Here is a 72,089-nt window from a genome sequence, read left to right as displayed (position 1 = left end):
TTCATAATGCCCAGGTCTCCTAGTACCCCCTTTAACTCCGTAAACTTGGTAGGTAACAAATCATGGTATTCGCAGAGCAATTCAGTGACCTTATCTATCGTCGCGTCATCCCAGTAATCTCCAATCTTTGCGAATTTGGGCTCCGCCTCTGTGCCAATATTTATCTATTTAGTTTTCAACGACGCGATTATATCAGGATTCTCGATTGGCGGTCCCTCGACCTCGCAGTGACCCTCAATTTCAGGGATATTAATCTTTTGGGGGTCCTCGTCTTCTTCTTCAACAATCACGTTATAGCATTCCAGCGCGTGGCTTAGCTAAGTAGTCCAATCGGGTTGAATCAGATCCAAAGGATCCTGTGGTATCCTAAAGATCGTTGCTTTAACTTCTTGTAGCACTTCGTCAATACAATCAAACCCGTCTTCGAAGTTGAATGTCATTATGAACCCTTCGCGCAAAATATCCCATTCTTCTGTGCCATGGTGGAGCTCTGTCTCCAAGTACCAGTTCATCGGGATGACATCCAGGGTGTGACAGAACAAGTGCACCCATTCAGGTTGGGGCTCCGCTCCATAGGCCTTAGCCCATTTGGCCAAGTGTGCATGCGGATAATCCTTCCCATCATACTTTTCGTCACTCGTACCTTTAGTTTCCCTAAGCGTGTTCTCATCATCCTCCTATACTCACACAAATCATCAAAACCACCCTTGTGCATACCCCACCATCTCGCAGGCGTAGCACGCAATGCCCAGTCCAAATCCTGGAAGCGTTGCTTCTCTAGTACTTCCCTTTCAAATGCATCCAAAAACACATCGACATCAATCAAGCCATCATAAGTGGGAAAATTTCTTACCTATGACGACACACAGTGCAGTGACCGGGTCATCATGTTACAGCTTAGCGTAGTTACTTCATGTAGCTGATTCTGCCAGCACTCTAATTCTTCATCCAAGTCTGAGGTGCAAGAACTCTCGTGATCCCATGTAATTCGTCCATCCACTGTTGGATTCACCCAATCTTGGTCTCGCACTGTTATCTTATATATGCAGTCCAAATCGTCATCGCTTTCGTAATCACGGACTGGTTCAGTATAGCACGATCCTTCTACAGGATCTAGGGGTACTATTATGCGAAGCGATTTCTTTTCAAATATCATCTTTCGCTTCTTTAGGTTGATTACCCCGTTCATGTCAGTAGCCCAATCAATGCCAAGGAGCGCAGGGTAGGGATTGTTGTCATCCACAATTTCTATTACTTCAAAATTAGCCAATGCGCTTGCACCTTCAATATCTAGGGATGATTGTATGTTGATTTTCCATCCTTAACTGAATCAGAGACCACTGCAGCATGGGTCTCCCCATCCGCTCCCAAGTCTGCTTTGGAAAAATGTTCGCGTTTGACCCCAGATCCAGAATAACTTGATCCATTTCATATTCTCCTATCTGTGCGGTGAGTCTCATCTCACGTCCTATCCTTGCCTTATGCTTACCAATATTCTGTACCACGCGCGGTTCACCTGGAGTGTTTCCGGCACATCTATTTATAAGTTCTTGTAACCCCTTCACAACCTTGCTATCGTGTAGTAGCTTCATGTAGATCTCTAGAAAGGTCGTAAGCATAGAAGGGTCCATTTCCTGAATAAGTTTATAATGTCTCCCTAAGGTAGAGGCCTCAGCAAAGCTCTTCTTTTCTTCCATGAGCGTTTCACCTGCGTGCTCCAAATCGAATTCAGCCTCCTTCTCTGGATCTTTGTGAACCCACGCGTTGTCTTCATGTTGTTTCCCCCTATCGTCGCCTATTGCAATTCCACTTCGGAGCACTATATTCACATTCGGATCTTCTTCATGAGGGTCAGCCTCATCATTTGCAAGTTCTGAGTCGGCCGCGAAGGTAGCACCCCTTTATCTCATATCCTTGCTATCAGTGTAGGACAGTCCTCAGTCTCATGTTCAAATTGAGTACAATATTTGCACGATGGACGGTTAGTGCATTCGCAGGAAAATTAGTGCTCCACAATTGTAACAAATCAGTTGTCCCCAACCTCTACCAGGTCCTCCTCCACTCAACCTCGTCCACGCCCCTGAAAGCCTATCCATGCCATCCTAGCGCCCTGGTTAGGAGGCCGTGTTTCTGCTTGAACTCTATAGGCGGGTGTTCTATCCATCATCAATTCATAACTTCGGCAAGTGTGCTCATCATTCCCTACCGACCTACAGAAGTTGCAGAACAGTTGTTGTGGTGTTTGTACAAACTTCTGCAACAAATGACAATTATCAATCGTATGTTTCCCTGCTACCTGACATATAGCGCACCACAACGCAAGCCCCGCGCTCGGCCCTGCTTGGGCTTCCGGCCTCAAAGGCATCGGTCCTCCTCCTACAATATATTTCACAAAGACTAGGTAGTGGTCTTTGTCATGCCCCTGACCTTTACATTTCAGGCACCATATCTCCTCGCATGCCTCTGGCCGAACCATTCTATCTTGCTTCAAACTTTGCATTTCGAGGCAAATATTTTGCAACTGCGCATGGATCTACTGAACCCCCAGACTCGGATCTTGCATCAGTGTTTCATGCAGTCTTATTGCAATCTCCAAGGCCTCTACCTGAGTCGTAATCTTCTGTTGTGACAGTGCAACCCTTAGGTGAGGCAAGAGCGAAGCCACGAACCATTCACGGTGCTGCCCATCCGTTAAATTCATGTTAGCTTCACGGATTGTACACTTTAACCTCTAATCCAACTCCCAAGGTGTCTCACCTGGTTTCATCGCGATTTCCTTGAACCCCACAATCGACTACGCCTCGGATTTAGGCCTATTGAACTCTTTATTCAACGTGGTCTGGATCTCTACCAACGCAACGTTTAGGTTATCATTAGAGTACTTGATGTACCAAGTTAGCGTGCGATCCTGCAAAGCACTAACCAACGTTGCCTTCTTCATGTGATCGTCTTTGACGCCCTGAGATTCCCATACAGATTTTACGACGAACTAGAACTGGTTTGGGTGCTCATTTCCCAAGCCCTTAAACAATGGCAGCTTTACTGAATTCGCCATGTTGAACTGTGGTAGAGGTGGTGGTGTGGGCGACGTCGCAGGTGAGGGTGGTGAAGGTGGAGGTGGTGTAGGTGGAAGTGGTAGTCGCGGGAACCCTTGTTTTATCAACTAAATTTAACTTTGCGGAGAAGCATGCACTACTCCCTTGTCGTCACTCAAAGGACGTGAAATTAGTGGGCTATATCCAGGACCCTTTCTTCCTTCGTTCCTGTAAGTCTTTCCACTTCGCATAGCTTCGAACATCAAGGTAGCTGCATAACCCACTTTTCGCACAATAACATCTTAATCCAAGTATTTAAACACTTCAAGTACTTACCTTGCGGACCTTTGAAAAATTGTCGCTCCGCCTCGTTGTAACCGACTGAGATATTGACCGTGAATTCAGTCACAAACCCTCCTATGATACGATTGAGCCAATGATCGACAGTGCGGGTGATCTTATCTTCAGAGGCTTCCAGTCTCTATACTAACTCCGGGGTCTAGACAATAGGACCGTCAAGCCTCCACCTTCCTTGGATATCTGCTAGCTTCGCAATCCACTCGTATAACTCAATTGGGAAGGAACATAAAAAGATCTCGTGGATTTCTGTATACAAGTACCTATCTAGCCACTGTTCCTTCGTCAGCTGCGGATTTCTATTTTCCTACGTCGCGAATTCATGGATCTTCCTATCCAACCAACCTTCGATCTCTTTCTTAGTTGGATTCCAGTGATATGACATCACACATCTCTCATGCAGATTCTCAGTCCCAACAACGGAACCATTTGTTGGCTTTGTGGGCCCTGACCCATGTTCAACGTTAGTCAACCAAACAAATCCCTACACTACTGGCCCTTTTGGCATCAACCCGCAGAGCGCGGACCGAAGTCTCACCCAAAGCAGTATGGGGGGATGCTGGAACCAAGTTTTCGCACCCTGAGATGGTCGTGATGTCGGTTTATACCCCTTGCTCTTGCCTTCGCGCAGGTCGCTAAGCCTTAGGGCTTATCGATCTACCCTCTATCCCGCCCTTCAGTACCTTTGCGAAGGTGTACGATTGACCTTCGTGCAGCCCTAACCAGCGGTTCAGGTACTTTCGCGCTCCTATGACGATGTATTGTATAGGTTCCCAAGTTATCTCAAGTGTTTTACTTATTCTACCAATCAATTACAGTTATCATCGCGTAAACTGATATTCTTACTTGCGTTCAATTAACAGATATAATCACATACATTCGTGCATCAAATAAACATTGTAATATAAACCCAGATCATAACACAATATAATCAGATGCATTAACAGAGACTAAATACACAGTAATTGCATAATACTTCTCTTTATTGATATCTTCCAGTTTAATATAGGCTCTATCCACCTTGTGCACACAACTACAGGGGTTTGCGCACTCAGCTGCAGACTTCTACCCTAGGCCTATGTGCACTCGGTTGCAGAGCCTCTACCTACTCTAAGACCTAAAAACACTTAGACTCCTCTAAGCTAGATCACTCTGTAGAAACCATCTCCATTCTACTTCGCTACTAACTACTTAGAGCTTACTTACTTAGCTCCTTTTTATACAATCACATGGTCCGCGGACCATGGGTAGATCTTTATAGCCGACTTGACACTTTACAAAATAAGGGCGGATAACCCTTTATGACTCTTGACACCTTCGCGCTCCGTGACCACAAAATGCAGAGACTTTACAACTTTATTACAAAATTGTCCCAAATCATGGGCTTTTAGCCCCAAAACTGCTCTTGGGGGAACCTGTTCCCAACATTTTCAGCTTATCTCTTTATATGTTTACTCAAATGTGATGTGTAGACACCCACTGGATGCAGAATCAAATTCCACATCCAATGAGTACCCACTCTACCTACTTCTAAGTACACCCACTTTGAGAAAAATTTAAAATACATGAAAAAGTGTGATTTCAATTTTTTTTCAATGTGGGTCTACTCAAAAGTATGAAGAGTGGGAACTTGTTGGATGTGGAATTTGATTATGCATCCAATAGGTGTACACTTAATATTTGAGTATATCTATAAGGAGATAAGATGAAAATACAATAAAAAAAGTAGTTTCCCTTCTTTTTGTTTAAAAGTTCATAACTCTTATTTTATTATTTTAACTATTATTTTAGTATTTTCCTTGGGAGGCCCATTTTAGACCTCAAAATTTCCCAAATGTGACTTTAAGGTGATGCCTATGATCTGCTCTATTTTCTTTAGTTGTAAAATGCATGTACAAAGAAAAGGACACTCATTATGGAGTCGATTTTGACGCTATGGCTTAAATGGTTGCTACAAAATCTATTATCTCCTCTGTCATGCTCTAATATCCCACTCACAAATGTTATGCTCTACAATGGATGATTAGTTAATGACAAGCTTATATCCCACTCACTTCACATCCAAAATTGATACTTTTCAAAGATACAATCTTGGTCATTGTTCTCTACCTTATATATAGTCATATGTCCTTATGATTATTGCAAGCTATGTTATAACACTATAATGCTAAGTGAATATTTCTCTACTCCATGTTATCCTACAAGCATGTAAGGTTGCAATATGTCAATCCACCAACCATAGTTGTTTAGTGTAACCAACACAAAAAAACAACCACCTAACAAGTGATACTCATCAATCATGTGGCAACAAAAGATAAAAGACTAGTATCAAGAATCATTGAGATGCTCCAACACAAGAAATGCTAGTGCAGTGTAAACATAATTTGTTCACACAAAATTTACACACACAGAGACACTAGAACATCCAAACTCTACTCACTATCTATGTTATGCTAATTTATACGCATATGGCTCTATACCAATTCAAACAAACCATATTTATTGTAAATATATGAAATTCCTCCTAATCTTGAGGTATGAGAAGATGGTTCTATTTAGAATGCATTATTTTTATCCCAATTTATTCACATACACCACGTATCGTGAAGGGAAAAGGGAAAATACAATAAATTTGCTAGAGATCAACTCAACCCAACCTCTGCATTAATTAATACACCAACATTATAATCAATGGGTGAATAGCTTCATTATTAAAACACAAGGCAAGGTGTATATGTGAACAACAAATCACTTATCATAGTACTATAAATATTTTCTTCAAAAGTATCTTCACCATAGAACTAGGATGCCATAATCATGTACTATCCTAACAACTTGTAAAACTCTTATTGTTTTGAGATACCATCCTTGAATGGGCTCTACTTAATATCCCAATGCTTGAACTATTTTATTGTGAATGTAAATAGCTCAAAAAACCTAAACCTATCTCCAAGCTTCATGTGAGTCAAAATTTCAATTAAATTTTATTCACTTGTCACCAATAATGTTTCTTCATTAACCAATTAACATTGTTTTGATACATTGTCCATGTGATTGCAATTTTCTTTCAAACTCTTCCAAAACAAATTTTAAATTCCATGGGAATAATCATTTTTAAGAGTTTACTAGGATGCACTCTGAGAAGGTGATCATCCATATAACCATCACATAAGTTTCATGCAATTCTACCATAGTAAGCTATGTTGAGAGGAATGTGAGATCCCTAGTTATGAATAAGGAATAGTTTCACAAAATAGATTTTAGATTAGTGGCATGTATCGCCACTCCACTCACTCCAAATTATTATGCTAGATTATTGAGACTCTCACGTTCCTAGCTACTTGGAGTGTATGTCTTCATTGATAAGTGGGACAACCCAGCTAAATACTCACACACCTATGTTTATCGCATGAGACTAGGGAAAAGGATGCAACCTAATACCACATTATTACAACATGTATGTCTATGTGTGTTACCTTCTAGCTAACAACATGAGCACACAATCGTCCTCATTGCAGCAATCCTACGTGTCATTCAACCAACAACCGAGGATATCATATAGTGGAGAAATAAACTCAACTTCTTGACCAAATGTATTAAAAAATAACAAGCTTGACAAAGAAATAACCAAATTTAGGAGTTGACTACATTATTGCGATGAATCAACAATGATAGTCATTTCTCTTAAAATTCAAAGGGGATTAGATATGATCATTTCAAATTTGTTGGCATCCATAATTGCGAATGAAAATTGTTTTTTGAGTGGATTTAAGAGAATTACAAAATGGGACTCTTCATCATAGTGGTACTAAAAACAACAATAAACCATGAATGTGCTACAATAATCCCTCCCACATCACCCTGCATACGTTTGAAACACACACAAAGAAATTCATCATGCATGAATACAATATTTACCGGTTTATTTCAGAAATCTCAAGTTATAATGCAACTCGTGGCTTTATGTGTATATTCCCCTCCTTGGCCAAAAGACCCTTTAAGAGTGAAACTACAAGATGAAATATGGAGAGCTAGGGTAGTGGGAAGATCAATAAGAATGACCCTTCATTTCCCATTCCTGAATCTTTACTCTTATATTATTATTTTTCTTTTTTCATTTTTTTCATTTTTTTTCTCTTTTTTCATCTCATTTAGTTTTACAATTGTATTATCTTTAATAATTTATCTAACCTTACTTAATCAACAAACTACACTTCCAAGAGTTGAGTCTTGCAACAAGTTTTTTATTCATATCCATTCAAATCAATGGAACAAGTACAATGCTAAAGGAATGGAAGAGGTCCAATATTTAACATAGCATGATAGTTCTCTAGGGATACGGTTATGGTTTTAGACCCTCTATAATCTCATTTGAATTCCACATGTGATTAACTCCACATGTGTGAGTAATGGGAGCTAATGTGGTATATACTCGGTATCATGATAGTCAACAAGGTATGTCGACTTGTGGGAGAAATTACTTTCACATATGAGCTCCAATTTAGGTAATTTTGACACCTTTGGAAATATTTTGGTGTGTATAAAAATATTGAGTAGGTAAGTTATGCTTACAAAGTGTTAACCTCAAAAACTGTCATTTGATGCCTCAAACAAACTCTAGAAGATTCCAAAACCCAAATCTCCAAACTAGGGTCTACCAATAAAATGGGACCTACAAGCCAACTCCTATGATTTTTTCTCCCAAAAATTACAAAGATTGATGATAAATTATATAATGATCTAGTTTGGATCATCATAAGTTATTACATTTTTATTGTTATAGTAGCATTATCATTATTGGTTTTCTAGACCATTTAATCGTTAGATAGACCCTTTTAATTATAATTATACCCTTTGTATCATATATATATCAAAGAGACTTAGTTTTATAAATCATCTCATCTTGTGCATTTTCCATATTGTAAAAGGAGGTTACCCCCACAAAGAGGCTTATTTTTAATTCTTCTATCTCATTCTAAGGGAAGGAAGTTACTTCTCTTTCTATTTCATGTTGTCTAAGTGTTTGATGCATAAAACTATATGCTATGAAACAATGCCCACTGAGAGGATTGATAGATATGTATTTATAGAAGGCTTTGTAAGAATTGATGCAAATCACCATGTTTACTATAAGAAAGAAGGTAAGAACTTCATAATTTGGGTATTATATGTTGATGATATTATCTTGATCAGTGATTCCAAGGAATTAGTATAAGAAAATTAATTTGAATTGTTAAGTGGTTTTGACGTGAAGGATCTTGCTTCCTTACATCATTATTTGGGTGATGAGATGCGAAGATATAAATTTGTGGGTTAGCCAAAAACAACTATGTCAAATACATTCATAAACTCTTTAGGATGGAAGGAATGAGCTAGTTAATACTTTATCTCAAATGGCAGTATTATTTTCTAATGACATGAATATTAAGAGTAAGGGAGAAGAAGAAGAGAATCCAAGAGTGTTGTATTTTACTATGGTTGGATATGTCATGTATGCAATGATGTGCATAAGACTAGCCTTAAATCAAGCAATGGCCTTGTGAGTATTTTTATGGCCAATCTAGTTACACGACATTAGACAATTGTGAAGAGAATATTAAGATATGTACATGATGCTTATCATGGATATGGAAGCAAAAATATCCTAGTGCATCAATTTGTTGACTCTCAATTTGATGGTGTTGTGGACATGGGAAGGTCCACTAGTTCGTATGTTTTTACCTTGTCTTGAGAAATTATAAGTTATAGGAGAAAGAGGAAGCAAGTAATTGCCCTATCTAGTACAAAGGAAAAATATATAGTTTCTACAAGAAAATTCAAGGAAGTGGTTCACCTACAATGTTTGTATGGAAATATATGTTTGAAATATTAATACCTACCCTTATGATGTGATAGTGAGTTATATTGGATTGACAAAGAATCCCTAAGCCCATTCAAGATCAAATCATATCAAGGTAAAATTTTATTGTATCAAATAAGTGGTGGAACTGAGTGAAGTGATACCACTCAAGGTGAAGACTCAAAACAATGCAATTGATTATTTAACTAATGATTTGGAAGGAAGGAATTTTGTCTATGATAAAGGAAAGGTAAAAGTCAACATTGTTAGGAGTTACTACCAAGTGGAAGAGTGTTAGAAAGTGTCTACCAAGTCGAATATTGTTAGGGAGTGTGTCAATTACTCCTTAATAATGGTTGGCATTAATGGAGAACACACTTGTGGCTATGAGAATTTGTAACCACCTCCCTTACACCACCTTAAAGATCTCAGCCTGAGGACGGTGTTACCTAATTGACCTGATCCCCAAGGTCTCTTATAGAGAAGGGGTTAGAAAAGACTTCATTATTGTGATCCTATGAAATTTAAGTCTAACACTACCATTGTGGCTAGCTCATTGATATCTTCTTGATGATATAAAATTTACCTCAATCCAAATTCCAAATCAAAAGTTATATCCATTAGAAGTTTGGCCTATTAATAGAGGCAATGCCATTGCAATGATGTCATGTGGCATTCGTGTGGCCTCTTCCTAACTCATGTGTCATTGCTACACCATCTGTGGATCACGCCATCAGACTTGTGATCTCGTCCATTGTACTATGTATCCAATGTGGGGCCCATTGGCCCACGTCATCTTGGTGCCTTGGCATCAAGGGTTCTATTGAGGCCTCAACCACCCCCCTTAATTTCTTCGAAATTATAGGTCCCTCCATGTAAATTTCACTCATATTGCTTCTATAATACTTTAATTTGCTTTATTTTCAGTAATTTTTACTTTTCTTACTTTTCATTTTTTTATTATTTCATTGTTTTTGTTTTCCTACCAACTTTCCAACGGTTCAAATTGCATTTTATTCGACTTACAGATGGAAAGTTATGTTGGGTCAAAGTTTGGTCATTTTCATTGCTTAGGCATAAAAACATGTAAATATGTTTTTTGCATTTTCTTTTATAAATTTTTATAAATTAAATTAACTTAAATATATAAATAATATTTATTTATTTATTTTTAGTTAATTAAGTTAATTTAAATTAATTATTTTATTTATTTGTTTTCTGCGAAAACTTGGGGTAGGTTCACCCAAAGCGACCACACCCCTCAACCAAACTAATCAAAGCCTAACCCTAAAGGCATAAAAGATAATTAAACATGTGACCTCCCACTGGAAAAGTGTTTTAGCAATGAGCTAACACTAAAAGCTACTTATTTAATTTAGTTAATTAAGTTAATTTTTAATTAATTAATTTATAAATATAATTTTCAATTATTTAATTAATTTTGTTTATTTAATTTATCATTAATTTAATTTCTATATAAGTATAATTTATTTAACCATTTATTAATTAATTTTATTATTTAAAAATATAAATTATAATTATAAATAAAATATTTTAGAAATATTATAATGTTAATAATTTAAATTTATTAAAATAAATAATAAATATATTTAAAAAACACTGAATCCAAAGACGATGACATCACCCTGCAGGAAATACCCCACGGATTTCATTTGACAGACCATAGAATCCTATAGGGTTATTTCCTTCGGGGTGACATGGCTCATTCTCATATAATACATTATAACACATTGAAGGGAGTTTGAATCATGTGATAAAAGGGAGGCATGTGTTGTTATTTTAAATTTTATGTCATAGTAGAGTGGGGATCCAACTCTCCGCCCATGTGGCCCCCTCATCCACTCTCCTCAATCCTTCATTTAATCTTTCATTAAAACATATGTGTCCTTCATTTCAAAAACATGAGTACAAAAAGCATTGAACAAACATGACTCACCTCTGTCATATTTCATTTTTTTTATTTTTTTCCCTTTATTTATTTTATATAAATTATTTTGACCGTAACTCGAGTTATAATGCACCAAATCAAGAAAATGAGGGTTTGTTAGAAATTTATTTTAGAGGAGAAGAATTTGGCAGTGGTTATTTGACCAAATCTAGTCATTTACTACCTTAAAAAATAAGCAAAAATCAAGGCTCCAAATTTTCAACTAAAATCGACTTCCTGAGTTTGTTTTAGGGAAATCTCATTTGCCAGGTAAATTGTTGTCACTAATTCATTTCTATATTGCCCAATTTCCAATCATATCTCCATATGAAGCAAGGGAAGCATGGATTTTTATTTTATTAATTTATTAAATGAGATTTTAATTAGTTTGCTTATTCTCGACAATTTTGAGATTTAAGTTTTGTTTGTATTTTTGGTAGGCTTTTAATTATAATTTCATGATTATTTTTGTAGAGTTGATTGAAGGAGATATGGCCCAAGTGTCTTTGATAAATGGGATTGAAGCAATTACAAAAAAAGAAGAAGGAATTTTCTAGCTAAAGAAATATGATCTCAAATCTTCATTTAACCATCTTTCAAAATTAATGAATAATTGATAGCCTTTATTTTAATTCAATTTTGATTCAATTCTTGATCCAAATAAGTATTTGATATTTGCTTTCGCATTGCTATAAATTCCATGTAATTATATGTTTAAATTACATTTAATTATATACTTATTTAAATCATTGGAAAGCTACATTTTCATGATGGATTTAATTGATATCAAGTTGAATAATGAATTCGAATAGATATAGATGTCATCACTAGTAACTATTTAACTATTTGATTACATGTTTATCTCCATTTTTTTTTTTTTTCTAAGTTAAGACTAACCTAAGTACCCACGGGGGATTTGAACCGGTGACCTATCGCAAGGAGTGCCTTAACAAGGCACCCATTCACCGTCAATCCAAAGCCCCGTGGGCCTGTTTATCTCCATTTTAATTATGATTATAATATGAGAACTATTTCTTTAATGCAATCATGCTGGTGATTTTGAATTCATTTTATTTGAATTTAGATATATGTACAACATAGATCTAATAATTATTTATTAGATAGTTGTATGTGCATATTTGTTTGAACAAGTTGTGGATCTTAGAACTATTTCTCTGATATGTTAACTCTATTTTATTATAAGTTCAAGTTGATCCAAATTTCGTTATCTTTCTCTTGATTGGGAACATAGATCTAATAATTATTTATTAGATAGTTGTATGTGCATATTTGTTTGAACAAGTTGTGGATCTTAGAACTATTTCTCTGATATGTTAACTCTATTTTATTATAAGTTCAAGTTGATCCAAATTTCGTTATCTTTCTCTTGATTAGGAAGAGATATATATATATATATATATATATATTCCTAATCGAGATATATTAGTATTTATTTTTATGGCCTGCATCTTAGATTAATTTAGATTTGCATTAGATTAATTCATTGTATTTTTAAAAGTCTCATTTTGTAGGAGCAACCTCATTGGTGGATTGGTTGAGTTCTTATGTCATCTTAAGGATTTATTTCTTGCAAGCATGTTGTATGAAAATAAGTGTGATGTCTGTTCTTGTAGGAAATATCATATCAATTGGGAGAGTGAGAGATAACTAGACCCATTTTAACCAATCAAGATCACCATCTCAAATAGATAAGAACCTAATTGGGGCCTTGACCGAGTGATTTACCCAATGTCAATTATGGTCAATTTTGGCCATCAACATTTTGGCACTAGAAGGAGAGCCACAAATAGATAATTTTTGTAGAGTCTTGATTTTAAAAAAATCTAACTAATCATGGCTCCTGTGTACATTCCTACTTTGGGTCATGCTTTAGCTCATGTAGGCCTACTAGAAACATACCCAAAAGGCAACTTGAATCCTTGTGTAAATTGAAATTTGATGGTGAGAGTAAAATTTCCACTTTATATCATCTTTGTCAATTTGTGGATAAATGTGAATCTTTTGATATTACTAATGATAATGAAATTTGCAGGTTGTTTACTCTCACATTCCAAGGAAAAATTCAAAAATGGTTCAAAACACTACTAGCTAAGTCTATACATTCATGGAACCATTTTATGAAGGTTTTTTTATTGGCCCATCAAAACTACAATTATGAATATGTGTTTAGAGATTGAAAATATTTCTATGCATGTAGATGAATCTTTTGATGAATTTTATGCTAGATTTATGTCACTTTGTTTTAGTTTCAATCTCAAAGACTTACTTGCAACATAAGATATCATTGAATAATTCATTTCTCTTATTCCTTCTGACCATGAACATAGTAAATCAAGCGATGATGAACAAGATATCTCAAAATTTTTAGTTCATTTTGAATCTAAATATGATTTTATTGAGCCCATTAATAAACTAAAAAATGTATCACAACCACAAACATTGGCAGTTTACTTAACGCACTTTGAGATTTCAGAAATTAATTGTCCAAATAAAAATTTGAAATCATAAAATGAAGTTGAAACATCTCTTAGTGGTTGCGGTCATCATAAGGAATGTTCAATAGAAATAGTTCAATTCATTATTTAATAATGAACCAATTGATATTTCTTCTTCAGAAGTAGATTTAGAACTAATTCCCTCTTCCTGAACAAAAAGTTTATCATCAAATCAAAGTTCTAATCTTATCAATGATGTTGAAAATCATAATGATGAAAATTTTCACCAAATATCTAATTCAGTGTAATCTGGTAACCATTACTTTTTGTATCGTGATCTTTTATCCAATTTGGGCTTATTTAGTAATGATTCTATCAACATTTATATTAAAACCTTTCCCTCAACCACTTTTGATTTCTTTGAGAGTGAGACTTTTTTGGATGAGGATCCTTCTCACATCAATGTTAATTATAAATCTCTTTCTTATCCTTTTAATGATGTTGTTGATTCAAATCTGCCATGTGATTTTCAGGAAAGAGAGGTTATATTTGATGAGTATTTTGATCTTGATGGCATCAAAACTAATCCATTGCAAAGTGAATTATGTCCAAAAGCATATTTCAATCTAACACATTCTCATGCTTTGACTTTATTATCATGGCATAAACACAAATCTGTTTTTTAACATTCTGGTGAGCTTAATTTTCAAGTTTCTAATGAAACTCATTCTAATTCTCATTTAGAAACTTGTTTTGATAAAATATTGTTTGAACTTCCTTGTAGTTGTGATTCTTCTTACGCATTCATCATTGGTTTTGGAGTTGACCCACCAATTTGTCTTGTAACAATAATGTAAATGACAATATAATTTTATTTTCATTCATTTATTATGGTTTGTTTCATATTTTTATTCAACTTTTATATTTCAAATTTTTGATAGTTTATGCTGGAATTTTGAACAGTGAAACATTGAATCCTCATCTAGTTCATTTACGGAAGATCATGAAAATGAACTTCAAGGTATAAATTATGAGCATCACGAACTTAAACATTTTTCAATTGCAATTAATGCTTATAACATATGAGCTTATTTTATCTTTTGAAATTCATTTTCCACAAGAATCAGCACGTGAAGTCATAACATTACAATTTGGTCAGCTATCCAATCTATCTGAAAATCTTCTGAAAGCTTCATGAATTTTCACACTCATTTTAATGATCCATTTGAAATTTGTTTGGAAAAGTGAATTTCGCAGAAGATTGTTAATGTATTGTCTCTTGTACATACTACTAACATTTTTATACGGGCTTTAGCATTTAAAGAAACATTATTTGATTTTGTCCTGTCATTGTCTCTTTCTTTGAATCTTCTCCAATCATTAGCATATGTCCACTCTAAATTCTATGATCCAATTGGAATACAGTTGAAGAATATGTTTCAAGTGAGGATTTTTGTAAATAAAATTGTTCTTTTCCTAAGGAGTTGTCTAATGAAGCGGAGGAATTGCCCGGATGGCCAAAAGTGGTTGAAATCCGAGCAAAAAAATTTCAAAAAATCTTGTAGAGACAGTGTTTGAATCGTGTTTTTGATGGTGGAAATGGATTCAGCACCATCAAAAACGTCTAGAACACTTAAAATTTTGAAGTTTAACAACTATAACTTGGATTTACAAAAATCTTTGCCGGATTTTCTCTAAATATAACCAGAATTTCTATAACTTTCCGGGCAACTCCTCCACCTCGTTAGACTACGCGTTTTCCTAAACTTATTAGAAGTGAATGTACATAGTAGGTTAAAATTTGATTTTAATTGTTTAATAATAATTTTATTTATGCTCCCAATTATTGATATACATATGACTGCAGGAATAAAAGAATTTGACTGGCTCCACAAGAAATATATGAATTTACTTAGTCACATAATTTGCTTCTTGTAGAATTAGGAGAATGAATAGTTTAGTTTAGATTGTTTTTCTTTTCTTTTTCTTTTAAATAGTATAGGTGTGAAAGTGTGAAATAAGCAAGCGACACACCTTTATTTTCTTGCTAAAGAATAGTTTAAAGCAATGCCAATAAAATTTGCTTATGAAGCTGTTCAGTGAAATATTAATTTGCTCCTCGAATTTTGATTCTTATAAATTGTGCTTTGGCTAATATTGAATAATGAATTTGTACTTATATGCTTCTCTATATTTCTTTAGCTTTGAAAATTTGTGAGATTCCTCTCCATCAACATTGGTACTAAGGTAATTTAAATTATTGTTAATTCACACTCGTTTGGGATTCTTCCAAAATATATATATATATATATATCTCCATTCCAATGTCCGAAGAGCCCACTATGCAAAGGCTTGGGTCCTCTCCATATATATAGGTTGGGACTTCGACATTGTTTAAGTGGGATTTAAAGAAAAGTTTTGGGGCAGATATATAATCAAAAGAATTTCATCTAGTCTACATTATACAAATCAGAATTTGCAAAAAGGATATGACCAACTCTAATACAAAGCAATGCCCACTCTCGCGAATTTTCATTGTTCTCATTTTAGCATTATTATTTAAAGCATAAATATGAAAAATTTTATGATTGTTATTAAAATTCGATATCTTGAACATTAAACTATTTTTTTCCGGTATGTCCTTTTCATAGGCTTGTTTCTCGGCTGAGTTTAGGTTCAATACATCTAGGATTATGTGAACTTTGATCAAGATGCAACTTTTTCATGCTTTTAATCTTTTTTTTAGAGAAAAAACCAGCATAGACTTATATTAAGGAAATATAAAAATCCTCCATATATATAGCTGCAGATTCAGCAGATAGAGAAACCCCCTAAGATTTGAAAAAGACTCATTTACATATAGTCCGAAGACTCCATATCAGAAGCAAAAAGAGGGAGACCTATACATCACCTCAAAATGGCCCACAAGGCCTGAAATTGTCCCAAACAAGACCCAGTAACAAAAGGAGATAATCCACATATTGATTACAATACATATAACCCATAGAAAGGAGCAGACAGATCGATCGAATAGCAGAGATCCAAAAATTGAAGAGGAGATACCAGCATAATAAGAAGAAAAGGAAAAACGATGCTAAAATGATATTTCAGGCAAATAGATTTCTAATAGGATAATTTCTTTTGGATTACGAGGGAGATTAGGAGGTCCGAGAACGAAAATGAACCCTAGCTGTTCAGACGCCCCCTCCTCTCCTCTGGATGTCGTCTGGACACGGCTCGGCCCCATCGACGATGGCGTAGAATGTTTCAGGCAAAAATCGCAGATCTACGACCTCACCGCGAATCCGACTGTCTTCAAGGCTCTTTCGAAGGTTCCCCGCCCCCTGTGCCTTTCTGCTCTGGACTTTGGGGCCGCCGGCTCTCAGCCATCTGCCGCTGCATGTGGCTACAGCTACCCCCATTGGATTGCAGGCGCAGTGGTCAAGAGCGAACTTGCAGAACACGCATTCAGTTTTCTCCAAGCGGTGGCTCTTGGAAAAAATTTCTTTACCCTGGAAGGTAGCTTACTTTTATTTACTTCTTCTTTATCTCCCCTGAACTGCGTCTGGATGCTCTTTTGGGTGGATCGCAATGTCAGATTCGGCGTCCCTAGGACTCCCGCCTCCTCTCCTCTCTATCCCCTGCGGCAAACGCAGGATAAGAAGGCCCTTCAAAGCTCTAGCCGCCTGTTGTCTCAGATCTGCAGAGGCAAGCAGAACTCTGGTTTCTCTGCCTCATTTCAGATCCAGATCAAGCTTATATCTGGCAAAACCCTGCTACAATGGGTGAGAGCGTCGGATCTAGTGCAAGACCTCAAGCAGGCTCTGGAAATCAAGCTGGGGATTCCCTCTGCAGCACAGCGACTTCTCCACGAAGGTAAACAACTCGAGGATCTCTACCCCTTGTCTTTTTACAGCATTCAGAGAAATTCCTCCATTGCTCTTACCCTTCGTCTAAGAGGGAGCGCTGCAGGACAGTCATCCTCAGCTGAGGCGTTTTCTTACAAGGACGCTGTCCATGCTAAGATGCCTAAGAGAATAGCGCCACCTGCTCAAGCTCCCAAGCCTTTCTTGGTGGATAAACTGGAGGAAACCCCCTCCATAGAAATAAAGCATCCATCGCTGGATGAGCAAACCCAGCATTTTGCGGAACATGGCATTATCTGCAGGTTTAATGGGCTATGGCCACGCACAGCAGACCTCTACCAATGGATCCAATCTAACTGGACCAACAACTGCAAGGTTCTGCTATGCTCAAAGGGATTTTTCATCGTAGTGTTTGCCTTCGATGAGGACTATCAAAAAGCCTTAACTGGTGGCCCATGGTTCTGGGGTGCAGCTGGTTTATTCCTCACTCCTTGGTTCCCAGATTTCGATCCCTCTACAGCAGTTATCACCAAACTCCCCATCTGGGTCAGACTTCCAAACCTCCCAGCGAATCTATGGCACTTTGCGGTATTCCAAGGGATTGGCAACTCTCTAGGCCGCCTTTTAGACACAGACGTCTCTAGAGGGGAAAAGGGCTTATACACTTTTGCCAGGATCTGTGCAGAAATAGACATAAGCAAAGGTCTCCCGGACCAGATCAATCTCAAAATTGGAGATTTCCATTGGACTCAGACTTTGGATTACGAGAACACAGCCTTCCGCTGCCACAACTGCCATCATACAGGCCACCTTCAGAGCTCTTGTCCCACGATGCCAGCCCAAAAGAAGAAAGCCAATACTAAGCAGAAATCCAAGAACTGGAAGCCTCATGATCCTCCTCCCATGGACGATTTTGACTTCAGCTCCGATGAAGAGGAAGAGAATAAGGAAGGTGTGGCAGCAGCGTCGGAACCGGATCCGTCCTCGGTAGGTCCTGTGGTTTCGTCCGTCATATCAGCCTCTCAGAAAAGGAACCATGAATCCTCCACCTCGGACTCAGACAAGGAGACCTCTCCGTCGGCTCATCTCAGTTTGCAAATCATGCCAGCTCAGCAAAATCCTCCTGAGTGGGTCAAAGTTGGTAAAAAGAAAGGGAAAAAATGCAGAATAGTGGATTCCGCACATGTTGGGTAGAATCCTCTGTTCAGATCCTGCTCTTTTGTTCCTCTTGTTTCTTCTTGCTCAGCATTGTTCTCTATTCTCTCTCTCTTAGGAGCCGAGGTGGACAACCAATCCTTTCCGTCTGCCTATGTTCTTGCTTCTCTTGTTTGTAATCTCGCATTGTACCATACGTTTTCTTAATAGAATTAGTTTTTACTGAGAAAAAAAAAAGATATTTCAGGCAAATAGCTGCGCATTGCAGAGGAATTGGTGATCAGACATCTTGACAAAAAAAATCATGACAAGACTGAATTCGCTGAATAATGGCCTGAAGAGGGATCCCCGAACCATTGAAGATGTGATCATTCTGCCAAGTCCACAAAAACATGGAATTGAGAGAAAATTGAGATCTTTAAGGTAAACCATAATGAAATTCTTCAATGTAAAATTCTTGAGTTTATTTTCATCTTCTAGTAATTTTGATTCTAATTTCCTTCTCAGTTTTATTTTAGTATTTTCTAATCTAAGATTTTTTTTGCAAGCCTTCACTGGTTTCACTGATGGTTTGATTTGGTTGACATAATAGATTAAAAATCCTTCAACTTATTTTGCATACTTTCTAGTTAAGCATAGCAGTTATGATGATGCTCATGTTGCAAACAAGTTGCATCAGGGAGTTGTCATACCATTTATCATATTTTCATTTAGCATCTTGTGTATTTTGTTTTCAAAACTTATTATAAGCCTCATCTTTGATAGATAATCATTAAGGATTTTCAAATAAAATTTAACTTTGAAGCAAGATATTTGCAAGAAAAGGGACATCTTGATATAACTTCATATTTTACCCATAATTTCTCCCAATATTTAGGATTTTTGTTTGAATAAAAATCTAGATCCATTCCATACCTTGCAAGACTTAACTTATTACAATCTCAACTTTAATAAAAACACACATATTTACTTTATCCTCCTTTTTATGTTGAGATATATTTTCATATTATGTCTGGTTTGGGTTTCTATATTCATGGATTACCTTTTAATTTTCATTAGTGGCTTGATTCTACTTTTTCCTTACTTTAGTTTCGATTTTTACAAGATTTATTGTCTTTCACCTTCTTTCTTTATAGATACTTTGATTTCATTTTTTTATTTGGATCGATTTTTTTGATATTTCAAAATCTATATGTGGGGATCTTTCTTACGCAACACCAGTTGATTTACATGGGTAATCCTTCCTCTATCTTTTCAATAGGATTCATTTATCTAAAGGCCATCCTTATCAATTTTTCACTTTTCTCTCACATCAACCAATATCTATGGGGAACATTAAGATGTGGATCGAGTACTATAGTTCATCCATGTAAAGGCACAAATTTGCTCCAATATTTGCTTTGAATCCCTCCCATACCCCTCCACAACTAAATCCTTTACTTCGGTAGATGAAGAGAAGAATAGTACGATCAAACTTAACTAATATTGCATCTATTTCCTTAAATATAACTCCTTTTGAACTACCCTTCTCTCTTCACCCAATTGTTAAAATTAATTCTCCAAATATGTTAAATAAAATGGCGGTGCACAAGAGAGTTGAAAGCACTAAAAGGTGTGGGAAGTACAAGTAAATCTATAGGGGCTATGGACACTCATTGGTAACAGGGTCATGCTTATATGGTACTGAGACATCTTTGTGGACGTCATGGAAGCTTGCAAGCAGTGAAGCAATGTCGGGAAAAAAAAGGTAATATTATATTCAATAGATGCATGCTAATCTTAAAAACCTCATGGAAATCTTTGTTATCAAATAGTAGAGAAAGATAAAAAAAATAGTTGTTCCCTATATTTAGATTTATTGTTTTTAGAATTTCAAGTACTTTCATTTCTTAATAGCATATCTTACTTTAATTCATCTTATGTGGGACCATTAGAAATAGTGTAATGAGCGAAAATCTTTTGAAAAAAAATATTTTGATCTTTTATAAATTTATCCCTATTATCCAAATAAGAGATGATTATTTCGTCTTGATGTGCTGTCAATTGTTGAGGCCTCAACCACCCCCTTAATTTCTTTGCAATTATGGGTCCCTCCATCTAAATTTCACTAATATTGCTTCTATAATGCTTTAATTTGCTTTATTTTGAGCAATTTTCACTTTTCTTAGGTTTCATTTTTTATTGCTTCAAATTTTACTTGATTCTGACTCACAGTTTAAAATCTATACTTGGTCAAAGTTTAAACATGTAAATATGTGTTTTGAGTTTTGTTCTATAAATTTGTATAAATTAAACTAACTTAAATATGTAAATAAAAATTGCTCAATTTTTTAATTTAATTTTAGTTAATTAAGTTAATTTAAATTAATTTAGCTATTTAATTTAGTTAATTAGGTTAATTTTTAATTTAATTAATTTGTAAATATAATTTTTAATTATTTAATTAATTTTGGTAATTTAATTTATCAATAATTTAGTTCTCTTGAGGTAGCTTAATTAGTAATGGCTATGGAAATTTAGTCTCACCAAACTAGAGGTCTTGGGTTCAAATCTTGTGCTATCCCCATGATGAGAAGTTGGACAAGACAAAAATGTAATCCTACCAAAGTTACAAAAAAATATGATTAATTTAATTTCTATATAAATATAATCTATGAAATCATTTATTGTTTAATTTTATTATTTAAAAATATAAATTGTAATTATAAATAAAATATTTTTTATTATTATAATGTTAATAATTTTGAAAATATTAAAACTTAAAGAATAAATATATTAAAAAACCATCGGATGCAAGAACGATGACATCACCCTCGGGATTTCATTTGGAGCACCATCTCGTCGAGGTATTTGCTCTCGGGTGAGGTGGGCGCGCTCACCTAAATCACATTAAGCGTGGCATTAAAGGGAGCTCGAATCATATGATAAAAGGAAGGCATACATTGTTATTTCAAAGTTTATTTCTTAGTGGAGAGAGGGTCCCACTCTTCACCAATGTGGGCCCCCTCCTCACCCTTCATTCAATACAATGTGCCCTTCCTTCATTTCAAAACATGAGCACAAAAAGCATTGAACCAACATGACTCCTCCTCCCCTTTTCATTTTGTTTATTATTATTTTTTCTTTTATTTAGTTTATATTAAAAAAAAAATTGTTTTAATGTTTTAATTTATTAAAGGCAAAAAAATCAAAAACTGAAAACCAAACATACCCAAGCCTAAGTTTATGACAATAGTTATTTGACTAAATATTGTCATTTAATACCCCAAAAAATTAGCAGAAATCAAGGCTTTGAATTTGCAACCAAAATTGATTTCTTGAGTTTGTCCTAGGGCAATCTCATTTTCCAACAAGATTTGTTGTCACTAATAATTCCCATATCACTCGGTTGCCAATCAAATCTCCATAGGAAGCAAGAGAAAGCATGGATTTTTCTTTTATTAATTTATTAAATGAGATTTTAATTAGTTTGTTTATTCTCAACAATTTTGACTTTTGAGTTTTATTTGTAATTTTGACAAGATTTTAATTATATTTTCATGATTATTTTTATAGAATTGGTTGAAGGAGACCTAACCCAAGATTCTTTGAGGAATGGGATTAAAGCAATAAAAAAAATGAAGGAATTTTCTAGCTAAAGAAATATGATCTCAAATCTTCATTTAACCATCTTTCAATAGCTCTCTTTTCGGGGATTTGATATGTAAAATTATAAATAAAGACTATGAAGAAGAGCATAGGGTTCCAATTTCTGAAAAGAGGAAGGTATTTACACTATTCCAGATTTAAGAGATTTATTACAGCTTCAAGAATTTCATGCTATCATGAAATTTCTTGAAAATTTATGTACTATAAATGCTTCATATCATATCTGCAACTCTTGCAAACTATTGTTAGAGTTGATGACTGACTGATAGCCTTCATTTTAATTCAATTTTGATTTAATTCTTGATCCAGATAAGTATTTGATATTTGGTTTTGCACTATTGTAAATTTCATTTAATTATATGCTTATTTAAATCATTGGAAAGTTATCTTTTCATGATGGATTTTATTAATAACAAGTTGAGCAATGAATTCAAATAGAAATGCATGTCATCATTGGTAACTATTTAACTATTTGATAACATGTTTATATTTGCTTTAATCATGATTGTAATATGTGAACTATTTCCTTAATGCAATCATACTATTAATTTTGAATTCATTTTAATTGAATTTAGATATATGTATAACAGAGATTTGCAAACTATTTATCAGATAGTTGTATGTGTATATTTGTTTAAATAAGTTGCAGATCTTAGAGCTATTTCTCTAAACTGTTAACTCTATTTTATTCTAAGCTCAGGTTGGTCCATATTTCAATATCTTGCTCTTGATTGCGAAGAGATATATATGTTTTCCTAATCGAGATAGATTAGGATTTAGTTTTGTTGTCTTCATCTTAGATTAATTTAAATTTGCATTTAGATTAATTTGTTGTATTTTTAGAAGTCTCTTTTCATAGGAACAACCCTATTGGTGGCTTAGCTGTGTTGAAAATGCGGCAAGAAAATCCTAATTTAATTTTGTCCTGGAATTAAATTAGGAATAAAATTGTAATTCAACATCATATGACAACTTGTATTAGTTAACTAAGTTAATTTGACTTAGTTGGCTCAGTTAATTCGATTTGAGGGTATAACTTGAGTCATGTAGAGTGTATCCTACATTATAAGATCCCTCGTTGAGTTTATTTTGAGTTGTAATTAATTAATTCAATTTAACTGAGCTAAAGTCACCTAAACTAGTTCCAATTGTTGGAGGAACTAGTGGGGGGTCTACTAGTGTGGTGTTGCATGAAGTGATCAACCAGTTAACTGATGATTCACTCATAAATAACTCATGCATGTCAGATCTAAGAGTTACCCAGTTGAGATTGGAGTTCAGGGACAATGTACTATCAGTTTTATAATCATCTGAATTGTACAGGTGGTGCATGCAGTCAGAGGAAGGCCTATGATGATTGTGCAATTCCAATTGAGGAATTTCCCTAATTAATAGGGGGCTAATTCCAAAGGAAAAAACGCAAGGAAATAGGGACTTGGGCAAGTGAGAAATTGGTTAAGTATTGGCCTAGGCTTGTCTAGGAAGTTGTGAGATAGATAGAGATAGTGCAGAGGTTGCTCGGGCTTGAGCAAAGCATTGTAATCTTCTCATATTTTCTTACTAATGCAATATAAAAATAGCATGGCTTTTTAGCTGTGGTTTTCCCCAGGAAATCATTGTGTAATGTTTTGATTGAATTATTTCTCTTATATGCTTCATGATTTTGTGATAGTTTAATTGTTTTCGCTGATGAGTAGAGTAGATTCAAGTCTATTGTTTTAGAAAATTACATTTACCAATTTGAATCTACAAGGAATTTCTACATGATATCAAAGCATAAATCACTCTAGAAGAGGATAATACGAGTTTTTCTTTTGCAGGTGAAATCAAATTTGCAGTATCATACTTCAGAGCCAGCAAGATGTCGTTCTACGGATTGAGACTCGAATATGCCCTTGAGGGTATCTCAAACTATATTTCTTGGAAGGACAGGATGGAGGCAATGTTAGAAGACAACGGGCTTAAGGAATTCATACACAAAGATATTTATAAGCCTCCAACAACTAATGCCCAAGATCTGGCAGAGTGGAGAAAATGTGTTGCAAAGTCGAGAAGGATTATCCTAGAAGTAGTTTGAGATCAAATTGTCTTGAACCTCCACAGTAAGCAGACTCCATATGAAATGCGGAAGGCCTTGACAGACTTGTTTCAAAATAGCAGTGACCACAGGAAGTTGGCACTGAAGGACAAGCTTAGAAAAAGCAATATGGAGAAGGGCAACACAATACCAAAGTACTTGACCAAGTTCACCCAACGTCGAGATGAGCTTGGAAGAGTTGGTGTTACAGTTGTTGAAGATGATATGTTCAACCTAGCACTTTTATGCCTTCCCAAGAGTTGGCGCAGCTATTAGGATTCAGTAAATGGGAGGGCGAAGCTACCAGAGTGGGAGCGTTTATGGTTTGACTTGGTGTAAGAAGAGATTTGGCAGAACACCAGATATGGATCCTCATCCAAGCATGATGATGAGGAGAATTGTGCCTTAGCTGGAAAGGCAAAGAAAAGGAAATATAAGTCATCCCATTCCAAATAATATTCTAGTCAGTGTGTCAAGAAGAAGGACTTGTCGAAGATTAAATGTTTTCACTGTCATGAGTTGGGACACTATGCCACAAAGTGTCCGCGCAAGAATTTTGGCAAGAAGAACTCAAGAGGAGCGGCAGGTGAATCTCTTACTTCACAATTCAAGTTGGATTTCACCCTCATTGTTTTCATGGTGACCTCGGTGATGCGTAGTGTGTGGTATTTGGATAGTAAAGCCTCATTCCATATGACTGGCAATAAAGAGTTCCTCAGTGACTTGGAGGATAAGGACCTCCAGATGCACATCGAAATGGGAGATGATGGAAGGTATAGCACGATCAACATCAATACTATTACTTTTCAAAGGGAGCTTGGGTCTCCTCTCACATTAAATGATGGCATGTACATTATGGGTATAAAGTAGAATTTGGTTTCAATTGCTATGTTGGGACTGTGGCTATGACGTAATAATTAGCAAAGGAAAGGCTTTCCTTCGTCACGTAGCCTAAGGACAAGTGAAGCAGATCGGGGTTTGAGTGAAGAACCCATACAAATTGGATGTAGAAGATCGTGTTTCCTTGAGCACAACGGCAGATAAGGTGTAGAGCTGAGACATCGGTGAGTTGTGGCATAAAAGATCGGGTCACTTGCACCATAGAAATTTGAAGATCATGGAACATATTTCTATAGGACTTCCCAAGGGTGCACTAGAGTAGAGAGATACATGCAAAGGGTGTACATTGGGGAAGTACACCAAAGCACAAGCGATCCATGGAAGAGTTCACTCAGATGTGTGTGTACTGTTCTCGACACCCTCCATGGCCAAGCATAGGTATTATGTAATATTTGTAGATGATTTCTCACGTAAGTGCTGGATTTTCTTCATGCAGAAGAAAGATCAGACATCTCTAAATTTTTTGAATTTAAAGCACTTATTGAGAAAGAAACTGACAGGAAAGTGAAGGCTCTTGGGAGCGATAATGGTGGATAATATGTGTCGAATGAATTCAAGAACTTATGTGCATCAAAAGGCATTTGACGGGAGTTAATATCACCCCATAACCCACAGCATAATGGGATCATTGTGTTGTCACCTACTACAAAATGTGTTTTCAATTGTCAAAAGAGTGCAAAAGAGAAAAGATGTTTGCAGTCATCTTCCAAGCCTCAAAAGGACTCAAGGTATGAATCAGACCCTCTCCATTGGAAAATTATCATAATAAGATTTCCAATTATATGTAGAAGTCCGAAAATGGACTCCTTGATCAAAAGATATGGTCTTCTGAGGTTTCAAGATTTCAAGCCTTAAGAAAGAGGGAATATCAGAGATCTGATATCGGAGATCACATATCGGAGGTCTTGTGACATGGGAGATCCGCAATCACACATCAAAGTTGCATCGCATATCGGTGATCGCAGTTTAGAACATCATGGCATATCTATGCATTACATATCAGAGGGCTTATATAATCAAAGCATCGACACATGAGTGGTCGGCAATCAGAACTTCAAGCAAATCGTAACATCGGTAGTCGGCAATTGGAACTTCTAAATGTGACAACCTTTAAAAGGTTGTGATATGCATAAAGTTTCGATATAGTGTAAAATTGTTGGGGGACTCAAAAATAAGTTTACAAAGGATTTCATCGCAAAACCAAGGGCAGACAGGCCCTTTTCTCTCTCCTCCAACAGGACGCATGGTGGCACAGGATTGGCTCCAATAATGATGCATGGTGGCATAGGGCTAGCTCTGATAATGACGCGTGGCAGCATAGGATTGGCTCCGATAAGGACATGTGGCATCTAACATCAGCATGACGTGGTGGTACAAAAGGACACGTGGCAGTCAGTTATGGCATTTTGAGGGGGCCTAAGGGGGAAAATTAGGGTGACATGTGTCACCACTCATGAAGTGCCACGTGGAAATGATGACATCATAATCAAAGATCGTCATATTGGGAGTGTGGAATATCGCAACTAAAATGTTAATCCTTTGATTGAAAAGTTCTAATAAAGAGGTGCTCTGATATTCGGCTAGTGCATGGTCTAGAAGAGTTAAATAACCAAGGGTCACAAAGCACTTTACAAAGGAAAATAGCCCCAATGCAAGAACAAAAGCGCTCTAGCACCTTAAGGCTAAGTGACAAGTCACGATGCCCAGTCTTATGGGATACACTTTTCAAGGGGCTAAACAAAAGGGGCCAAGGAACATCGGAATTCTATTTTTGTAACGTTTTTAAGAGTAAAAGTTCTAATTAGTAAAAGCTCAGATAGTGTGGCACAGATCTTTAAAGGCTTAATGGGTCAGTAGCTGAGGTATTGAATGAAGGCACAGAGCAGTTGGAAATTGAAAAGGGCTCATCCTATGGAAGATTATGTAACAAGAAACCAAGGACTTCATGGGCAACAAAAATGAATTTGACTACTTTGCATGCATGTCTTCAGTGAGGTAAATAGAGGTATGGGACTCAGAAAGACTTAATGGATCATCATGGAACTCCACGTAGTCAGGCAGTTAAGGTGGAAGAGACAGGTGAACCGGCCGAGCAGCAAGAGAGGCACATCATGATAAAGATGTGGCCTAATCAGAGGCAATCTCAGGAATGGCATGGAGATGTTTTCTTCGTCCATTATCCAATTTTCCTTTAGGGTTTTATTATGTAATTTCTTTCATTTTAAAGAAGGAATCAAATCCTTTGTAATGATTTTGGGCAATAGACCTTCGCAAGCCGATACATCTAGTCAACCAGAAAGCTGGAGCTCGGCTAAGATATTTTTTTATCCTTTTTTCAAGATATCACTCTTATTATAAATAGACAGAAGAAACACTTAACACGGGTTCCCGAATTTTGCACCCAAGAGGCCAAAATTCCGTGGTTCCACATTGGTTCTATTTTCCTGTTCATGAGGGGCTTGAGCTATAGATTGTTGAATGTAAATGGATTGGTGATTTGGACTGCATCTTGAAGGTTAATGAAACTATTTTTTTGATTCCTATCAGAGAAATGTGCAGTATGTTTTCCCCCTTTGTTTATCACTTCATGTATGTCTTTCCTCCTCTAAAATAGTGTAATGAAGCTGCTGGTATCACTCTCATTCATGGTTGTATATTTGTTGCTAAGTAGTAATGGTACCTGTGTTAACTACAAATTTACTTATGTACCTGTAATGTGCACAGATTTACTTAATGTTATTTGGTGACAAATGTATTCATGATGCATAGAGCTTGGGACCTTAATTAGCGCTCCACTCTTTCTGCATTTTCATCTCCTCACCCTTCCATATCTCTGTTGGATATTGTTGCTAGGATTTGTGCTATGCCCATCCCTCTGCATGGATTTCCCTCCTTTCCTTCCTCTTATTCACCTATAATGTAACAACAATGTTAAGATTCGTATTGTTGTGTGTCGGCCACTAGAACTAGACATTTCTCTTTGAGATTAAACATATTTACCCCCTGAGTATTTAGATCTATGTATTTGCTTGATTTTACCTTGATGAAGGACTATTGCCATGAATTATCTTTTCCAATCACGTGACATATGGAGTGCAGCAGAAAGCCCTTAAACAATCTTCAAAAGCACTCCTCTTTTTAACATTCCCTAGGCATTGGTCTCCAATCAACCCAGAGGTTGTCTCTAGGAGGCTTCTATATCTCCTGAAGAACTTGTGCAACAAGTGATAGAAAAAGCTACAACAGGTTGAAAGGAAGAACATAAGTATTGTGGGAGCTACACGGGCGATGTTACATGACCAGGTCCTACTATTGCACTTGTGGGTTGAAGCATGCAACACAACTGTATATGTGCAAAATAGGAGTCCTTGTTGTATTATCAGGATGAGTACACCAGAAGAAGACTTTTCAGGTAAGAAAACAGATGTGGCACACTTCGGGATCATTGGTTCATCAGCTTACTGTCATGTTACCAAGGATGCAAGGAAAAATATAGAGCCAATAACTAAGTTGGGAATATTTGTGGGGTACACTGATACACCTCACAACTATCGGATGTACCTGCCATCTCACAGGATGACAATGCTTCATAGAGATGTGAAATTCGATGAAGAGAAGGCCATGAGATGTTCCCTTGAGAGGGAGCTTCAGTTGCATGTAGATGAGTAGATTTTAGCTCCAAAGGAAGAACCTTAGGATGATGTGGAGCAACCACATGCAGAGGAGCAGAAAGTGGAAGAAACCACTCATGCAGAGACTCCAAGAGATAGAAGGAAGTGCACTAGATAGGTTTACATATTGATGTATGATGCTAGAGAGAATGTGGGAGCACCCAAATCACAGTGCATGCAGAGGAGGTCACAAGATTGCTACACAAGCTACATGGATATTATGAGTGAGAGTGTATAGATTGAGCCATCCTCATTTGAGGAAGCAGTGTAGCAACCAATATGGGTTGATGCCATGGTTGAGGAGTATGAATCCATTATCAAAAACAATGTTTGGGAAGTGGTCCCAAGACCAACAGACAAGTCAGTGGTGAGTTCCAGATGACTTTACAAGGTAAAACAAGCAACAAATGGGAGTGTGGAGAAACAAAAGGCCACATTTGTGGCCAGAGTGTTCTCTTAAGTGGAGGGAATTGATTACGAGGAGACACTTGCTCCAGTAGCAAGGTACTCTTCAATCAGATCTATTTTATCACTTTCATCACATATGGGATGGAAGATACATTAGATTGATGTGAAGACAGCATTCCTCAACGGAGTGATTGAGGAAGAGGTGTACATTCAGTAGCCGGAAGGATTTGAGACCTTCAATAGAGAGTTGCATGTATGCAGACTCAAGAGAGTGTTGTATGGATTGAAACAATCACACTATGCTTAGTACACCAGGATTAACAACTATTTCACCAAGTTGGGCTTCACCAAAACATAAGCAGATGTGAACCTTTACCATATTATGGTTGAAGGTAAATTGTTGATTATAGTACTATATGTCGGTGATTTAATTCTAATAAGTGATGAGAAGCTGGTAAAATCTTGCAAAGATGATCTTGCAAGAGAATTCTAGATGCAGGACCTGGGGCTCATGCGTTATTTCCTTGGTATGGAAATATGGCAAGGAGATGAGGAATTGTTTGTCTCTCAGGGAAAGTATGCCAACGAGATATTGAAGAAGTTCCACATGGAGAGAAAAAACCCATGGAGGCTCCTCTAGCGGGGAATTGGAGGAAGGAAGATGCTACTTCAAGTGAAGTAGTGGAGGATACTATTTACAAGAAGCTTGTGGGTTCACTTACGTATTTGGTGAACACACTACCGAACATATGTTTTGTAGTCAACCAACTTAGTCAAGCAATGGTTAATCCAACCAAAATCTATTCGAAGGCAGCTAAACATGTGTTGATATACTTCAGAGGCACCACTTAGTTTGGTCTTTGGTACAGAAAAATAAAGGGAGTGAAGTTGCAAGTCTTCACAGATGCAGATTGGGCAAGGAGTCTATCCGACAAGGAGAGCACATCAGGGGGAATCTTCAGTATTGGGTCAGCGACAATTTCTTGGTATAGTAGGAGGCAAAGATAAGTTGCACTCAATTCGGTAGAAGCATAGTACATGGTTTCTAATCAAGCAGCTTGTGAGGCTATTTGGATGAGGAAGATCCTTGCTAGGTTATTTGGTCAACAAATGGATCCTATAGTGATTTACTGTGACAATCAGAGTTGTATCAAACTCTTTGAGAATCTAGTTTTTCATGATTGGTCTAAGCATATCGACATCTGGTATCACCCATGGAAAATTTTAGGGGCTAATGTTTGCCAAGTGGGCTAATTTTCCATGATTTTTCCACAAAAAATATTCGCCAAATTCCAATTTTTATAAAAGAGAATTTGCCCAAATTTTAGAATATAACATTATTTTACCTTAAAAATCGCTAACATTATATAGAGACTATATATAAAATCATTATAAATTTGAATAATTTTACAAATATATCAATAAACAGTTTATATTTTTCATATTAGGAATTAGTGAGATTCACCAATGTTTTTAAACTTCAAGAAAATTTTCCATCCTCAAAATTTTCCTTGGTATCACCATCTACGAGATTGTGTGCATAGGAGAATCATGTTGTTGGAGTACATTCCTACAGAGGAATAGGATGCAGACATCTTGACTAAGGAATTCTCAAGGGGCAAATTCAAGTTTCATAGAGGCATGATCGGGGTAGCAGATAATCCCTTTCTCGTTGAGAGCGAGTGTTGAAAATGCAACAAGAAAATTTAATTTTGTCCTTGAATTATATTAGGAATAAAATTGTAATTCCATATCACATGATAACTTGTATTAGTTAACTAAGTTAATTTTACTTAGTTGGCTTAGTTAATTCGAGTTGAGGGTCTAACTTGAGTCATGTAGAGTGTCTCCTACATTATAGGAGCCCTGGTTGAGTTTATTTTGAGTTGTAATTAATTAATTCAATTTAATTGAGTTAAAGTCAATTAAACTAGTTCCAACTATTGGAGGAACTAGTGGGAGGTCTAGTAGTGTGGTGTTGTATGCAGTGATCAACTAGTTAACTGATAATTCACTCATAAATAACTCATGCATGTCATATCTGAGAGTTACCCAGTTGAGATTGGAGTTCAGGGATAGTGTACTATCAGTTGTATAATCATCTGAATTGTACAAGTGGTGCATGTAGTTAGAGGAAGGCCTATGAGGATTACGTAATTCCAATTGAGGAATTTCCCTAATTAATAGGGGGTTAATTCCCAAGGATATAGGGAAAGGAAATAGGGACTTGGGAAAGTGATAAATTGGTTAAGTATTGGCCTAGGATTGTCTAGGAAGTTGTGATACAGATAGAGATAGTGCAAAGGTTGCTCGGGATTGAGAAAAGCACTGTAATCTTCTCATATTTTCTTACTAATGCAATATACAGATAGCAGGGGTTTTTAATTGTGGCTTTCCCTATGAAATCATTGTGTACTGTGTTGATTGAAATATTTCTCTTGTATGCTTCGTGATTTCATGATTGTTTAATTGTTTCCGCTGATGAGTAGAGTAGATTCAAGTCTATTATTTTAGCAAATTACAATTAGCAGTTTGAATCTACAAGGAATTTCTACATATTGAACCCTTATGTCAACTTAAGGACTTCTTTCTTGCAAGCATGGTGTAGAAGGGTAAGTCCAATGCCTCTTCATGTTGATAATAATTAGAAATATCATAAATCATTAAGGAGAGTGAGGGGTAATTGAACCCATTTTAACTAGTTAGAATCACCATCCCGAACGGATAAGTGAATAATTGGTGCCCTGACCAAGTGATCTTCCCATTGTTAATTATGGTTAATTTTTGCCATCAACAGTTTCATTACATCTTCATGCTCAAACAATTTTCATCCGATGGCTAAGGACTGATATCATCCCATTGACATTGAGCCCTCCCTGAGTTAGCTCTTGTGACTCTCCCTGAGGTCTGCAGCCCAATGGCTAGGATCCATAACCAAGGTCCCACCTTGATCCCACTCTCCTCCTTTTCATGCACATTTGTTATGTTTCATCCTGGCCTCGACCAAAACATTTGGTAACGCAAACCCCACTAATGGTGTGTTTGAATTTGTGGAGGGGGGGCCCCACAACTGATCTCAACCATCTACTGGAGATGGTCAGTTTGACGTTAATTCCAACCATACCTCCCCCTACTCATTAAACATCGACTATGAGAGGTATGACCTAAATCGATCTCGATTGTCAATCATAGCTAGGAAAATATTTCACCCAATTAACTTGCACGGGGTTTAACACTCACTCCACAAGTGAAAAGGTGATACTAGTCTCCATGTTTATGGGCCAATAAAAGTGATTTTTCCCCTATTAAAAAGGGTTCTAACATGCCTTAAGTGTGGGGAAAAACCACCAAAATTTGTTGGAGAGTAAGGTCCACCTCAAATCAACTCACCTCGACCACGTCACCTCATGCCACGACACCCTTATATTATCATATTTCATTTATGTGTGACTTGATTTGGCCCCCGTGGCACTGCCCACATGTATTCTGCAGTGATATTAGTGTATCCATCACTAAACAAATATGGTCCTACACAATTGTTCAACCTCTTAACACCCATGGATTCTTATACCTATGAATATCTTAGTGAAGGGTTTTCTTGGGCATGTTTCCCTAGCAGGCTATTATTTCAATGCATAAAACCATATCTACCTTACTCTATATCTCAGCTATAGAAATGTGTGTGCCTTTTGACAACCCTAGATCTCTTAATTCAAAGCTAGTATAACATACATGTGAGGACCTTGATATTAATTATGCATTGTTCACCCCACACAAAGCGTTAAAATGGAGTTATCTGAACCTATAAGCATCCAAACTCCCAAGAGGTGAACAAACTTTGTCACCCACAAATATTTTGACACCCGGATCCAATGTGAAATCAAGTTAATACCAAGGCACAACCTTTACCAAACCCTCGAACTTCTAGATTTCTGAATACTCATGCAACCAAACGAAAAATATATCCATTAAGAAATTTGGGTTATTCCTAAGGAAACTACACCTACCAGCCCCAAATTTCCAAATTTCTAGATTCAACCGACACTCTAAGGAAAAGGGGAAATATAGAAATTTCCTAAGACAAGGAGCATTAACCCAAAAGCCAAAATTTATAATATACAACATAAGTTCTCTATACGATTGGACTATTACATTTCTCATCCATAGTAATCAAGTGAATGAGCATAAATACACCGTCTATCATATTAATCATGAAAAATTTATCAGATAGCACAATCCAAACATTCATTAAATCCATGACATACAAGATAACGTGCCAATCATGAGCATAGCAGTGATCTTCACCATTTGGACATTCACATTTGAGAGTAAATGAGAGCTTATTTAGATATATAAAATTCATGGAATATCACAATTCATAACTCAATATATCAATGCATTTGAATTATCTGAGTGTGTAAAGAGAGTTGGCAACTAAAGGAGGGACTTCAACTCTACAACCAACCATAGGTTAGTTGCACTACAAATTTCTTACAATTGACCACCCCCGAGCGAAAACCAAAGTCTAAGGGAATTCTTACTCATGGAAAATCCACACCAAGCTTGGTAGACACTCAAAAATATGGATTCCATTATTTAGGTAGCTTCTCAACCGCCCTTTGGTAGTAAGCACCATAATAACTCACTTACTTCTATACGTCCAATTATCAAGCTTCACCCAAGGTCTATATGGATCATTGCTCAATCCACGAGGTTGATACATTGTCTAGATGATCTCTTAGTTTTATTTTCATAGAAAGAACCACAAGGTTCTATAGTCCATTGTCCATGTGGTTAAAAATTCTCTCTAGCAAGCACCACAGGGACTCAAATTACCCTATCTAGGTGCTTAACATCTATACAACTAGCACCACAGTGATTCATTCATCCACTAAGCACCCCATCGACCAATTAGGATTAGACACACATGGTCCAATGGCCTTAAGACATCAATATAGGGGATAACACTTGAATTTCAGAGCATAGGGCTCAGCCACAACTCCAAAAATTTTCCATGCTTAGCATCCAAGGAAAATCTTTCTCCATTTGCATCCCCTTTCACTAGGGTTTTTCTTTCATTGTTTCCCTCTGTGTTCTTTGTCTATTATTTTCTCTACCTTGTGACTCTTCTTTTGCATGTGAGGATGCAGAGCTTCTCTCTCTTTTTCATTTCTTTGGTGAACAAGAAGACTATTGGCATCCCCCTCCCTCCCCCCATCCAATCACATCTCTTCCCATTTGTTGGGAAGTGGATTAGTCAGTTATGTCACCTCCTCCATCTTCAAGGGTGAGGGTTATGTCCTCCACATATCCATTGTATCACTTCTCCATTCTCCCTTAGACTTGGATCCATGGGTCCCTCCCTCTAGGCCAACATTCCATGTTTTTATAACTTTCAAGAAAATAATTTAATACTTAAATTATTTATCAGATTTGCCACATCCAACTATGGCTTTCACATTGGATTTCATGGTTATGATCACATATAACAAAATAGGGGTAAAAAGGTTGGTCCTTTACAAATCCCAACGTCCTTAGTGTTATGTAACTAGAAAGAAAAAGAACAAAACTAAGATTTATAATCACAACTCTTACATCCACTTATACATTAAAAAAAAATGTGTATAGTACCCTCATTTGTTCAACATGTTCCCGGGTTGCTTCATCTAGTCCAAAGTGCTTCCATTGCACCTTGTTCTTCTCTATCACCTGATTCGAAAGCGTGATTTGTCTCCAATCTAGGATGCATAGTGGTTCTAACTGGAATTCTACCTCAGATTCCACCTATATCATAGACCAATCAATTACATGATCAATTCCATGTACATACTTTTTAATTAAAGAAATGTGAAATACTTTGTGTGATTTTACTATGGGTGGTAAGGCAAATTTGTAAGCTACCAGTTCCACTCTTTCCAGGATCTTAAATGGTCGACAAAATCTGGGTGTTAATTTGCACAAGACCCCAATTTTAGTGAGATTTTCCTTGGTCTAATGTGGAGATATGCATGCTCTCCCACTTGGAATTATTTGTGCATTCTCTGCTACTATGCATATCTCTTCTTATCCTAGGTTTCTTTCAATTTTTGCATGATTTTGATTATTTCCTTCTCCATTTCCTTTAGCATGTTTGTTTATTGGGTCATCCCAACTAATAGGAGTGTTACATTTTTAGAAATACAATGCCTCAAAGTGACTCATCTTCAGTGACTCTTTGTACCCCTTATTGTATGCAAATTACACTAATGGTAGGAATTATTCCCACCCCTTTGGCTAATGCATTACATACACCATCAGTGTTTCCTCTAAATTTTGATTTACCTTTTTTGTATGACTAACTATATGAGGATGATATGATATATTAAAAGATACTTGGATTCCAAAAGAAACAAACAATTCCTTCCAAATATTGGAAGTGAACTTGGCATCCTAATGTGATATGATGTTCTTAGCTATGCCATGAAATTTCTATTTCCTTCATGAAAATATGAGAAATATCGATGACCTTGTGTGTGAACTTAACAATTATAAAATGAGCTACCTTACTCAATTTGTCCACTATCACTATGATGTCATTATGTTGTTTGGTTTTATTTGGTAATATCATAATGAAGTCCACACTTATGATCTCCCATTTCCACTAAGGAATTGGGATTGGTTGTAGCATTCCTATTGGGTGTCTACATTCTGCTTTGACTTGTTAGCATTCTAGGCCCCTAGCAATGTACTCAGAAACGTCCCTCTCCATCCCTAGCCAATAGAATTATTTATTTATGGGTTTTTATCATTTTTTATATCTAGTATGACCTAAGTACAGTCTTTTATGAAACTCAACCATCACGAGCTTCTTCAAGTCATTCACACTAGGCACATTTTGAATGGAACATATCATCATATGTGAGCTTGTAGCTCTTTCTCATTGATCCCTCTGGTTCTTGTTGTAAGAATTTCTTCACATGATGGAAATGTTCATCATATGTTAATGCCTCTTTGATCCTTTCCTTGGTGTCAAAGTCACGAGTGCTTACAGCTGCCAAATGTGCTACTTGTAGAATTATACTAAGTGCATTTGGTACCTAGTTTTCCTTTCCCTTAATATGTTTTATTTCAAAATAAAATTCACGAGTTAAAGCACCATCTAGATTGTCTATTCAAATTGGGTTGATCAACCAAATATCTCAACCTTGTATGATCTGACATCAATATATCTTCCTCCAAGCAAGTAGTGTCTCCACATATTCAGGGAATGAACAATTGTTGCCAACTCTAGGTCATGAGTGACATAGTTCTTCTCATTCTCATTTAATTTCCTTAACTCATAATAGATCACATGCCCCTCTTACGTATTTCCTTGAATCCACCTAGTCCTTACTTATAGGAATATCTGCAGACTAGGACTTGTCCTTTTCTAGATATGTTATCCTCATAATAGGTGCACATGTGAGAAATTTTTTTGAGTTGTTCAAAATTTGTCATGCATTCTGATGTCCATTGAAATTTGACTCATTTCCTCTGTAGGGTTGTGATTATATGCCCAATATTGGAAAAATATTGAATGAACCAACAACAATATATGGCCAATCCCATAAAGGATCTAACCTCCATGGAATTTCGGGGAGTGGACCACTCCATTATGGCCTTAATATTTTCAGGATCCACACCCACTCCTCTTGAAATGACATGTCCCAAATATTGGACTTGTGATTGGAAGAAGTCACATTTTTTGAGTTTGGCATATAGCTTATGTTCCCTTAACATCTACAACATTGCCTTCAAATATTTTTCATGTTCTTCTCTAGGTTTTTAGTAAACCATGATGTCATCCACAAAAACCAATACAAGCCTATCCAAATATAGGTTGAGGATGTTTTTCAAACACATAGTTGTGGCTATTGCATTTGTGAACACAAATGGCACCACCACAAACTCATTGTGTCCATATATCGTCTTAAATGTTTTTTTTGGATGTCTTCATCTTTAATTCAGACCTAATGATAACCAAATCTCAAATCTATTTTAGAGAAAATTATATCCCCTCTCAGTTGATCGAATAGATCATCAATTTTGGGCAATGGATACTCATATTCAGATACTAATATTTAATGCATGGTCACAATGTGCCATCCTTCTTCTTTACAAACAGTGCTGGGGCTCCCAACACAACACACTAGGTGTGACGTACCCCTTATCCAGCATCTCTTTCAGATGCAACTTTAATTCTACAAATCTGGCATGCTCATATGATATGGAGCTTTTGAAACTTGCACTACATCAGGAATCCATTCAATGGAGAATTCAATTTCCCTCCTTGATGAAAATCCTTGTATCTCCTCTGGAAACGCAATGTTGAACTAATTCAAGAAAGGGTTCTCTTCAATTCTGATTTCATTGTTTTTTATCAGACCAGTTACTTGGATTGTGAATAGGGAACACCCCTTCTAGCTACATTTCTTTACTTGCAGTGCTATAATTTGTTTGACTGAGACATGCTTTCTCTTTTCTTGCAATGTCTTTTCCTTGCCTTCATCTCTGATGAAATCCAACAATTTATTATAGTAGTCTACTTTGGTTTTTTGGGTTGTCATCAAGTCCATACCAATTAAAGTGTCATATGATCCCAACGACAATAGATTGAGGGTAGATGTTTTGAGAACGCCACCTAACTCAAGGGAGCATGATTCCACTAACTTCATTACCCTCTTTTTGGTTCCCATGGAAAGTTAGACCAACCACGACTTTGGATGGGGATTTCTTTGCAAGTTGAACATATTTGCAACCCTTAGGATAATATAGCTAAAATCAGAACTTGGATCAATTAAAATTGAAATAGATTGTTTGGTAACCATACCTTCCATCTCTATCATCAAGGCTTGATGATTTGTTCTCATGTTGTCCAAGGATGCATAATTTTGAGGTACGCTCTAAGATACATAATTCACTGTCGTTGCCTCTTGAACATTGTACAACTTCTTGATGTTTGGTTGCTAGAAAAAATAGTCCCTCTACTTTTGGTTCTCTCCACATCCCCAATAGTATAATAGCCTTCTCTTGGGCTCCTCGATCTCCTCTCTCATTGATTTGGCGAGTCGGTCTCTACTGGTAAGAGTGAAATTCTGTTTTTATTCTCCCTTGGCAAGAGTGGAAAACTTTACATTTTTCCCTCCTTGCTTGTGTCATAAGGAATTTGGTCATTTTCCTTTGAAACTACTTATGTCCTTCTTCTAGTCTGATTGGAATTCATCCCTATGTTTAGACTGATCATAGCAATACTCATTGTTTCAAATGGTGTCCTCCAATGTCCTTGGCTCAGTAAACTCAATCCCATCTTGATAGGACTGTGGTAACCCACTGAGGTATCTCTGGATCCTCACCTTCTCATCCTTGATATATGGAAAATGCCTTAAAAACCCCAAAAATGTGTTGGTATAAGTATCCAAGGTAAGATTCCCTAATTTATGTTCATGGAACTCCTTAAATTCCTTGCCATAATGCTTTTCAAATAGGTACTTCTCACATGAACCTTTTTCAAATTTTCTCCATGGTAGTTCTTTTTTTCTAATGCCCTTGACATTTCTAATTCTTCCCATCATATATTAGCTTTCCCCTTCAAGCTAAAAATAGCCACTCTAGCCTTCATGTTTTCGAAGTAGTCATGGACTCTGAAGTATTTCTTCATTCCCAACAGCCAAGCTTTTGCTTCTTCATCCTTCTTTATTTCTCCATCAAAGGTAGGGGTTTTTTTCTCTTTTACTGTTCAAAAATTGAGCTCTTCTCAGTTCTTCTTTGTTGGTGGTGGCTTCTAGTTGCAACACTAAACAACGAGTCCTAGATGGGTCCTATTTGCTTGAATATCTTTCATAAGTGCTAAGTGGGGTTTATCCTCTCACTATGTCTTCACTACTTTCCTCTGTTTCTTCCTTAACTTGCTACCTTCTTCCCTATTGGTTTCCAATCCTTGTTTATGGATCTCTAATGGAATTTGCTTGGATTTGTGCATCTTCCTAGATAGTTGGCACCAAGCTCATGTTTCCTTTGCCTTTACAGATTTGATAAGCTTTATAATATCACTGCATTCACCTCTGCTTTCCTTTATTGTGATCTCACGATATTTTCATTGTTTACCTTGCAACTTTTCAAATTAGCTCTCAAGTTCATGAGAGTATCCATCCAATCAGGGGAATTTTCCTCTAAACCTCTTCCCAGTTGAGTCCTATTCCTAATTATGATGCGATTTGTTTGTATTGTTTTGCACCATTATATTAAGTATTCCTCTATTTCTTGTTGGAATTTGTGTCTTCTTATGTGTTGTCATACACACATAGTTGTTAGTTAAATTTGGCATGAATATAGTAATTTATCACCTTGTTCTGTCAGCACTAAGCATGTTGATCTAAAAAATTTCACAAAATCAAAACCCATGTTAGTTATACATGCTAGAGAAAAAAAAAGACATATCAACATTCTATCAATTAGGTTAGCAACCATATGAACTACAAATCGAAATTCAACATATATACAATAATTAAATTGTTATATTAAATATTGTTATTTGTGTGTGAGCCTCTTCAGGTCCATTATTGAACAATGCTTTGATATCACTCTATAACCAACTCACTTCGACCACCTTAAATATTCTCAAACTAAGTAAAGTGTTACATATTTGAACTGATCCCAAGGTCTATCATGGAGATGGGGTTAGCAAAAAAAATGTTTTTGCAAGCTTGCAGAATTTAATTCTAACACTACCACTAGGACTAGCTTGTTAAGAGATTTTCAACTATATAAAATTTACCTCAATCTGAGTTCCAAATCAGAAATTATACTCATTAGTAGTTTTGGCCTATTAACAGAGGCCATGTCATCACAAGGATGCCATGTGGCACCTGTCTGGCCTCTTCCCTACTCTCATGGAATTGTTATACCATCCTTCAACCACATCATAGATCCATGCTCCCATCCATTACATTGTGTTTCTGACATGGGACCCACTATCCCACGTCATCTCAATGCCTTGACATCTGGGGTTCCTTACCTCTTTGCACTTGAGCATTTTGGGCTGATGGGTGAGGATTGATATTGGCCCGTCGAAATTTCCCTCCACATGTTATCTCTTGTGACTTTCGCCAAGGTCTGAAGTCCTGATAGGCCCTACCCCGATCCTACTCTCCTCTTTTTTGCACACATTCATTATGTTTTAGCTAGGCCTTGACTGAATTGGTAATAATCCCCCCCCAAATAGTGGGTATGAATTTGGTGAAGGGGGGCCCCACAATTAATCTCAACAATTTATTATAGATGGGTGATTTGACACTAATCCCAATTGCACCCCTCCCATCTTGTTAAACAGAGACTATGAAGGGGGGAGGGGGCTCAATTGATCTCGACCATTGATCACGACCGAGAAAATAGTTCACCCAATTAACTCACATGGGTTTTAACAGCCACTCCATGAGCCAAAATCTGATACCACTTTCCATGATTATGGTCGAATCTAAGTGAATTTTCCCTTGTTAAAAGGGTTTTGGCCTACTTCAAATGTGGGTCGAAACCACCGGAATTTTTTGGAGAGTAAGGTCCACCCCAAACCACGACATCTCAATCATGTCACCCTTATATTATCACGTGGCATCCACGTGTACTTGATCTACCCCCCTGGCATTACCATGCCAACATTCTACAGTAGTGTTAGTCTATTTAGCCCTAACCAAATCCAAGCCTACACAATTGTGCAACCTCTTAAACCATCGGATTCCCAGACCTCCAGATAGCTTGGTGAAGGGTTCCACCACGCATGGTTCCCGGGCTAATATTCCAGTGCCTAAAACCATATATGCCTTACTCTGTATCTGGGGTATAGAAAGGTGTGTGCCTTTTTCCAACCCTAGATCTATGAATTCAGATATAGTATAACAGACATGTGTGGGCCCTAATATTACTTATGCATTGCGACACCCACATAAAAAGTTAAAAGAGAGTTATCTGGGCCTATGAGCATCTAGACTCCCAAGTGGTGAACAACCTTTGTCACCCTGTATGTTCTGACACTCAGATATGATGTGAAATATAGTTAAGGGTAAATATCGTCCTATGCAAAGGCACGACCTTTGAAAATCCCCCAGGCTTATGAATTTCCAAATACTCATGCAACTAAAGGAAAAATTTGTCCATGAAGAGATTTGAGTTGTTCCTAAGGAAAGTACTTGTGCCAACCTTGAACTCCCTGATTTTTGGATTTAGCAAATGCTCTAAGGAAAAGGAGAAATACAAAATTTTCCAAAGGCATGGAGTGTTAACCCAAAAGCCAAAAAAAATAGTAAACAACGTAAATAACATAAGTTCTTTGAGTAATTGGACTATTATATTTCTCGACCATAACACCCAAGTGAATGAGCATAAATACACCTTTTATCATATCAGATATGAACAAGTTATTAGACAACACAATCCAAACATTCATTGAATCCATAACATACAAGATAACATGCCAATCATGAGCATAGAAGTGATCTTCACCATTCCAGTGTTCATTAATATTTAGGAGTATACAAGAGCTCATTTAGATATATGCAATCTATGGAATATCACAGTTCATAACTCAATATATCAATGCATTTGACTTATCTGTGTGTGTAAAGATGGTTGGAAATTGAATGAGGGACTTCAACTCTCCACCCAAACATAGGTCAGTTGCACTACAACTTTCTTACAGCTAACCACCCCAGAGTTGGATCCAAAGTGTGAGGCAATGCTTACTCAAGGAAAATCCACACTAAGCTTGGTAGACACTCAAGAGATGGAGTCCATTATCTAGGTGGTTTCTCAACTACCCTCTGGCAGAAAAGATCACAATGACTCATTTACTTCTTTGATTCCAATCATAGGGCTTCACCTAAGGTCCAGATGGGGCATTTCTCAATTCAGGAGGTTGAATCCATTGTCTAGGTGACCTATTAGTTGTATTTTCATAACAAGCACCCTATGGGTCTACAACCCATTGTCTAGGTGGTTAACAACTCTCTCTAACAAGCACCACAATGACTTAGATTTCCTTACTCAAGTGGTTAACAACTACACAACTAACACCACAATGATTTGGCCATCCATTAAGCCTCTCACTTATTAGTCAGGCTTGGACATGCATAGTCCAGTGGCCTCAAGACATTAATATAGGGGATAACACCCCAATTTAAGAGCATAGGGCTCAGCCACAACTCCAACATTGCTCCATGCTCAACATCCAACAAAAATATTTCTCAATTTGCATCCCCTTTCACTGGGATTTTTATTTTGTTGTTGCCCTTCATGTTTTTCCTTTATCACTATCTTTTCCTTGCACCTCTTTATGTGTCTATGAGGATGTAGAGCTTCTCTTTCTTTTTCATTTCGTTAATGAACAAGAAGAGTATTGACATCCGACCTCACCCCCAACCCCGCCGCCTTCCCCCATCCAATCATGTCTCTTGTCATTTGTTAGGCGATGATTTGGTCGATTATGCCACCTCCTCCATCTTCGAGGAAGAGGTTGTCGTCCTCCACATCTCCACTCTCCCACTCCTCCTTTCTCCCTCAAACTTCCCTAGAGGCCAACATTCCATATTTTTATTATTTTCAATAAAATAATTTAATGTTTAAACTGTTTACAAGATTTGTCCCAACCATCCGGATTTCATGGTTATTATCACATAATAGAAACAAGAGTAAAAAGGCAAGTATGTTGAGCATTAATGTTAATTATTCTAACATGTTACATTATGATGTTATTTAGTGTATTTAATGATGTAACAAGCATGAAAGATCACAATATGCTTTCTTTAGCATCTTGTATATATTAATATTCTTCTTGTTTAATGAATAATCTAGTGGTCACAATGATACATACAAATAAATATTTGTTGTATTTATTTCTTATTTTGGTATTAGCATTATGTTTTTGTAGATTTTATGGAGATATTTTTACATCTTATACTATATGGATAAATATTTTTGAAATGTTATAAGGTCTAGATATATAATTTTTGGATAAATTGTAACTTTTTATTATTTAAATTACATTTTTGAATGTAGAAATAAATTCAACATGTTGAAGATAATGGAGAATATCCTAGAATAGGTAGAGTTGGTTCATGTAGCCTCAGGATAGGAATTAGTTTCTATTTCTTAGGATGTTGTTCTAACTTCCCTAAAACCATGTATTCTATTTAATGTGTAATGTTGATGAACAATGTAGAGCATTCTGCAGAGCCAGACTCTCCTGGTTCAGACTCTCTTTCGTAGAGCTGACTAGTGGGTTTTATTTTCATTAATACAAACATTGCCATTTTTATCATGGTATCAGAGCATCAAGGCTGAGGAACCTGTACGCTGGCTAGTGGGTGGTTCTTTGAACCGAAATCATCGCAGGTTTTGAGTGGACAGCCGCGACGATCACTATTAAATCGTCGCAGGTTTTGAGTGTATAGCCACGATGATCACACTTCCAGAATTTTTCATTTTTCGATCGTCGCACTTTTCAGGTGTACAGCCGCGACGGTCGCGGAAAATTGATGAAAAACTGTGACGGTCTCTGAAATTGGGCGTATTTCAGCGACTAGTCTCGGATATTGGGCAAATATCAGCGACGGTTGCGACTAGTCTCGGAAAATTGGTGTATTTCAGCGACTAGTCTCGGATATTGGGCAAATATCAGCGACGATCGTGTAAATCAAAGAAATTGCAAAGGGAGCCAAGAACAAGGCTGTAGCTGTCAGAGAAGCTGAGTGGGGAAGCCAAGAACAAGGCTGAAGTTGACAACAGGAGGTTGTCTGGAGGCTGAGAAGGAAGCCACGGTGATCTGCACGTGTGCTGCAAGATCGAACAATAATGATCTGTCTCTGTCATAGATCTGGGGTAAATTTAACATCTTTTACCTGTCAAATTTTTTTCTTCTAAATCGCCAAGATGAATAACAACATATTTGAAGCATGCATGAACGAGCATAACAAGCTCGATGGTTCCAATTATGCAAATTGGAAGTTTAAGATGCAGACTCTGCTAGAAGCACAAAGTGCTTGGCAGATTGTGAATGGGGATGAGCCGAAGCCCGCGGCTAGATCTACAACAGTCCTAGATTGGGAGAAATGAGAAAGCAGAGCAAGGACAATGTTAAAGATGTCAGTGAAAGACTGCATTATATCGCATATCAGAGAAGGTAAGTCAGCTAACGAGATCTGGGGAATTCTGAAGGAATTGTACGAGATCAGAAATTCGTTCCTCAAGAGTAAGATTATGTCCATGAAAATGGAGGAGAATGAAACGATTGCTTCATTCGTAGCAAGGATCAAGTATCTGAAAACCAAATTATCAGATATTGGTCATACAATGGACGATATAGATCTTGTGACCATTACAATGAGTGGTGTCACTGATGATTATCAGATGTTCATCATTGGGATCAATAACAGAGAAAAGATCCCACATTTTGAAGAGCTGACAGGTACACTGATGCAGGAAGAAGAGAGGATATCGACTCTGAAGCCCTAGAGTGTCGATCTTGCATTGGTGGCGAGGAAGAATTTCTACAAAGGAAAAGGAGGTCCACAATAGAAAAACGGAGCAAGTTCACATAAACGGCCAAATCTGACCCAAGGTATGCACCCAAATAAAAACTACTCTGAAACTAAATGTTTTTATTGCGGAAAATTGGGTCATATTGCCAGGGAATGTAGGAAAAAGAAGTATCATGAAGAACAACAGAAGTCAAAGAGACATGCAGGTCATCTCGCGAACAGTGATCAGGTGCAGAATTTGAGATTGTTCATGGCAGATCATGATGAAAATGTTGATGCAGACATTTGGTATGTAGATTCAGGAGCGTCAACACACATGACAGGGAATAAGCATTGGCTGGAGGATTTTAAAGAGATCAACGAAGGCGCACAGATTTACCTAGGAGATGACAGAAGCCATCAAATCAAAGGATGTGGGAAAGTTTCTGTCATTCTACCTGATGGTAATATTAAACAAATTTATAATGTAATGTATGTGCTTGGCATAACAAAGAACTTGATTTCTGTATCAATGATTACAGATCAAGATTTGAAAGTTGAATTTTTAAAATCTAACTGCTACATTAAGGATCTTCTAGATGGAATGAAGACAATTGCTACAGGAATCCGAACAAGAGGACTGTACAAGTTGGATGTGAGACCTGCACCAGTTCGAGCATTGACAGCAGCGAGCCTGACTACAGAGGAGCTTTGGCACCAGAGATTCGGCCACATCAATTACAATGATTTGTTGTTACTGCAGAGAAAATAAATGGTAAGAGATCTTCCTATGTTAAAGCAAGTACAGAATGAGTGCGATGCTTGTACTTTAGAAAAAATGCATATAGAAGAATTCCCTGTTAGAATAGAAAAGAAACAGAGGGATATACTCGAGTTAGTACACACAGACCTTTGTGGTTCCATGCAGACAAAATCATTAGGAGGTGCAGTGTATTTCCTACTGTTTATTGATGACTGTACGAAGTTTTCTTGGGTGTATTCATTAAGTAAGAAGAGTCATACATTCGAATACTTTAAGCAGTTTAAAAATATGATTGAAAGACAAATAGGGAAACAGATAAAAATTCTCCATTCTGATCAAGGGGGAGAATACAGAAAAGATGAGTTGATCAGATATTGTAAAGATCATGACATTTTGCAGCAGTTTACAGTACCCCATACTCCACAGCAGAATGGAGTAACAGAAAGGAAGAACAGAACTCTGGTGGAATATGCGAGAAGTATGTTGAAAGGTAAGAATCTTTCAAATGGTTTTTGGGTTGAAGCAGTGAGTACTGCGGTTTATTTAAAAAATAGGAGTCCTACAAGAAGTCTTGAGTTTAAAACTCCTTTTGAAGCTTTGTATGGATATAAGCCTGCACTAAAACACTTAAGAATATTTGGATGCAAAGCATTTGCCCACATACCCAAGGAAGATAGAAAGAAATTAGACTCAAAAGCAATTAGATGTACTTTAATAGGGTATTGTTCGTCATATAAAGCATACAGATTATTTAATCCCTCTACTCACAAGATCTTTGTTAGTAGAGATGTTAAATTCCATGAGCAGGATGGTGAAGAAACTGATGAGCACTATGATGGATGGGACATTCTGTACTTTGAAGAAGAGGATGCAGAGAACAATCAGGATCAGCAGCAAACAAAGGCAGAGGATGAACAGCAACAACAGTAGCAACTACAACAACAACAACAACAACAACAGCAACAACAGCAGCAGCAGCAGCAGCAGGAAGAAATAAGGTTTGAAACCACCACCCCACCACTCAGGAGATCAGGTAGAAAAGCTCAAATGCCTGCAAGATATAGGGAAATGCATTTATAACTAGTATGATGAATGTTGTTGAACCATCTAGTTATAAAGAAGCAAATGAAAGTAATGAATGGAAAATAGCCATGGAACAGAAATATGATTCAATAATCAGAAACAACACTTGGGAATTGGTAGAACTCCCTAGAGGAAAATAGGTCACAGGTTGCAAATGGTTATATAAACCAAAAATCAATGCAGATGGAACTATATAAAAACTGAAAGTTTGGTTGGTTGCAAAGGGGTATACACAAAAAGAAGGGATAGATTATGAAGAAACCTTCGCCCCTGTAGCTAAATTGAACACCATCATAATGTTAATTGCCTTAGCTACTATGAAACATTGGATGATGCACCAACTAGATGTAAAGTCTGCATTTCTCAATGGAGAAGTGAAAGAAGAGGTTTATTTAGAGCAACCGGAAGGGTTTGTCCAGAAGGGAAAAGAACATTTAGTCTGTAGGTTAAAGAAAGCACTCTATGGACTAAAACAAGCTCCCAGGTCGTGGTATGAGAAAATTGATTCATTTTTTCTACAAGCTAGCTATCATAGAAGTAAGAATGACCCTAATCTTTACACCATGAAAGATGAACAAGGGTGTGTAGTGCTGATTTCATTATATGTAGATGATTTGATAATTATAGGTGATGCTATATATCTAATTGATGAAATCAAGCAGCAGATGTCACAGATGTTTGAGATGAAGCATCTCGGTGAACTCAGATACTGTTTAGGTCTCGAGATCTGGAGAGATTCAGGTCAAACATTTCTGTCTCAAGCAAAGTATGTCAAAGGCCTGTTAGAGAAGTTTAGAATGGATTAGTGTAAGTCTGCACTGGTACCATTGCAGCAGAACATCAAATTGCAGTGTGAGGATGGCTCAAAAGCAGCGGATGCAACACTTTACAGATAGCTGGTTGGGAGTTTGATCTACCTAACCACCACTAGACTTGATTTGGCTTATGTAGTCAGCATGTTAAGCCAATTTATGTCTAAGCCACTTGAAAGCCATTGGAATGCAGTGAAGAATGTTTTGAGGTATCTACAAGGTACTGTAGATTATGGAATTATTTACACTGACTCTTCTGATGTTAGACTGACAGGATTTGCAAATTCAGATTGGGCAGGAAATGTAGATGATCGCAGATCTATAATAGGTTATGAATTCAGTCTTGGATCCGGGGTGATCACTTGGAGCAGCAAGAAGCAGAACACAGTCTCCTTGTCCTCAACAGAAGCAGAGTATCAAGCCATTTGTTCAGCAATGTGCGAAGCGATTTGATTGTGGAGACTTCTCCAGGATGTTGGGGAAGAACAGACAGTCGCAACAACAGTCAGATGCAACAATCAAAGTTCAATCAATTTGGCCAACAATCCGTTGTTTCACAAAAACACTAAACATATTGATACTCAATTCCATTTTGTTAGGGAGAAAGTGCAATCTAACGAAATTCATCTGGAATATTGTAATACATGTGTTAATGTTGCAGACATTTTCACTAAGCCCCTTGGAAAAGTAAAATTTCAAATGTTTAGGGAGATGTTAAGCATATATGTGAACCCATTCTCCATTAAGGGGGAGTGTTGAAGATAATGGAGAATATCCTAGAATAGGTAGAGTTGGTTCACGTAGCCTCAGGATAGGAATTAGTTTCTATTTCTTAGGATGATGTCTAACTTCCCTAAAACCATGTATTCTATTTAATGTGTAATGTTAACCATGTATTCTATTTAATGTGTAATGTTGATGAACAATGTAGAGCGTTCTGCAGACCCAGACTCTCCTCTCCTGGTTCGGACTCTCTTTTGTAGAGCTGACCAATGGGTTTTATTTTCATTAATACAAACATTGTCATTTTTATCACAACACCCTTACAAATCCTTTTACATTTAAAATCAATTTCATCAATTACCCTTTATAATTCCAAACAAAATTAACTAGATTTTAATGAAAAATAATTAAAAATATATAACCAAAAAAAATACCCAAGCCATAATGTATTTAAATTAAGCTAATATTTTCACATATTATTAAACTCTCCACTAAACAGATGTTCTTTGATCTCCACCCAATGTGTTCTTAGCCACTATCGTTGTAGACATATCTAGGGATTGGTTCAAAGATTTCTTCCCAAATATATTTTCCATTTATGATATACACAATCAATGTAGAGTTGAGAAGGCAGGCCCATATATCATCGGCGTTATTGAGGGCGAGGTCCTCCCCAGAAGTAGGCCCAAATGAAAGTCATGTACAGCAAAATGAGAAGCAGTAGAATGAGCAACAAAACAATATTGGCCACTCTCCATTCTTTTTTGATGTTTGCTAACAGACCCGCTTTACAAGAATTGCAGTTGTAGCACAGCTGCATCTGATCGTTATTCCATAGCGAGCAATCAGAATCCACATCTTGGTTCGCAGGAGTTACCCAATACACCGGAGTCACAAATGCGTATCCACATTCCGTAGGCGGTGTGCAGCATCCAGACTGCAGCCACATGACAGTATATCACCACCAGTTAATTCCACGAACAACATTAATCCAACTCTGGTGAATTTTATATGCAGGTGTTTTTGTGTCAATTCTATATATATTTGGGCATCCATTTTTTATAAATCTTTTGGGTTATAAGAAAAAAATTCGAAGGAACTGAACTTCTTTTTCTTTTCTTTTCTTTTTTTTTTCTTCTTTTTTCTTCTAAGTATAGATCTATTTTAAGTCTATTTTAAGTGTTGATTTAACATGAATATAAAAATATCAAATTTTTTTAGAGTATAAAATACAATGTTTTATTTTTCATTATTTAAATTATATTTTTGAATGCTAAATAGAATATATATAAGACTAAATAAAAAAATCTAACCATATTTTTTTTCTATATATAAATATATATGAAGTTGATATCGACGTAAATTAGTTAACATAGATCTTGAAATAGTTTATTCAAATCTCTTGTTGAAATATTTTTGAAAAGTATAAGATTTAAATCTTTGACTCACACATTTTTTTTTTACTTCTAATTATTTTATAGCATATTCATTTTTTAATTATTATAGACATTATTTTTTCTATTTAAAACATATTTTTTAATTTTTTATTTTATTTTAAGGATACATAGAAGGGACAACAAACTTACACATCCCTTCATACTGGGTTGTAAAATAAGCATCTATAAACCAAAGATGTTGATATATTCTTATTATCTCCTCTACATTAACACATGAAATTTCAAATATTATCTACTTTACATTATAGTTATCAAAATTATCTAAAACAATATAAAAAAAATTACAAAAATTCAACAATTATAATAGAATACACTAAAATTAATCTAATTTGTCTAAAAACCTAAGATTTTGGTTTACTCATATGAATTTGTTCAACCACCACCAGAGTTTAATGAAATATTTTGGGTTATATGAGAAAACTTCAAACTGAATTGTATCAATGTTTCCATGTTTTGTTTGTGAAAATTAGTATCCAATATAACTAAAATAATGTGAATTTCCCAATTTAATTATGTTGATAGATGTATCTCATTAAAAATAAATAAATTAGTCTTTATTTTAACCTACGCTTTTATTTTCTCTATTTTATCAATATAAATAAAAAATATTGATGTATTGTCATTATCTCCTCTACATCAATTGTTAAATTTCACATATTCACTACTTTAAATTTCAAAAATTGGAAAAAAAATTCTCCAAAAATCCATGATTCTTACTTTACCCACATGAATTTGTTCAACCAATGGCACATGCAAAAGGATTGAAAATGGAAAGTAATATAATTGAAAAACTTCCCATTTAAAGGTTGAAAAATAAAAATAAAATAGAGAATTTGGGGAAGTAGGCTAATACAATGAGCAGAGATTGATTTCTCAAAATTCATTATTATTTTTGGAGATTTTAGATAAACAAGTTTTCAACACTGATTTTTTAAATGTGCATTTATTTATGAGGGAGATTTTAAATAATAATTTTAAAACTAAGAAAGGATTTTAGATTTAAGTTTTAGAAAAAGAAAGATTTGGTAAAGAATAAGAAATGTGATTTTTTTTAAAGAAAAATAGAGGAAGAAAAATATATATCTTAACATTTTTAAAATGTATAATTTCAATTTTTTTTATTATAAATTGTCTAATTTGTTGCCAATTGAAAAAAATTTATCCAAATTCATATTATATTTTATTGAATTTGATTAGAATTCAAACTTGTAATTATACCTCAATACTCATCCAAATTTATATTTTATTATATTGAATTTGATTCTAATTTGAACTTGGCTCATCTGAATTTATATGGTATTAATATTGAATTTTATTCTAATTCAAACTTGTAATTATTTCTTATTCTAATTCAAACTTGTAACTATATTTACAACTTGTAATTACGTTTTACATAGTTATAGTATTTCAATCGTTAATTATTTTGTATTTCTAAATTTAAAATCATATTTATTTTTTCACATTTATTTAATGAAAATATAAAATTATCATGTAAATTATGAAATAATTATATTATTATTGTTAAGATTGTTTGAGTAAATTTGATTAGGTTAAGTTATTGATATTTCTAAATTTAAAATATATTTATTTTTTCACATTTATTTAATGAAAATATAAAATTATCATGTAAATTATGAAATAATTATATTATTATTGTTAACATTGTTTGGGTAAATTTGATTGGATTAAGTTACTAGTGGTTGGTGATTTCAGTGTTCATATATATAGGTACCCATTTTCCCACTATATTATTCTTTGAAATAGCTTAAATCAAACAAACTAATATTAATTCATCTTACTAACAAACTAATATCAATTCATCTTACTAATATCAATTCATCTTACTAAAAATTCATGTATATAAATATCCATGATTTTTCCCACTATATTATTCTTTGAAATAGCTTAGATGAAACAAACTAATATTAATTCATCTTACAAAGAATAAACTGATAAATAACCGTGCCTTTAAACACCACATCTCTTGGTAATACTAACTATCATAAACAAACACCACTCTCTCTCAATGATACTAACTATCATAAACAAATAGCCTCACATGGTCTCATATAGATTAGCCCATTAATTTAAAAAGTAAGAAATGACCAGGTATCAACCATGTGGTTATGCTAATTAACTACAATAGATACCTGTAGAGGGTTAATTTGGGCGTTGAAGAAGTCCTGGGCCAAATTGAACCTCTGCTTCAACCTGCTGCAAGTAGTAGAGTAAATGAGGCAGTTTCTGATATGATTCCACCGGGAAGAACTCTGTACACGGTGGCGTAACCACGGGGAGAATTCATAGAGATTGTATTCCTTGTAAGCTCTGTTTGGAGTGGTGTGGCCATGACCCTTATGGGTGACACGGAATACAGAGATAACGAGGCCCATGAGCAGAACAAGGAGGATAAACATGAAGACTAAATAGAAACCCACCACCCATCGGACTTTCCAGAAGGCCCCAATGAATCCTAGCAGGCCAACCACAAAAAACAGTACGCCGATGGCTACAACGAGCCACTGTAAGAAATTGAGGCACTGGTTATCTTGCTTGCCCGATAACCATATTCCTGTACCGATTATGGGGATTGACAATAGCAGCGCAATGCCATTTATAGCTCCAGTTACCTTGCCTTTCGCCATTTTCTCAGCTTTTCACTCTACAACCGTCATAGACATGGGACACCTCACTGATTTTACACAGTATTCCAGAAACTCTCAACATCAACCTTCATAAACATCGGACACCTCACTAATTCTACACAACACAGTATTCCAAAAGATCTCAACATCAACCTTCATAAATCTCCTCTGGCCTCCGACCCAGCTATTGCCTTTATGTCTGCGACTTGTACATACTGGAAGTATTTGGCAGGTCCTGTGTCGCTGGTAAGGAACAGGGTACTTCAGATTCGTGTTTGCTTTAAATCCCATTCCACCAGAAAAAACTGAAGTAGGAAATGCTTGCTTGAAGTCTTTGAACAGAATATTGTTCCATAGAGACAGTGTAATATTGGCGAAATGCTTGCTTCAGGATTTTGAACAGAATATTGTTGCATATATAGAGTGTAATATGGTTCCCTACGTATACTTTGCGTATAGGCAACCTTGGAAGATTGGAATCAACGCCGGCCGTTTAAAATTTGAGATTGCACCAATGTGCATTGGGACCAGCCAGCACCTGAGATTATTCATGACACATTTGTAATTAATTACATAGATTATTCATCACAAATTCTTAATTAATTGCATGGTCTCGTTATAATTAATGATATCGTTTTGGGTATAGAGAAATATTTATGATGAAAAAGTTGTAAGTGGTTTATTTTGGAATAGGGTTTACTGAAATTTAATTTAATTTTCAATAATTATGAAGTGGATGGTAAGGATTTAATTTTTACAAAATATTTTAGAATATTTTTAATAATGTTTACACAAGGTTGAGATTTATCTCAAAAGTGGTTATGTCATTTGTGTTCTTTTAATTAAATTAATTAATTAAAAAATTGTCATATGAACATGTGTTATGAGATGAGTTATGAATTTTTAGGCATGTAGTATTGATAAGCCATGGAATTGTAACAAAGTTTATTTACAAGTTAAGAATCTTCATGAGAAAATGGTGAAGCTTTAGGGGGAACTCTCCAACTCCGCAACTAGCGATCTCATAGACCCTCTAACAATTATAGGTTTGGCATTTTGGTCATTCCAATTTGGAATCCTGATTTAGTATTAGAATTTCATGACAATGGTTTAAGTTGTATCTCTAGCTTTGTGGGCTTTTGGATTTTCATTCTCTCTCTCGGTTTAATTGTCCTAGGAGGACTTGTTTTTCCCCTGAGCTAATTGCAAGCCTCTCTCCTTGTTTCCCTCTCTCACTCCCTTTCTAGTCTCTCACTTTGATCCTCTCGGAGTTCCCATGGTTTTTCTCTTCCTCTCTGGGTTCACCCCGTCTAAGTCCTCTCTCCCCAGACTTTGTTCTTTGCCTCTTCCCTACCTTGCTCCTCCTCAACTCTCTCATTGTCTCAACCAATTCTCCCTCTTTCACCTGTCTCCCTCTGTCCTCCCTTTGCTCTACCTACCTTCTGACTTCCTTTCCTCTTTGTTTGATCAAGAGACATTCCTATATTGTTATGCCTCCTTGTTTGATCCCCTTCATCATGGTTAGATGTAGAACTATAGGGTTGCATCACATTGGCAAGTGGGGATGCCCTAGTCTCACCACCCCTTCTGATATCAGTCCACCCTCTACTCGCAACACTTGAATCAAAGCAGTGGTTAGAGCAGCAATGGAACACTACAATGACATAATCCATGTGATTGTCCAAGGGTTATTTCTAATATGGAAGAACAAGTCAAGCGATCTTGAAGATTCATTCTTGACAAACATATAGAGAAGGAGACAAAGGAGTGGATTCCAAATATTGGGAATTCTACGAGAGCCAAAACAAACTCTTAGATGCAAACAATCAATTTGTATTGGCACATAAAAAATTTAATGGGAAGAGTTCTCACAGACACGGCATACACACAATAAGAATTAGTCACATGCATGGAAAAATGCTTGAGAAGGTGGCAATAAAAAGCTAGAGCTATTTTCTTCATGAGTTAATAAAAAGAAAGAGCTATCAAGATTAGAAGGCACCATGTAGAATGAATATTAACAAGGAAATATTATGCAAAAACACATTAACTTCATATCGTTTTTATGCTTTAAAATATAGCTTTAATTTTCTATCCTATATACTATTCCAATTTTTTATTATCAAACTCTCAAATAGAAAATAATATGAACAATCAGAATATTTGAGTTTATATTATTGATTTAGTTTTCCAAACGACAAACGAATAACAAAAAATATATATATATATATATATATTCTCTCGAAAGTGATATAAATATCATAATCTTTAAAACTAAAACAAACAAGTAACCTGACCATTTAAATTTTAAATTAAAATATTTAATAATATTAATTTAATTTTTTTATAAACTATACTTCTAAACAAAAATATAAATGAATTTGAAAATATTAATAATGAAAAATACATTAGAGTTCTTCCTCTAATCATCATTGGGGGAATATAGCTTGCGCGTAACAAGGAAATTTTCCAGGACGACTCCTGTTTTCCCGGCAAGATTGTTGTCGAAGGTATTGTCATTATCAAAGATTACTCTCGAGTTAAAGACCATCACGTTATTAGGGCAGGAACAAAGGAGATGTGAGACAAGGCCATGCCGGAGCAGGCACGACGGGCTTTTGTTCTCAATTTGTCAGAAAATTATACTTTTCATGGCAGGTCTGGATCTAATAATTGGGCTGAAACAATTGCATGCAAATCTTTGATCGCATTTGTCATCGAAAAGGGTTGTCATAGCCTTCGGATCTATGGAGATTCTTTATTGGTGATCAATTGGGTTAATCAACTCAACTAACTGTGCAGAAAGTTGAAACATTCATCTAGTCACCATTGTGGAAGATATTCATAGATTATCCCTTGCCTTTTTACATTTTTCTTGCAGGCACATCTACAGGTCAAGAAACCAAGAGGGTGACAAGCTTTATAAGGAGGGTATTCCACTGGACCGAGGGCTCTGACAAATAACCGAGCGCAGTGGTTCAGAGCTTTTTTAGTATTATCATCGTCCATATCTGGATGAGGCACAGGTTCAGTGAGGCTTGGACTCTGCTGGAAGCATTACCAGGCCTTTTTTGCATCCCTCCTGGGACCCTACAGGTTACTCTTTTCCAGTCTTTCAAGTTGTGCTCATGAACAACACTCAGATCACTGCGCAAAGAGAGTTGATTTCTTCCAGCATATGTTCAACTGAGCCTCTATGGCGTTTGGAGGGACAAGTGTTTCTTTATGGTGGATTTCTTGATGGCAACAATTCTCTTTTGTATCTTAATGCGAGGACTTATTTCCTATGTCATGTTTGGTCATGGACAAATATTCTGAAAATTAACCATCATATGGTGTTGTTAAATGTAATTTTGTTTGAAATTTTGAATGAAATTAAAGTTTTTGGTTGAAAAAAATTAATATTGGAAAAATAATGATGGTGGATGAAAATGCAACAAAGATAAATGTCATTATTATGAATTGAAAAAATAAAAAAAAAAAATGTTAATTTGACTTATCTTAGGTGGTCAGAAAAGAATTTTCTCTCTGACATTATGAGTTTAATTATAATGACTTCAAACATTATTATTAAGTCTAAACAATCTCTTAAAAATCAAAATATGTATATTCCTCGTAAAAATATATATATATATATATATATATATCAAAGTTTAATGAACAAATGCAAAGCCGAAATTTTAAAATTCATTATTTTCACTAATTAAAATATTTTTGAAAATTTACATAACTATAATTCTAATGAATAATACAAGTAATGTTTATAAAAATTATAAACATTCAAATTATATAAAAATAATTTTAAAATAATAATAATAATAAACTGAGATAAAGGTGATCGGGTGCTCTATTAAAACACTTCTTGATGTGAAGTTACTAGTTCAATTCCCCACCCCCTTCAAATTGATATATTGGACATGATGATGATATAAATCTGTCAAGCTTACAAAAACAAAAAACTTAAAAAGCCACATATTTATATTTAAAAAAATCATTTCAAAACAATTACCACTTTCATATCTTATAGGATTTTGGAGGGGCATGTAATTAATGTTTCTCGTCAATAAGAAAATTACAATCCTTTTTGGTGAGCATTACTTATTCTTTGAAAATAAGAAGATTATATTTTTTTAATCTTATTGGTCATTTTAATGGAGGTTCTTTTAAATGTTATTTGTCATTTTAATAGAGTCAAGATAGAAAGAAGATTATATTATTTGTTAATTTTATGGGATTAAAAATAAGGGGAAAATTACAACTATAAATTTTTAAAGGTAATTTTATTGTTTAGATTTGTATTTAATATGGTTAGAATTTAAGAAATGAAATAACATGTTATTAAGTAGTTTATATCTATCTTAATTTCGGATTTATTAAAGATCAAGAGATCAAATTTCTTGAAATACAAACTTCTTTTAAAGTGAAAAGAGATTTGATCCTTCTCAGTATTTGGTAAATCTAGAATTAAGATAGTTTTAAGTAGATTTAATTATTAATTTTATATTTTATTTTATTTTTATGTAATTTGTCTAATCAAAATATTTTATTGATAATTACAATTATTAATTATTTTATTTTATTTTATATTTATATTTATTTTATTTTGACCTAGTTAAATTACATTACATTATAACATTTTTACTATACTAAATTGAAAATCACTTCAACGCAATAAGCACTTCCATCATAGCCCCAAGGGTTAGCTCAATCGGTCAAGTCGGGGCCTCGCCAGATGGGAGGTCACAGGGTCAATTCCCAAAAGCTCTTGGGGTCAGGTCTTGCAGTACGCCGAGGGGCGTCAACCTGGATTTTTCCAGAGGGCGTAGCGCCACCCATTGACCGAATGTGTCCGTGAACCAAGCGCAAAAAAAACAAAACAAAAAAAAAAAAACAAAAAAAAAAACACTTCCATCATTGATAAAATACCGATAGTGCAAACCATCTTACCATACATTAATCAAATATGATATTACATATATACAGGAGTATTGTCTTAAGATAGGAAAACTATCTTGGACACACAATCTGTTGGTTGAGAGAAAATCTCAACCACACACAAATCTAGGAACATAGTTAGGAATAGACTCCTCTAGATAGAAATAATCACAACTAAGACAAGTAGGAATTACATATTCCAACACACCCCCTTAATGAGTACTTGTCTTGATATCAATCTGCAGAGTCTAGTTGTGGTCAAACATAACAAAAAAATATGTTGATGTCCATATAAAGGAGCAAGCATCCATCGGAATGCATGGGTGCTAACCACTGCAACCGCCAGTCTTGTAGGATTTCCTTCGTATACATGGTTCTTTCAACCATTATAACTACATACATGTACTTGTACCTATAAATCCCCCTCCAATATAATCATGGGTTTTATCGAATTACCCGTAATCATGCTCTGGGTTTTATCGGATCACCCTCAACCATGCCACCAAGGGCTCTCAGCCACCACGGCTCAACTCAACCACCAAGGCTCTCAGAACTAATCACAACTGAGACTTTACATCCTTGTTATTACAAATTCCCTTAAATGTTTTTACCCTGGACAAATGTCAAAATAGAAAAAGCAATCAAGGATTGTTTCTTATGTGTTTTGAATGCTAACCTTTTCTATTATAATGACTCTTGCATAATGCCAGGTTTGCTCAAAACACTGGAAACACAAATGTCCAAATCAATCTCTTCTGAGTGTGAAGATTTAAGGCATGCAGGCATGCAATCATTTCCCATTTTCAAGTATTGGTAATGGATATATCTATGTGCACCAAATGATAATGATTATAGACATTGATCATACATTATGTTCAGATAAGAATCTAATAAAAGTCACAAATAAAGTTATATAAACACTTTAAATACATAGACCGAAATTTAAATCTTATAACAAAAATGGGGAGAATTTCTATAAGAAACATGAAATCACTCAGAATAATAATGAATTTCTTTAAACATTTTCAATAGTAAGCACCAAGATGGTTGTCTTAATAGTGAAAGAAGGTGGAATAACAAACTATTTAAATATTTTTAATAATAAGCACTAAGATGGTTGTCTTAATGGTGAAACCTGGAAAAGTTGGATAGATAATAAAGATACATCATTTGCATGAGTAAGTTAAAATTAAGCTATTGAATTTGTTGAGAAATCAATGCTAGTAGAACTAAGATCTGATTTATCTATCTTAATAATACTTGTAAATTATGTGGACTTCTTTTAGTTCTTTATTATATTATCTTTCATCATGAAATTACCAAATTATGTGTGTATGAAGATCACAAGAACAAGAGACACAAGATGTAGGCACTCAGCTATGACAAAACCCCCTATCTAGGGGAAAACCTAGTCAAACTTCTTACTTTTGTAGTTTTCACAAGACAAGACGAGATAATCTAAGACTCTTTGACCTAGACATAGAATTCCTTCAATCACCAATTCAACCCTTCCTTCCAGCAACTTTGATCTAGATCTTCGACTCTGTAGCAACAAAACTTCAACCTATGCAGCAGTAGAACTTCAACCTATGCAACAACAGAACTTCGACCCCTACAACTATAGAACTTTGACCTACCCAGTAACATATCTTCGACCCTAACAACATCCCAGTAACTTTGTATGAATGAGAGAGAGAGATAGCTCAAAACTTCAACTTGTTCTTCCTCTGCAATTCTCCTTCTTCTCCTTGAACTTCACAGTTTTCTACACTTCATTATTATGTATCGAACTTGTTGAGTTGGTGAGAAAATGGATTGAACTGCACTTGTATATATAGCCTATTTTCTGGGTCGAATTGTCCTCATGTAGGTTGACTTCATCAAGCAAGGGCCGATTTGGTGTGGAGGTGATAAATTACATATTTGACTTAATAATAATTATTTTTACATGATTCAAAAGCCCAAGAAGGGTCTCATTAAATGGAAAATGACTCTAATGACTCAATATAAAATCTAGAAGTTCTCAATGGGTACTTTGACCTATAAAATGATGACCCAAGCATGAAACCTATGCCTTAATAAGTCATTGTAATAATAATAAAATTTTCTTTTCATTCTTTGATAAATATATTTCATAATGACTTAAATACAAACATGAAGACCAAACCTAGTTACATTCTTCAACACTCCCTCTTAACTAGGTAGGTATTTATAATTTACACTTATATATACACAAGTACAAAGAAGATCTCAAAACACAAGAACTATGAAGAGTTTAGGCACATGCGGTGCCACGGACTAGGTTCTTGAATAGGGAAATCTATCCAAGTGGTACTAACCTAGTTACATTCTTCAACACTCCCTCTTAACTAGGTAGGTATTTATAATTTACACTTATATATATACAAGTACAAAGAAGATCTCAAAACACAAGAACTATGAAGAGTTTAGGCACATGCGGTGCCACGGACTAGGTTCTTGAATAGGGAAATCTAGCCATCAACCCAAGGAACTAGGTGTGTAATGTAAGGTTAGAGCTCTATGACCAATGCCACCCTCCCTACTTCGGGAACTAGACATCAACACATAGGTCGGCCAGATGTCCTCCCAGGAATTTTGTATTACACAAGATGCCTCATCAAATCTCTTCCAAACATTTGTCATCAACGAGATTAGTAATATCAACCAAACCAAACATGCTTCTAAGATATTCAAACTTCTTATTAGGAAGAGACTTTATTAACATATCAGCTACATGTTCGTTAGTCGAGACATATTGTAGCTTCATGATCCCATCTTGTACCAAGCTTCTAATGTAGCAGTACTTATTGTTGATATGCTTCGTCCTTGCATGGAACACATGATCTTCAGACATCTTAATGTTGGTTTGATTATCACAATTTATCATTGTAGGACTTAGAGGCTTCCCAAAAAAACTTGACAGAAGTTTCTTCAACCATACAGTCTCCTTTCCTACTTCACATGCAGCCACATACTCAGCTTCAGCACTACTCAAAGCAACGAGATCTTGCTTTCTACTCATCCATGAAATCATAGAAGATCCCAAACTAAAACATCCACCTGTAGTGCTTCTTCCATCAGTCTCACTGCCACCCCAATCAAAATTTGTAAAACCTGTCAACTTGACTACTTGATCAAAAATCATTGTTCATATACATTCTTCAAGTGTCCTATTTTTCTTTTCTATAACTCCATTCTGCTTGGGATTGTAGGGAACAATAAGCCCCCTTTTAATTCCTGATTCTTTGCAATATCTAATTATTTATTTTGAAGTGTATTCCCCACCATTATCGAATCTCAAAGTCTTAATTCTTCTTCCATTTAAGGTCTCTACTTCAGATCTAAATTCCTTGAACTTTTCAAATACTTTGTCCTTTGATTTGAGTAGATAGAGCCCTGTCTTTCTAGAGTGATCATCAATGAAGGTTACATAATAAAGATGACCTCCAAGTGATTTTTCATACATCAGCCCACACACATCTGAATGAATGAGGTCCAATATTTCTTTAGACCTTGTTTCACTTCTTTTAAAGGGATTCCTTATATTCTTTCCTAAAGCGCATCCCTTGCATATTCCTTCACGATCTTCTTTCATATTGGGGATGCCATTTACCAATTAATTGAGAGAGGGAATAACCTTATGATGTAAATGTCCATGTCTTCTATGCCATAGCTTAATGGGATTTATTTCCATGCGAACTAGAGCTTGAGGAGATGGTGTTATGAATCTTTATAGACTTCCTTCAAATACTTCAATAACCCTAGCTTTATCGATGCTTGAATCTTTACCCCAAACCATAAATTTTCCATATATAAAAGCAATTTTATCTCCTTTATCTTCTAAGCAATAAATTGAAAATAAGTCATTTTTAAAACCTGGAACATAGAGTATATTGTTGAGATGTAGCTTTACTCCATTTTCCAACTTCAATGAAGTTGATCCCGAGCCCTTGACTGCATAGATATTGTTGTCTCCCAACTCCACTGCATGAGAAGATGATTCATTTGATAGAGTGTGAACTTGTTTACTTCCCCTGTCATGTGCCTTGATGCTCCACTATCAATAATCCATGCATTGTCATCATTGAGTGATCCTGTGAGTGTAGCTAATAACCCTTTGTTTTTTATCTTATTGAATAAGTTGTAGATGATTCTTTTGATCCAGCTTCCTACAATATTGAATCCCATTTTAAAGTATCTTATCATAGAGGGAGTAACTTTTCTTTTTAAGCCAACAAAGTGATCTCCAATCTTCCTTGACCTTAGCTCTAATACCATGTTGATAAATCCACACTAGTAGAATTAGGGTTTGATTTCCCTATCATGATAATTACTTGTGAATTATGTTGACTTCTTTTACTTCTTTATTATATTGTCTTTCATCAAGAAATTACCAAATTATGTGTGTATGAAGGTCACAAGAACAAGAGACATAAGATGTAGGCACTTCGTGTTGAAAATGCAACAAGAAAATCCTAATTTAAATTTTTTCCTTGAAATTAAATTAGGAATAAAATTGTAACTCCACATCACAAGATAACTTCTACGAGTTAACTAAGTTAAATTGACTTAGTTGGCGCAGTTAATTCGATTTAAGGGTCTAACTTGAGTCATGTAGAGTGTCTCCTACATTATAGGATTCTTGGTTGAGTTTATTTTTAATTGTAATTAATTAATTCAGTTTTACTGAGTTAAAGTTAGTTAAAATAGTTCCAACTGATGGAGGAATTAGTAGGAGGTCATACATTGGGGTGATGTTTCATGTGTTCAACCAGTTAACTAATGATTCACTCATAAATAACTCATGCATGTCAGATCTGAGAGTTACCCAGTTGATATTGGAGTTTAGGGACAGTGTACTATCAGTTGTATAATCATTTGAATTGTATAGGTGGTGCATGTAGTCAGAGGAAGGCCTATGAGGATTGCGCAATTCATATTGAGAAATTTCCCTAATTAATAGGGGCTAATTCCCAAGGAAACAATGCAAGGAAATAGGGACTTGGGCAAGCCAAAATTTGGTTAAGTATTGGCCTGGGCTTGTCTAGGAAGTAGTGAGACAGATAGAGATAGTGCAGAGGTTGCTCGGGCTTGAGAAAAGCATTGTAATCTTCTCATATTTTATGACTAATGCAATATACAAATTGCATGGATTTTTAGTTGTGGCTTTCACAGGAAATCATTTTGTAATGTGTTGATTGAATTCTTTCTCTTGTATGCTTCGTGATTTCGTGATAGTTTAATTGTTTTTGCTGATGAGTAGAGTAGATTGAAGTCTATTGTTTTAGTAAATTATAATTAACAGTTTGAATCTACAAGGAATTTCTACATGGTATAAGAGCAAAAATCACTCTAGAAGAGGAGAATACGAGTTTGTCTTTTGCAAGTGAAATTTAATTTGCAGTATCATTCTTCAAAGCCAGCAGGATGTCGTTTTATGGATTGAGACTCGAATATGCCCTTGAGGCTTGGAATGACAAGATGGAGGCAGTGTTGGAAGACAACGAGCTGAAGGAATTCATAGACAAAGATATTCCTAAGCCTCCAACAATTGATGCTCAAGATCTGGCAGAGTGGAGGAAATGTGTTGCAAAGGCGAGAAGGATCATACTAGAAGGAGTTCGAGATCATATTGTCTCAAACCTCCACTAGAAGGAGACTTTGTATGCAATGTGGAAGGCCTTGATAGGCCTGTTTCAAAATAACAATGACCATAGGAAGCTGGCACTGAAGGACAAGCTCAGGAAAATCAAGATGGAGAAGGGAAACACAATACCAAAGTACTTGACCAAGTTCACCCAATGTTGGGATGAGCTTGGAAGTGTTGGTGTTATGGTTGTTGAAGATGATTGGTCAGGCAAGCACCTCTAGGCCATCCCAAGAGCTATCACAGTCACCAGGATTCGATAAATGGGAAGGAGAAGCTACTAGAGTGGGAGCGGTTGTGGTCCAACTTGGTGCAAGAAGAAATTCAGCGAAACACCATAGATGGATCCTCATCCAAGCATGATGATGAGGAGTACTGTGCCTTAGCTCGAAAGGAAAAGAAATGGAAAGGAAAGTAATCCCATTCCAAATCAGATTCCAATCAAGGAAAGAAAGAAGTAGGACTTGTTGAAGATTAAATTTTTTAACTGTCACGAGCTGGGACACTATGCCACGAAGTTTCCACACAAGAAGGTCGACAAGAAGCCCTCGAGAGGAGCGGTAGGTGAATCTCTTGCTTCAAAATTCGAGTTGGATTTCACCCTCATTGCTTGCATGTTGACATCGGTGATGGGTAGTGTGTGACATCTAGATAGTGGAGCCTCATTCAATATGACCAACAACAAATAATTATTCAGTGACTTGGAGGAGAAGGACCCACAGATACACATTGAAATGGGAGATGATGGAAGGTATAGCGTGATCGGCATCGGTACTGTTACTTTTCAAAGGGAATCTAGTTCTCCTCTCACATTAAATGATGTCATGTATGTTTCGGGTCTGAAGAAGAATTTAGTTTCAATTGCTATGTTGGTGGACCATGGCTATGATTTTATATTTAGCAAAGGAAAGGCTTTCCTTTGTCACATAGCCTTAGGACAAGTGAAGTAGATCGGAGTTCAGGTGAAGAAGATCTAAAAATTGGTTGTAGAAGATTATGCTTCTTTGAGGACAATCAGAGAATGTGCAGAGCCGAGACATCAATGAATTGTAGCATAGAAGATTGGGCCACTTTCACCATGGAGATTTGAAGATCATGCAGCAGATTTCTACAGGACTTCCAAAGGGTGAACTAGAGCAAAGAGATACATGCAAAGGGTGTACATTGGGGAAGTACACTAAATTTGTCTTTCATGATAAGGACAGTTGAGCGCAAGTGATCCTTCAAAGAGTTCACTCAGATGTGTGTGGACCGTTCTCGACAACCTCCATGGCCAAGCACGGGTATTATGTAATATTTGTAGATGATTTCTCACGTAAGTGCTGGATTTTCTTCATGCAGAAGAAAGATCAGACATTCTCTAAATTTTGTGAATTTAAAGCACTTGTTGAGAAAGACACTAGCAAGAAAGTGAAGGCTCTTAAGAGCAATAATGGTGGAGAATATGTGTCAAATGAATTCAAGAACTTTTGTGCATCAAAAGGCATTCAACGGGAGTTAGTAGCACCCCATAACCCACACATAATGGGGTGCCTAAAAGGAAAAACATAAGTATTGTGGGAGTTGCACGGGCAATGTTACATGATCAAGGCCTATTGTTGTATTTATGGGTTAAAGCATGCAACACAGCTATATATGTGAAATACAGGAATCCTCATCGGATTCTTGGAATGAGTACATCAGAAAAATATTTTTTCAGGTAAGAAACTAGATGTGGCACACTTCAGGATCTTTGGTTCATCAGTTTACTGTCATGTTACCAAGGATGTAAGGAAAAAGCTAGAACCGATAGTTGAGTTGGGCATATTTGTGGGGTACACTAATACACCTCACAACTATCGGGTGTACCTGCCATCTCACAAGATGACAGTGGTTCGTAGAGATGTGAAGTTCGATGAAGAGAAGGCCATGAGATGTTCCCTTGAGAGGGAGCTTCAGTTGCATGGAGATGAGGATCTTTTAGCTCCAAAGGAAGAACCTTAGGATGATGTGGAGCAGCCACATGCAGAGGAGAAGAGAGTGGAAGCACCCACTCATGCAGAGACTTCTAGAGATGGAAGGAAGTGCACCAGAGAAGTTGACAGATTGATGCATGATGCTAGAGAGAATGTGGGAGCACCCACATCACAACACAGGTAGAGGAGGTCACCAAATCGGTACACTGGCTACATGGCTCTGATGAGCGAGAGTGTAGAGATTGAGCCACCCTCATTCAAGGAAGCAGTGCAGCAACCAGTATGGTTTATGCCATGGTAGAGGAGTATGACTCCATTATCAAAAATAGTGTTTGGGAAGTGGTCCCAAGACCAGCAAACAAGTTAATGGTGAGTTCTAGATGGCTTTACAAGGTAAAGCAAGCAGCATATGGAGTGTGGAGAAACACAAGTCCATATTTGTAGCTAGAGGATTCTCTTGCATGGATGGAATTGATTACAAGGAGACCTTTGCTCCAGTAGCAAGGTACTCTTCAATCAGATATATTCTAACACTTTCAGTGCAGATGGGATGGAAGATACATCAGATGGATTTGAAGACAACATTCCTCAACGGAGTGATTGAGGAAGAGGTGTACATTGAGCAACTGGAAGGATTTGAGACCTTCAACAGATAGTCGCATGTGTGCAGACTCAAGCGAGCATTGTACGAATTAAAACAAGCGCCCCATGCTTGGTACACCAAGATTGACAGTTATTTCACCAGGTCAGGCCTCACCAAAAGTGAAGCAGATGTGAACCTTTACCATATTGTGGTTGAAGGTAAATTGTTGATTATAGTATTATATGTCGATGATTTAATTCTAACATGTGATGAGAAGATGGTAAAATCTTGCAAACACGATCTTGCAAAATAATTCGAGATGGAGGACCTAGGGATCATGCATTATTTCCTTGGTATGGACGTATGGAAAGGATATGAGGAATTGTTTGTCTCTCAGGGAAATTATGATAACGATATACTGAAGAAGTTCCACATGGAGAGCAGCAAACCCGTGGATACTCCTCTAACAGGGAATTGGAGGAAGGAAGATGCTACTTCAGGTGAAGTAGTGGAGGCTATTATTTACAAGTTGCTTGTGGGTTCACTTATGTACTTGGTGAACACATGACCAGAAATATGTTTTGTAGTTAACCAACTTAGTTAAGAAATGGTTAATCCAACAAAACTCTATTGTAAAGCAGCTAAACATGTGTTGAGATACATCAGAGGCACCACTCAGTTTGGTCTTTGATACAGACTAATAGAGGGATTAAAGTTGCAAGGCTTCACAAATGCAGATTCGGCAGGGAGTCCATCCGATAAGAAGAGCACATCAGGGGGAATCTTCAGTCTTGGGTCAGCAAAAGTTTCTTGGTACAGCAAGAAGTAGAGATCATTGGCACTCAGTCCGACAGAAGCAGAGTACATGGTTGCCAGTCAAACAACTTGTGAGGTTATCTAGATGAGCAGATCCTTGTTGGGTTGTTTGATCAGCAGTTGGATCCTACAGTGATTTACTGTGACAATCAGAGTTGTATCAAACTCTCTTAAAATCTAGTTTTTCATGATCAGTCCAAGCATATCAACATCCAGTATCACCATCTACGAGATTGTGTGCGGAGGAGAATCATGTTGTTGGAGTACATTCCTACAGAGGAACAGGTTGTGAACATCTTGACTAAGGCACTATCAAGAGGAAAATTTGAGTTTCATAGAGGTAGGATCGAGGTAGAAGATAATCCCTTTCTTATTGAGAGGGAGTGTTGAAAATGCAACAAGAAAATCCTAATTTAAATTTTGTCCTTGAATTAAATTAGGAATAGAATTGTAATTCCATATCACAAGACAACTTGTACAAATTAAGTAAGTTAAATGGCCTTAGTTGGCTTGGTTAATTCGATTTGAGGGTCTAACTTGAGTGATGTAGAGTGTCTCCTACATTATAGGAGCTCTGATTGATTTTATTTTGAGTTGTAATTAATTAATTCAGTTTTATTGAGTTAAAGTCAGTTAAACTAGTTCCAATTGATGGAGGAACTAGTAGGAGTCAGACAATGGGGTGTTGTTTCATGTGTTCAACCAGTTAACTGATGATTCACTCATAAATGACACATGCATGTCGATTTGAGAGTTACCTAGTTGAGATTGGAGTTCAGGGACAATGTACTATCAGTTTTATAATCATCCAAATGGTATAGGTAGTGCATGCAGTCAGAGGAATGCCTATGAGTATTGTGCAATTCATATTAAGGAATTTCTCTAATAAATAGGAGCTAATTCCCAAGGAAATAGGGACTTGGGCAAGCCAAAATTTGCATAAGTATTGGCCTAGGCTTGTCTAGGAAGCAGTGAGATGGATAGAGATAGTGCAGAGGTTGCATGGGCTTGAGCAAAGTATTGTAATTTTCTCATTTTTTCTGACTAATGCAATATATTGATAGCAAGTGTTTTTAGTTGTGGCTTTCCCTAGGAAATCATTTTGTAATGTGTTTGTTGTAGAATTTTTTGGTTTTGGTAAGTTAGAATCAATTAGTAAAAAAATGAAAATATTTTTCAAAAAATGTTAAGCTAGGATATGGACAAAAAGAATATTGAATAAAAAATGTTAGGAAATATCTTGATAACATGTCCATATCAAAGAAAATATTAGAATAGATGCCCTAAAAAATGAAGGCAAAAATAAAACGTTAGGTTAGATAGAAAAGCAAAAAGCAATAAACTCTGAAAGTGTGCAAGTCCAAGTGCCACTACTTTTTACTTTATGATGCAAAATAATAGTTGTGTGAGCTTGTCATAAATGCCACAACCCATGACAGTCAAATAGTTTAATTTTGACTAGTTCATGCTTTAAATTTCATGTTTATAGTTAGAGAATAAAGATCTAGCCAAACTGTTTAATCTTGGCAGATCAATAGTTAGGTAGAGAATAATAAGGAGCTCATCAGTTTAATCTAAGCCCTAGGATGTTATAAGGTTAGAATTAAATAGTTTGTTTTTCAAAAGAAAAAGGAAGAAAAGGGTCTGCTAGCTTAAATGCACCCAATTAAGTGAAGAAAAAAGGTTAGGGTAAGTAAAGGGTAGGTAGAAGAAAGGTTGCAGAAGTACAAAGTTGATTGAGGCATAAGCACATTTATCATGCTTGATCATGTGTTGCAGTGTGCAGGAGTAGTTATGAAGGTGAAAAGATGTTCACTAGCTGATTTGGTTAACTTCCCCTCATTTCATTTCACCCCCACTACATACTTACTAATTTCTTCATTATCCAGTCATTTCCTAAGAAAATACCCTTTTCCATTCATTTTCACCTTTGCCCCTTGGTTTCACACATTTTCCTAGCAATTTACCCTCCAAACTCATTCTCTTACCCAAAAACCCCTTTTCCCTAGTGTGAAACCCATTTCCCTTTGAAAAAATCATTTTCCCCTTATAAATTCCCTAAAACCCATAAAACCCCTTTTAACCTAAGCTTTATTAAACCCATCACATTATATTTTAACCCACACTTTATTCATTAAATTAATTACAAAACACTAGTAATTAATTCATGGGCCCCACTAATCTCAGCGCCTGTTCCCTCCGTGCATCTCGACCACGCGATAGCCATCAGAGCATCTGCTCCTAGATCTAACGATCCACAGCCATATCACGCGCTCCCGATCTCCTATATTTAAAGGCCAGAGAGCATGCGAGATCCGTGGTTTTTCTCGGGCCGCTTGTGGTTACGTGGCAGTGCCATGTTAACTCGCGTGCCCTCAGAGAAAAACCACCCCACGGCCAAAAGCGGTGCAATGAACCTCCGAAACCGCTTCCCCGCATACGACAAAAACATCCACTGTTCACTTAACCCTTTCGTGCCAAATTTTAAAAGTTAACCGTTTAAACGCCAAAACCCTCACTTTCACTCTTTTCGCCCGTTTACACAATAAAACCCTATAACCCTGCCTAGGCCACCTTGAGCCTCTGCGACCGATTTAACCACTGTTTACCTCCCGAAAATGCTCTGGACTCCATCCACAGGCCTTTCAACTCAAATGAAACCATTGTTGCCCTCCCTGTCAACCTGTGTTTTTCTTAACAGTTGTTGTATTTTGCAGGCGATCATATAAAACCTGTTTGTTCCAGATTCTCTCAAGAAATGAATTCAAAAGCCTTTATACAGTTAAAAGACAATTATCATTTACATAGAGCAGAATTCACTTACACAGTAATGGTTAAAACAAAGAAGAAATCCTTTACACGGAGATAGTAAATGTTAAAACAGAGGAGGCAGATAAAACGTACAGTTAAAAGACAAATAGACGAAATATACAGAAAGATGATCAATATCCAACTACCTGATATTGAGACATGTAAAAACTAAATGATTTATTGTTGAAATATACAGTAAAAACTTGAAATGTATAGTAAAAGTAAAAAGCACAGTAAAGGTTATTGACAGGTCAAAGAGTATCAGATGAAAGGTCATAAGTAAAAATGACATCCAGCGTGAAGACCAAACAGCCAAGCAGCTTAAAGGGCAAAAGATCAAAGACCAAATCCAACAGAACCTAAATAACATGGACAGCAAGCAGCAGTTCAATAGTTGTCTCTATCTTCTTGCATGAAGATATTTCCTTTTCCTTAAATAAATCTATTTTTGTAAAAATAGTTTAGGATATTTTCTTAGTTCTATTGTTGTATAAATAACTCTCCTTATGAGTTATTATGGGTTCATCATTGAACCAAGTTCACCATTGAACCAGGTTGACCATTGAAAGAGAGTTGCACTCTTGATGAAGCATTTCAAAACACTTGATGTACTTGACTTTTCTGGACCCTTAATACAAAGCAAAGGATTTTGAATTCAGTTTTACACAGTTTATGTTTCCTGTAAGTTTTTCTAGAGTTACACATTATGTTTTTCTTCATATTCTTATGTCTTACAGAGATACCTAGGTAAGAATAATTATGTCTCAATTTATTCCTATAAGCTTTTGAAGTGATAATCTATAAAGAGAATGGATTAATGGACTGTCTGTTTAATTAATTCCCTCTGAATCAATAAATCATCAGCATCTTGTTGTAAGCATAAGCATATTCTCTTGAACCTTCTGAACATCAGTTAGAGGTTTTCATACTTATGATTATTTAATTTTCTATCTGAAAATTGTGATAATCATATTATTTTTTGTTTCTGCTCACCACTATTCAAGCTTTATCACTATGTGAAATTTTATAGCAACCCTTTGTTTTGGGATTAATATTATTCAAAAGGTTAGGCATTACATTGTTATATCTGTTTCATTCATTGGTCTTCCAAATTAAAACAAAAACCCCAAAACAATTATCTTAGATGCTCTGGCTTGATAGCTGACCATTATCAACTCAAAGGTACAACAGTGTTCATTGAATTATTTTCTCTTGTATGCTTTGTGATTTCGCAATCATTTAATTGCTTCAGCTGATGAGTAGAGTAGAATCAAGTCTATTGTTTTAGTAAATTACAATTAGAAGTTTGAATCTACAAGGAATTTCTACACTCAGTGAATGCAAAACCCTTATCTAGGGGAAAACCCAGTGAGACTTCTTCCTTTTGTAATTTTCACAATACTAGACGAGATAATCCAAGACTCTTTGACCTAGACATAGGCTTCATCCAATCACCAAGTCAGCCCTTCCTTCCAACAACTTCTATCTAGATCTTCGACTTTGCAGCAGTAGAACTTTGACTTATCCAACTACAAAACTTATACCTTTGCAGCAGCAGAACTTTGACTTGTGCAATAGCAAAACTTCGACCCCGACAACTGTAGAAATTTGACCTACCCAACAACTTGTTGAGTTGGTGATAAAATGGATCGAACTACAACTGTATATATAGCTTCTTATATGGGTCGAATTGTCCTCATGTAGGTCGACTTCATCAGGGAAGGGCCAACTTCGTGTGGAGGTGACAAATTACATATTTGACTCTAATAATTATTTTTACATGATTCAAAAGCCCGAGAAAGATCTCATTAAATAAACAACGACTCTAATGACTTAATATAAAACCTAGAAGTCCTCAATGAGGACTTTGACCTATAAAATGATGACCCAAGCATGAAATCCATGCTTTAATAAGTCATTATAATAATAATAAAATTTTATTTTTCATTCTTTAATAAATACATTTCATAATGGATTATTTGTTGGAGAATGGCGAGGGTTTGCGCGAGGAAATCTGTGGCCGAGCTCAACGAGAGTGCAGGCACGCTCCAAACGGGAAGCCGGGGACTAAGCAAACGCAGTCATGGACAGGGGGAAATCCTCAAGTTTTATGCATGTCAGTTTCCAGACCAGCATTTCTTAAACGCAGATCATGACATGCAGGGTTTCAGGCGAGCGTTTTCGAGGACTGATTGGGCCCTTTTCCCTTTGATCCGAGACTTGATGCATAGACCCAGTTTAAGTTTCACCCTTTCAGACTTTCGTTTGCCGGATCGACCCCTATACTGGTCGGATCTGGGGACCCTTATTGGAAGGGATCGGGATACTGAAATAACAGTTAATACAAATGAACAGGACTGGCATACCACAGCAATCGTTGCTGCTGGCCCGCAGATGGATCTCGGTTCCTAAACAGCGCCATCAACCTGACGGTGTTTCAGAAGGGGCTGCAGGATAGGTTTGGGATACGAGCAGTACTAAAGTGGGGATCAGGGAACATTCCCACGGATCCCTTTTCAAGAACAAAGGATCTGCGTAAGGCAAGTGAGATCCAAAGCTACACTCAGGAAACAAATTTTTTCAGCAGATCGGATAAGGTTTTGGAAGGCTCAGATCTGACAAGAATAGAGCCATCCCAGACTGACAGACCCGGTGGGAAAATCTTTGTAAAGACGCCAAAAGGGAACACAATAGTGATCTGGTCTTTTGACAGTGACAGGGTTTCAGACTTGCAGAACAAAATTGCCGAACAGTCTGGCTACCCGGCTGAGGAACAACACCTTTTATATGAGGGCAGATCGTTGCAGGAATGCAGAACCATGCAAGAATACAACATCAAGGCAGGCTCTACAATCATTCTCAATATGAGGTTACGAGGGGGAGCTGAAAGCGTTGGAACTAGCTCGCAAAGAAGAGGGTCTTTTAAGGAAGCAGTGAAGGGTAAGGGGAAAGAT

The 72,089-nt window shown here is 36.2% G+C and overlaps 1 protein-coding gene across 1 annotated transcript; it reads right to left on the bottom strand.

Moving 5' to 3' along the window:
- Positions 1–48,720: 48,720 nt before the first annotated feature.
- Positions 48,721–52,674, bottom strand: LOC149191373 (protein TORNADO 2-like). The gene is made up of 2 exons (XM_089406225.1): positions 51,873–52,674; positions 48,721–49,202 (listed from the first exon to the last, which is right to left on the bottom strand). The coding sequence occupies exons 1-2, from the start codon at positions 52,365–52,367 to the stop codon at positions 48,918–48,920; spliced, it is 780 nt and encodes a 259-aa protein (XP_089262351.1). The 5' UTR covers positions 52,368–52,674; the 3' UTR covers positions 48,721–48,917.
- Between the last annotated feature and the right edge of the window lie 19,415 nt (positions 52,675–72,089).

Source organism: Pinus tabuliformis, chromosome 2_2 (assembly GCF_031772625.1).
Source record: "Pinus tabuliformis cultivar Carrire ecotype Pingquan chromosome 2_2, CPIR1, whole genome shotgun sequence".
In the NCBI taxonomy this organism is placed as follows: Eukaryota; Viridiplantae; Streptophyta; class Pinopsida; order Pinales; family Pinaceae; genus Pinus; species Pinus tabuliformis.
Note: the sequence above shows the minus strand (reverse complement) of the source record. Positions and strands in the feature narration are given on the sequence as shown.

Bases quoted from the DNA above. Each gene is read 5' to 3' on its own strand.
- LOC149191373 (XM_089406225.1), bottom strand. From the start codon at position 52,367: ATGGCGAAAGGCAAGGTAACTGGAGCTATAAATGGCATTGCGCTGCTA. The intron at 49,203-51,872 runs GTATCTATTGTA...ATGTGGCTGCAG, and splicing joins CCCAAATTAACCCTCTACAG to TCTGGATGCTGCACACCGCC.